The sequence below is a fragment of the Physcomitrium patens genome, chromosome 13 (genome assembly GCF_059467195.1).
Source record: "Physcomitrium patens ecotype Gransden chromosome 13, ASM5946719v1, whole genome shotgun sequence".
Classification (NCBI taxonomy): domain Eukaryota; kingdom Viridiplantae; phylum Streptophyta; class Bryopsida; order Funariales; family Funariaceae; genus Physcomitrium; species Physcomitrium patens.
The window spans coordinates 3,191,011-3,263,099 of record NC_143422.1 but is presented as its reverse complement, the minus strand read 5'-3'; the positions used below and the strand labels follow the sequence as shown (position 1 = coordinate 3,263,099).

Genomic DNA, 72,089 nt, shown 5'->3' with positions numbered 1-72,089 from the left:
AGATTGTGGTATGTAAAAATAAGATGTAAATATATAGTATTTTAGAGGAAATTTAATCAATAATATGATATCAACGTAATCCAATAGCACTCATCTTGAAGCATCAAAGATTATTGATAGCTCCAATTCTACCAAAAAAAATCTCACATAACATCTTTTTTTTTTAATGCAATTTTAATTGAATTTATCAAAAGATCCATGTAGATTTAGTACCAATATAAACTACAGTACAAAATCCAAGTATTTTTTTTTTAAGAATTCCCTATTTACCATATTTTACCTCTTTTATAGCTATCTCCTTTGTCTTCTTTTATATATTTTTATTCTTTTTAATTTTTATTTTTTCCTCTCTATTTTTTCCTATAAAATTATAAAATGCCTCCTTATTAGGCTAATTCTATATTTGAATAATGCACTATAATTGACACTTGAAAAAAAAGAATAAAATTACACATTTAAATCAATACTTATTTTTGTTGTGCTTGAAAAATCAATGGCAATAAACGAGATGCTATTCCTTGGTTGTTCTATGATTATCTTATCAGCACAGCTTGCTACATGTATAGCAATAAATTGCATCTAATAATATAAAAATAATCTTGCAGTACAAAAATCCTTTAATAATTTTCTTCTTTCATTCTTGTTCTCCTCGAATAATCTTTAAAAGCATCTTATTCTGCAAGAAGAAGCAATAGAGTTCATTGAATTATAAATCCTATGACTAGAATTACACTCAGCAAAAACTATAACTTAAATTCAGTTCTATGTACTCTACTAAGATGGCTTAAGAATCCAAAAATCACCACTTAAATTGCATAGCCAAAAAGAATGAGGAATTAATGCATAAATTGTCAACAATGACTTTTCTTAGCTTTCAACTAGGAACAAGAAAAAAATGAGAAGACAGTACTTGATTGCTTATGAGCTAAAATAATCTTCTACTAATTAGAAGTTTATTCTAGTTCATGATAAGTGAATTAATTATGGAATTTATAGAAGTTATACCTCTTAATTAAATCCTAATAAAATTATTCTTTATTATATTTAAATTATTTAAATAATCAAACAATTCTTTACTATCAATTCATACTTATAATAATAAATTATTTCAAAATTTCTATATAATAAAAATATTATTATTATTATTATTATTTAATTTTAAATTTAAATTTATATTCAATAAAAAAATCATTCAAATATAAGTTATTATCTATAAATAACTTTTTATTTATGAATGGATTTTCATCTAAATCTTAAATTCATCCAATCTAAAGTTCATTCAACTTAAACTTAAATTTACTTACTATATTCATTCAATCTTAAGTTCATTCAACTTAAACTTAAATTTACCTACTATTTTCATCTAACTTGCTTAATTTATGAAAGATTTTTATCAAATAAGATGCTATCAAAGATATCTTAAACAAGGGCAATTGTAGCAAAATACAACACTATTATTATCATTAAGATTACAAATGGTGATGTAAAAATAAAAAAAAATATTAATGGTTTTCATTGGTATTAAGATATTTAATAAAAAAAATGGAACATAAAAGCTACATGAGCCTCTGATGCTAGTTGCTTCCATGAAGTTTAGCCAAACTAATAGTAGTTAATAACTAATTAGATGCATAACTTTTTTCTTACATTGTAAATGGTACTATGATGTAATTGTACTACATACTCTATTGGGATCTTTGCTCTTAGTGTAATCAATAAGTATTCATTGAGATTTTTTTTAAATGTGGCTACTTAAATAGGACAATAATAGGAATTATTATTTAATTAATATACTTAAAATCAACCACTCTTTTTTTTATATATACTTTTTGGTCTAGTCTCTAGCTTTACATTACAATCCTTCTAAGTCAAATGATTTTGTATCTACAATCATTGTTGCAGTATAAAACATGATTAATGGAAAAGGTTAAAATTTAGGATAAACTTAATTAGGCCAGCAACTATTATTGAACAACTCAACTTAATATTGCAACAGAATAATAGATAAAAAAAATAGTGATTGAACTTGATAAAGGAAGAGACAATATCTTCTAAAGTAATCAAAAAGATGGAAAACAACTCAAAGTCATTCTTCAAAGTTTAGGCTTTAATAATTCCTACTGCAATTAAGAAGAATAAAAGAACAACCAAAAAAATTCAATACAACAACAAGAGGTGTTTAGTGGCATTCAAATCACATTGTTGATGAATCTAAAAGTTTTTTCTCAAATTACAAGCTTCAACCACATTTGATCTATAATATACTTTGATAATAAATAGCAAGATTATTTCTAAAAAAAATATATATTCTACACTATAATGCAACTCAGCTCAATACTATGATATTATATGAAGTCTAATTAAAAAGTAAAGAATATTTGACTATAGAAGAAAAAATAGAACTTGTAACAAGATAATCCTAATAATTCTAATAGAATCTTAAACAAGTTTCAATTAAATTATAATAATGTTAATCAATCTTTAATAAATTCTAAAAGAAATCTCAAGAATTTATAAAAGAAATATAAAAAAATCATAAATTAATCTAAATATAATATATATATAATAATAAAATCTTTAAAAAATATCAAAAATAGAAATCTTAATATGACCTTTAACAAAATTTAATAAAATTCTAAACCAATTTCAACCAAACTTTAATGAAATCTTAAATCTTAAATAAATTTTAATGAAATCTAATTTAAATCTTAAATCTTAATTCTATGCCAAATCCTAATCAAATCCTAAAGTCTAATTTTAAACCAAATACCAATAAAATCCTAAATCCTACTCAAATCTTATCAAAGTTTAAATAAATTCTAATCAAATCCTGAGCAAATCCTAAATCTTAACCCTAAATCAAATCCTAATCAAATCCTAAATCTTAAATAATTTCAAGAAAATTCCAAGTAAATTTCAATCAATTACTATAGCTATTTGAAACTTCAATATATATATATATATATATATATATATATATAAATTGAATCATAGATCTTAACTAAAATTTTATCCAAACTTTAACCAACAAGCAATTAACAAGCACATAAAATTTGAGAAGAATCAAACTTATCAATTTCAAAAAAAGCTCATAAAACCTCTTAGTTATTAGCTGTCTATCAAAGACATGAAGCTCAAAGAAAGAAATCCTCAATACACTCTTCTATCACTCAAAAGAACTAGAAAGTCACTCAAAAATGATATAGTATTAAATTAGAATGGCTATTGTCAAAAATAAAAAAAACTAAAAAGTCTTGAAACCAAACTAAAGACTACAAAGGCATTGATAAGAGTGAAGAGGGCTTTACTCTTACCTTTATATATATTCTTAACTAAGACCTATGTGGTGGTGTTCCATAAGACCTCAAAAATATGTTGACTTTATAAGACACATATTATAACTTACAAGGCAAGTTTTCTATATGTATGCTATATAATTAGTTTGTTTTGTAAACTATTAATACGTGATTAACTTGTTGAACAATTTTCTAACCTATTAATCAACTACGAGCACATGTAAAGTCAAAGCAATGTCTATAAAGCTTCTAAAAAGCTTTTTTAGAAAATATTATAAAATAAATTTATTTTTATCTACTTCTATTTAATTATATATATAAACATCATAATAAATATGTATATTTGTTATATTATCACTCCTTCGAGGGATGAATCCTACAAAGAGTGGTCATTATATGTTGAAGAAATTTAACATGCGACAAATTATGTTTGTCATATATTTTGATCTTTGTTTTCTTTGAAGATGGTCAATAGGTCATCTAAGCCATCAATATTATTCTATATTAAGGCAAAAAGACCATCTTATTATTTCGTCATTGTTGAGGCCTTCATAACTTTTTTTTAATAAAATATTTGGAATACTATCAGGAATTGTTTCAACCTCTAAACCCTAAACCCTAAATCCTAAAATCACCAAATATTTGAAGTTTTTTCCAAGGTTGTGATACCAAACATGTTATATCTTGCCATCTATTTGAAAAAAGTTGTATCAATTTTGAGGATCTTCATCTCAATTATATCATCTTAAAGGTTGTAGCAATTACAATGTTTTGTCCAATAAGTCAACAAGTGATAACTCTTGAGTTGAATTTGATGGTTATTAATTCTCCATCTTTTTAGCATCACAAATGCACAAAAGTACCAAATAAGAGTAAAAAATAAAATGTTATCTTTTCTAAATCTTGTTTCTTTTATAGCAAAAAATTGTTATTCTTCATCTTGGTTTTGATGGATTTTGTCAATGAAAAATCTCAACCTTCTTTGTTATATTTGCAAGATTCTTTGTTGCCTTCTATGTGTATTTACTAATATCATATCCATGCCAATGAATAAGATATTTTAACCTATTTTGGTGCTGCCTTGAATCTAAGACTTCTTCTACCTCAAATTCTTGATTATAATCTATTTTTATGGAAAGAGGTGGCATTTGTCTTCTTCCAAAGATATTCATTGTCTTATATGGCCTAAGAAGAGATACATGGAATATGGAATGGATCTTCATAGACTTTGGTAGATATAATCAATAAGCAACAAGATTGACTTGTTCACTAATAGAAAAAGGTCCAAGCCTATAATAGTCCAATTTGTCATAAGGACAAGTAGTCTTAATATTGCAATAATGTAGCCATATCTTATCACTTATATTGAATTATGGTTGTTCTTTGTAATAAGCATCCATATTGATCTTTTGTCATTCTAAAACTTCTTTTAATTATATTTTTATTATTACATGTAGTTTTGACAAACAATTCACCAAATCATTTGTCACATAACTATAAACTTTTGAAAAGTGAGAAGTATCAAGTTATAAATGATAATCATAATTGGCAAAGAAATATATTTATTGAATAGAAGAATATATTAAATTATTGTATACAAACTCTATCAATGGCAAAAGAGTTGTCCAATTATCTTGATCATAATTAACGATATATCTCAAATATTATTCTAAACTTTGATTCAACCATCTCGTTTGCCTATTGGTTTGAGGATGAAAAGCCAAAAAAAACTTTATATCCACCTTTAGAATCTTGAAAATGATTTTCTAAAATCTTGATACCAATTGAGTCCCTCTATTCAATATAATATCTTTGGATAATTTATGATAATAAAAGATGTTTTTAAAAAAAAGCTCAATCACTTCTTTACCTATGATAAACTTTGTACATGGTATAAAATGTGTCACCTTGGTAAAATAATCTACAATCATAAATATAGAATCACATAAATCTGAAACTAGAAGATCTATGATAAAATCCATAGAAATAGAAGACCATGGTTGTTTTAGAAAAGATAATGGCTAAAAAAGTCCATAAGGTTGATGGCCAAGAGTTTTGAATCTTGACCAAATATCAAATGATTGTAAAAAGTCTTTCGCTACCTTTCATATTTGAGGCTATTAATAATCTCTAGATATTACCTTCAAAGTCTTATTATATTCAAAATATCCGGCTGTTGAAAAGTCATGACAAGTTTGAAGAATTCGTAATCGTACTTTGCCTTTTGAAATATAAAATCATCCCTTGAAGTACAAAAGATTATTTTTAAATTCAAACTTGAAAGTATCATGACACTTAGAAGAATTATTCTTGATATCATGAATAAGAGGATTAAACAACATACTTGTTTTAACTTGCTTGACAAAGGTTGAATCAATAATTAATATTGATTTTATTGCTTGAAGATAAAAATGCTTTAACTTCAAGAAAATTGTTCTTTGTTTTTCAAAAGATGCATCTTCTTCTTTTGGTGCAATATAAGAATATCTAGAAAGGATATTTCACAAATCTTGTTGTTTTTTAGACTAATGAGTGGACTTGAAACTAAATCTTAATAAAAACATATTCCAATGAGCTTGGTGACAATTCAAAGCTTGTACTAATATGAAATACTTGAGATTTTTGTGATCTGTATACACAATAACTGGATTAGAAGCACCTTCTAGATAATGACGCCATTCTTGAAATGAATCCATAATTACAAGTTCTTTATTATAGATCTTATAATTAATTTTAATTACTAAAAATTTCTTGAAATAAAAAGAAACTAGGTAGAGCTTATCATCTGCTCCCATTTATAATAAAACAACACCTATAGCAAAGTCCAATGTGTTTGTTTTTTATAAAGAATGCCTTAAAAAAATCTATACAATACAAAATTGGTGCAAAAATAAATGTTGTCTTTAAGGCTTCAAAAGATGTTTTTGCTTCTTTGTTCCATTCAAGTTTGTCTTTACATGTTAGATGTGTAAGAAGAGTTGCAACTTGAGAAAATTTCTTGATGAAGATTTAATAATAATTGGAAAATGTCAAAAAACATTGCACATCTTTGACTATTTTTGAGACCTTCCAATTCATGATAGTCTAGACTTTTGTAAGCCACTGAATTGACTTACTTGGATATTAAGTATAAGAAATACACTTATTGTACCTAAAATCACAGAATTGGTGAATTAGTAGTAGAACTTTTTGAAGAAATAGGAAATAGATTACTAATAGCAGATATGCAATCTAGGATAATGTATAGGTTTTTCCATGATGAATAGGTTTTTGTAGCTAACATTAAATGAGGGCCAATGAGAATATCTCTTGTTGTCAAAAGAAAGAAAAAAAAAAAAAAAAAAAAAAAAACTTATTTTATTAATAATTCTTAAAAATACATATATATATATATATATATACACATAAAATGTGAACAAATAAAAAGATCAAAAGAAGTAGAAGGGGAAGAAAAAAAAAAAAAAAAAACTTATTTGAGAGGGGTCTGGCCGCCCGGATCCCTAACTCTTTTGTTTTTTTTTTTTTTTTTTTTTTTTCCTCATGCTTCACAGCTCCGGGCGCTCCGAAATTTTTCCAGTTCCTTCATGTGGTGGCGGTACTGCGGTGCAGGATTCTCCCTCTCTTTTTTTGGTCTTGCTCGATTGGAGTGCCGCAGAGGTGTGTACTACTGTAATTGTTTCTTCAGTCCGTGGACGTGTTGCGGCTGGTCGAAGGCGGGGCGACGGGGTGCCCTCAGGCATCGTGTTGATCTTTTACGAGCAGTGCATGTAGTGTCGTGGTGGAGATCCTTGTTGCAGTTGATCAGAACCTTGCAACGAGAGTGCTGCTGGGTTCGTCGGCTGTTTGCTGTGCGGCGCCAGGATAGGCCCAAGCGTGTGCAGTGTTGTCGTGGAAAGGCGTTTGTCAACGCTTGTTGGATCTCAAGTGGAATTTGGATTCCTGTGATTGAAGAGCAAGCTTGCAGTGCGGCAAAAATTTGTGCGACGATCGACCTTCCTCGACATTGTTCCTTCCTCATTGAAGTGCTGCATTGTAGCATTGGATTAGGTGCCGTGGTCTATTAGCGACTCGAAAGGGCTCAGTTGCGTTTCCAGGGTGGCAATTAGCTACAGCGGCCATTAATTCTTCTCAAGCGACTACCACATTTTGTTGCGGAAGTTCGATAGCTCAAGAAGTTGTGTTTTTCTTTTTTTCTTTTTATCTTTTTTTTCCTTTTTTCGTGGTTGATGTTAAACCTTGAGTTACCTTGCAACAATCAAAGACAAGGGTTGTTCCATTCTCTTCTTTTGTTATTGGTTGTCTTGTGTTGCGATGTAACTCCAGAATTTGCGTAAGCAGCTTTTACGCTTCTCCGTTGCGCGTGTTTTGTGAGGTCGACTGGTACCGACATTGTGGGCGAAGTTGTGAATTTACGTCGTTCAAGATTGAGATGCGTACAGTCCATCATTGAATCAATCTTCTTATGAATTCTTGATTTTTATTCGAACTGCGCTGCTACTAGGCGAGCTTCTACGGAGGAAGTTTTTGTTGCCACCATTGCGGTCTGGTGGTGTTGCAAGTCCAACCTGTGGTAGATTCGGTGTGGGGTAGTAACTTCCGTTTTGTTGGTGGCTGAGCCAGTGGATAAGACTTGTTGTTGAGTTGGTTTTGTGCTGCTATTGGATGGATCAACGACAACCTTGATCCTTGACATTGCTTCCACAACGATATCGAAGGAACGCAAGTTCATGAAGCTAAAATTGGCAGAAATTAGTGGAGGCACAACAGCGAGCTGCTGGTTGCTCTTGCTGGAGACGGCATCAGATTTGTGCGGATACTCTTCGTCGATGACTTGCTGTTCCCTTCCTCCGTAAAGTGCTGCTTGCAAGATCCCAAGAGCCAACAAGTCCTATTTACTTCCTTTTGTTTCGTGAGACTTGAGCTGTGCTTGTGATGGAGCTGCTTATATCTTTCCTATGATCGTGTCTATGGTGGTGCTTACTCGATCAAGGTGGCTTGGAAGTAGAATCACTTTTGATAATGGTAGTTGGCGTTTTACGACTAATATCGGTTGTTCCGTCTTGGTCGACGTCTTTTATGAGTTGGTGACCTTGGTGAGCAAAGGCAACATCAACGCAACATCAACGGTAACATTTATTCAAAGATCGACTCATCCACCAGTTCCGGACTGGCTGCGACAGAGTTGGTGTTAACAACCAGCATCAATCATTCGAGAGACTCTTCGCGATTGCAACATGGAAGGCAATTTCCTTTAAGATAATTGTAGTACAAGAAATCCAACTCATTGCAAGCATGACTGTGAGGGAGGTGGCCGATCCAGTGTTGGACGGCCAAGGAGTCCATTGCAACAAGGGTGCCACCCAGCAAGCTGAAGACTTCGACATTCGACCTCCTGCCGTGCAAACCGCTAGGTGAATGAAATCTCGATAGATGAAGTCTCACTTGAATAAGGGTAGAGAGTGCGTAAAATTAATTAGGGTTAGATTGAATTAGGATTTTGGATGAAACTTTATTGGATGAAATTTAATTAAACGATGGATTTAAGTCATAGATGAAATATATGGATGAGAATTGATTTACGGATGATAAATTATACTTGGATGAATTTGTATTGATAGATGGAAATTAATAAAATAAAATAAATAATTTAATTATTAATTAAATTGAATTAGATTAATTAATTAAAGATTAAGAACCGAAATTTTTTAGACATGCATGTGGTGGACATATTACTATTGTAAGTGAGAGTTGATAGTAGAAGTAGGTTTAACAATGTGGTGTCTAAAGAAGATTTATGGGTTATTTAATTGTGGAATAAATAAGAATCATAATGTTTATAGTTTACATAATTAATTCACTTGTTGTAAATTAGAATAAACTTCAAACTATTAGAGGTTTATTTTAGCTCATAACTTTGTTAAGATCTATCATTAATCTTTTGTTAGAAATGATGTATCCTAAAAAATCAACTTGAGTAATATGGAATACATGCTTTTTCATCTTTACATATAATCTTATATCTCTAAGTTTTTATAACACATGATAAACATAAATTTCATGTTCTTTTATATTCTTAGAATAGATTAGAATGTCATATAAATAACAACAAAACCATTAACAAATTCACAAAAAAATATCATTAATGAGATGTTGAAAAGCAGCTAGTGCATTTGTGAGTCTAAAAAGCATGACATAATATTTGAAATATCCAAATCTAGTTTGAAAAATAATCTTTCACTCATCTCTTTTTTTGATGCAGACCAAGTTGTATATTCTTTGTAGATCTATTTTTGTGTAGATCTTTGCTTGTATGAGTTCATCAAAAAGTCCTAAAATCAAAAATAAGGGATATCTATTCTTAATGGTGACCTTGTTAAGTCTTCAATAGTCTATGCACATCTACAAAGAACCATTTTTTTCTTCAAAAATAAGATAGGAGCTTCTATTAGAGATTTCAAATTGTGTATAAAGTTTTTAACCAAGTTCTTGTTAATATATTCATTTAGTGCAGCCAACTCATTTTGCAATAAGCTAAAGATTTGTCCAAATGGTGGTTGAGCTCCTTCTTATAGATCAATTGAACAATCATAAGATCAATATTCCAAAAGAATATCTATATTTTTTATTTTGAAAATATTTCAAAAATCTTAATATTAGCTAAGAATACCACTTGATGTCTTTTCACCATTAAAAATAGATGTAGTATATATAGCAAAAGTTGATCTTCTTTTGTCGTATACATGAAAGTTCTTACACCTATCAATAAGGATTTGGATATATAATCTTATCCATTTCTACTTCACTATTGAAATTTTGGATTAAACTACAAGAAAAATTAAAGTTATAAAAAATCCAATCTATCTAAGGATTATATTTTTTTTAACCACAATAATCTTAAAATAATTCAATTAGAAGGAGATCTTATTACATTAAATATTATTATACTATTATGATCTTTAATTGCTACATCTAAAAGAATAGTCTCATGAGTAACGTCTCCAAAAGATAACAAATGATCATCTATGACTTCTACATGTATGGGATTAGTTTTCTTAACTAAAGATATTTCTTGTTTTTTGATAAAGTCTTTCTCTATAAAATAGACTAAGGCTTTTGAATCTAATAATACAAATATTTTGTGATTTTTAGGTCCTAAATATACATCTATTGTAAAACAAGATGAAGGATTTGAGAAGAGAATATGACCTTTATTAGATGTTGCACATGATTCAAGCAGCACAGTCCTCATTCTAGCTGGAAAAACTTGTTTTTTGACACATTATCTTCTTTGGCAATTGTACTCCTCATTTTGTAATTGCATTGCTTAATTGAACAATATTTAGCACTATGCTTATCTTCTCTACAATATAAGCACAAATCATTTTGACAATGTCAAATCTTTTCCTCTTCACAAAGAAATTTAAAATATATTGTATCAATTTGTATTGATTTTAGCCTTAATAAATAAGTTTTTAAAAACTTGAGAATTATCCTCATTATTTGATTTATTCCTCTCCATCCAAGTCTTTGTTCTTGACTCCTCTCAAATAATCAATTGTCACATGCAATGGCTTAAGCAAATAAATTATTCAAAGGATTTTGCCTTCAACATTGTCAATATCAAATCTTTGATATTACTCTTCAACTCATATCAGAATTCATTAATAAGGACTTTGTTATTCTAATCGACATCGCAAGTAATATTTTGAAATTCAGCAGCATATATGGTAGCTAACATTGATCATTTTCATAAAAATAAGAGCTTAGTCTCTGCTACTCTTTTTCGATCACTTTCTCCAAATGTAGCCATAAATAATTCTAAGAATGAAATCATAAAAGAGTTGCAAATCCTTTTCTATTAAAGGTGCAAACCAAGAGAGAGTACTTCTAGATAAAAGTGCTTTTATAAACTCAACTTGAGTAAATCCATCAGGGTATTAGAAGGAATGCAACCTTAAATAGATTTTGACTTCTTGTAGAAGCCTTTGAAATTGTGTAGAATCATAGAAACCATTGAAATTTTCATTCAATATTAGAGGTTTATCGTAAATTTCTTCCGTAGGCGTAGAATTAACATTTCTATAATTGGCATTGATGATGTGTGAAATTTCCACTCTAAAAGTATTGACAAGTTTGTAAAGATTTGCAATAGTTGCAAATCTATTCTTACTTCTATTAAGTATAACATCCATGATTTTTCCTTCCATTTCAAATAATTTAATAAATCCACAAGTCAAATTAGAAGAAGGTAGTCTACAACCTCTAATATTGAATGAAAATTTCTTTAAAAAAAGATTATCTATTGTCTTTAAGGAAAAAAATTAGTGTTAAAAAACTAAATAGTTTGTTTAAAGGTGGACAATTGGTAACCTTCAAAGCATAACAATAGAAGTGGTGTAATCTACTCACTTCTAAAATAAGATAAAAACAAAAAGTTAACACTCTTGTCAAATTGTCAAGAACATGAAGCTCAAAGAAAGAATCTTCAATACATTATTTTGTCATTCAAAAGAACAAAAAAGTCACCCAAAGATGGTATACTATTAAACTAGAATGGCTATTGTCAAAAACATGAAAATAAGAAAGTTATCAAAATCAAACTAAGGATTAGAAAGGTGTTGATAAGAATGAAGAAGGCTTCACTCTTACCTTCATATTTACTCTTAATTATGAGTTATGTGGATGTGTCCTATAGGACCTCTAAAACGTATTGACTTTGCAAGACACATATCTTAACTTGCAAGGCAAGTTTTTTATATGTATGTTACATAGTTAACTTGTTTAGCAAGCTACAAATACGTAATTAACTTGTTGACCAAGTTTCTAACCTATCAATCAACTACAAAGACATGACAAGTCAAAGCATGTGAGCTAAAATAAACCTCCACTAATTAGAAGTTTATTCTAACTCATAATAAGTGAATTAACTATATGAATTAAAAATAAGGCTATTATTTAAATTCTAATCCACTTATTACTTTTCTTTCTTAAAACATTAAGTTATTAATCAAATCCTCTAATATTACTCCTTAACTTACTCCTTAACTTCATGCAAAACAATTCCTTCTTCTACTTCTAATTAGATAATTTTTTTTAATTTTTTAATTTTTTAATTTTTTTTATTAAGTTGTATTTATTACTTATTATTATTTTATTATTTCATCATTTTTTAAAAATATATAAAATTTTACTTCTTAATTAATTAATGGTAAAAGTAAGTAATTAAGTTATTATCTTTATCCATAGTAACTATAAATGTTTTAAAGGTTGGATTAAAAATTAAAAGTTTAAAGTAAAGTTTAAAAAGTAAAAATAAAGTAAAAAGTAAAAATAAATTAAAGGTTAAAAAATAAAAAAATAAAAGTAAAAGAGAGAAGATTAAAAATTAAAAACTAAATCCAAAATTAAATGTAGAAGTTATAAGTTACTGTAAAAAATAAAATAAAAGAAAATAAAAGAAAAAATAAATAAAGAGAGGTATAAGCGGAAGTACCTTAACAACGACCAAGGATTGAGGGAAGCACCCCCCCTTTTACTCCAAAATTTTCCAAAAATCCAAATTAGCTCTAAATCTATTGATTTTTTTTGTGTTGGAAATTCGACTTCAAGATTCTTCTGATTTGCATTTTTTGTGGAAATCTATTACTTGAGCTGCAAGAAATGCTTCTTCAAAGTTGGATCATTGGGCGTTCCACTACAGCCAGTACCCCTTCACTCAAAAATTCGTTAAAAATTCATGATTTCTTCAAATTTAAATCAATTTATGCCAATGGAAGCTTAGCTTGAATATTCTTGTACTCATTAAATTTCAAAATTTTCCCATTAAGTGGAACTGAGGAATGCCTTTTCAAAGTTGGGTTATTGAAACTGCTAAGGTTGCCGCCCCCTTTGCACTCAAAAATTCACCAAAAATTCGGTTTAACTCCAAATTGAGCAAGCCTTAACTCATTGGAAAGCTAATAACAAGAGCTATGTGAAGAAAAATCTTTACTTACAAATCATAAAAAAACACACACTGATTGAGGAAAATCCGAGGCCCCTCAAACCCTTTTGACTATGAAAATAGTTAGTGACCACTAATTGCAAAGGGGCGTCTTTTAAACCACAACAAGCATTACCCATGACACAAAACCAATGTTCATATGTTCTTAAAGTTCACAATGAGATCTAAGATCAAGAAAGAAGCAAAACATTAGATTAGGGTTAGGATTGAGATCACACATTGGTATAGCTTTGCCCTCATCAAAAGAAAGAAAGAAAGAGGCTTGAGAAACCAAACCACTCTTATACAATTGAGTGGTAGCTTGTAGAAGGGCAGCCACATCTCCACCCTTGATCTCTAAGATCTCTAATGTAGATCTACGGCCTTCCTTCATCCAAGAGCTAATTTCGTGACTAAGGCTGATGGCTCTTGTAAGTAGGAAAAAAATACTTTTTGATATATCTAACTTAACCATTATGTTTAAAAAAGAAAATTATCCTAACATTTACTACTCACATGTATCAATCTATGCTCCTTTGCAACTTTTATGAAGATTTTTTTAGTTCCAAGGATTTAGGTAATATTTGTAAAATTCTTTACAAAATATGAATTTCATTTCTCTACTTGTACTTTGAAGGAAAGAGTGTTGATCTTGTTTTCTTCACTCCACATGGTGCATTTGATGTCTCTATTGCTTTTGAAAGGCTTTTATAAATTAGAAGAATCACTTTGCTACTTGGATTTATTGAATTTGTTAAAAATCTTCAAATCTATCATAATTAAACCTCATTGGATTTTCTTTTTCTTTTTTTGACATCAAGTCTACTTCTTTTATAATTCTTCTATTACTAACTAACTAGAAAAATATAGTATGTATAGTTTTTTCTTACTAAACTCTATCTTAAATTGCATGTCTGCTACTAGCAATTTATTTCCTATTTTTTCCTAAAATTTTAATATTAATTCATAAAATTTATATTTTAAGCATATTAAGTGCATTTTTTATACTAAATATCAAAGTGAGTCAATTCAATGGCTCACAAAGCAACATCTATAAAGCTTCTAAGAAGCTATTCTATAAAATATTATGAAATAAATCTATTTTTACTTACTTCTATTTAATCATATAGATAAATATCTTAAAAAGATATTTTAATTTCAAATGGCTATAATTTTATCACCCAACTCCAAATCTAATAAAATTTTTACACATATTATAGCTCAAATTCTAAATCTTATATTCCTTACTTTTGATTCTTGAATGCTCCTTCTAAAGTTGCCAAAATCCTTGTTATGATTATAGATAGTTTGCTGAATGCCTATTGAACATGGCCATTGACCAATAGGGATAAAGATCTTTACTTTTAGCCTTTCTTGCTTTCATCCCTAAATTTTATCATAGATTTTGGAGATCAAAAAATATAGCCACAAGGATAATTTTAAGATCTATATCAATTATGAAAGGATTTTTGTATTTGGAATTTGTATGAAGAAGTTAAAGAGTATTGAAGATAAGACATGTAATTAAAAAGCAATAAGTGAGTCATTTTGTTGATAGTTATGGTTGGAGCCATATTTTAAGTTTTTAGATGAATTTTTGGCTCAAAATTTTTAGAAGTATGTGTTATTAGATTAAAAAGCTATATATCAAAATTTTATGGTATTTGAGTACTTCATTTGTAAAATATGAAGAAATTTGCTCATAGGTATATATAAATAAGGGTTTGAAGCTACTATTAGGATTTTTTTAATATCTCAAGATCTATAATAAATTTGCAATTGAAATCTGTTGTAGTAGTTGTTAAAAGTATATCAGTACTATATGTAAAATTTGAGTTTTATTTGGATGGTTCAATCGTGAGATATGAGCTATTGAAATTTGAAAAAAATTTACTTTAAGGATATCCAAGGTTTTATAATATTTTTATCACAATTTTGGAGATCTTTGATACTTGGGGCTTATGTATTGATGTAATTTCTCCTATAAGGACAAATTTATATTTTTCAAAATCTAAACCCACGAAGTATATTATTAACTTTAAAAATTCCTCAAAATCTCAATATTAATTTAAATGGTATGAAAATAATATTCAAAAATCTCTCTTCAAGTTTGCTCTCAAATATCACTTTTTAATTTATAAAGAGCCTTAGAATCGCCATAAGTCCTCAATTTATATCTTTGAATCTGATTTTAATCCTAATTGGCACTTAGTCCTCTTAGGATATCAATTCTTATCTTCTTAAGGTAATTTTTGCTAAAATAAATTCCTAAGTTTTTTCTATTTATTTCTATATTCTATATTTTTTAATCTATCTTATTTTATCTTATTTATGGCTTTACAAAGTAAGTATAATTTATTTTCATAAAAAGTGGTTTTAACATTAATAGATTTTACTACTTGCCTATTATTTATCTATGTTTTTTTATTATATATTATAATAAAATAATTTCCTTCTTCTTTCATCTAATGGTGTATTACTATCATAGATATATATATTTATTCCAATAATTACTTATATAATTAGGTAGAAATAGATAAATATAGATTAATTTCATAAAGTCTTTTAGTCAAGCTTCTTGGAAGCTTTATAAACACGATTTTGACTTTAGATGTATTTGTAGGTTGGAAACTTGGCCAACAAATTAACCACGTGCTGGTAGCTTGTAGAACAAGCTAATCATATGGCGCATACATAGATAACTTGCCTTATAAGTTAAGACATGTTACTAGCAAAGTCAATATATTTTGGAGGTCTTATAGGTCATTGTCATGTAACTCCTAGTTAAGAGTATATATGGAGGCAAGAGTTAAACCTTCTTCACTCTTGTCAATGCCATTTTAGTCCTTAGTCTTGTTTCAAGACTTTCTAATCTTCTTGTTTTTGGCAACAGCCATTCTAGTTAATATTACATTATCTTTTGAGTGAATTTTTAGTTCTCTTCAGTGACATAAGAGTATATCAAGGATTCTCTTTCTTTAAGATTCATATTTTTGACAATTACTAAACAACAACGTACCAGGTGCTTACAAATATCATCAATTAAAAATTAATTGTTGGCACTTCAAAAGATGGATCTATTAAAAATACTATCAAATGATTCTTATTTTTTTTAATTTATTTTTTCTTGTATTATACAAATGTAGGAAAAAAAGAGCAAAATCAAAAGTATCAACCACCACAGTAATATGGAGCCAAGTCATTGCAATTAACATACAATAAGATGAATACTTGAGAACACCGCAAATTCTATAGAATGCCTTTATAACCATGACTAAAATAATAATAAGAAGAAAATATAAAGAATAATTGGAAACAACATCCATCACTCTACACACAACACCATATTAATTTGAACAGCCATTAGTACCACCAATGAAGCACCTTCAAATAAGAACAATGCTCTACTGCAATCATTGATAGAGTCACAACTTAAGCTTGCAATGGCATAATAATTTCCACATAAAAGATGAATATTACACCCATAATGGACACCAAGCACTAGATCTACACCTTAGATTAATCAAAAGCACAATCAACTATGCTACCATTGAAATCAAAAACAAAAGACGAACACCAAAAATAAGATGGAGCAACTTATTAAGGAGAGATCATGTTGTAAAGAATTTCATAAGTATAATTTTAAATTCTGGATTCTTTATTGAAAATTTCACCAAATATTGATTCTACTTAGCATTGCACAACCATGAAAATAAATATGCCAAAGATCAAAGACCATAATGAAAAAAAAAAAAAAAAAAAAAAAAAAAAAAACATAGAAGACTTTTGACAACACTATTGTATTTTTAACACTTTTGTTGTCGAACTTGATGTTAATTAAGAATCAATAAATCAACTCTACTATTGTCTTTGATCAACTACCACACATGTCATTCATACCATGGTCAAGTAGTTGAATGGGAGTTGATGCACTATAATAAAACAAAAATCAATCCAATCTAATTCCTCTACACTTTTTCTTTGTAAGAACTAAGCAAAAGAATAAAAAAAATAAGAAGAAGTTGTCTTTTCTACAGTACCATTATATTTTACAACAGCCTCAAGTAATATTGGCATTATTAACATTGATGATTACAATGGTCCATAGCACCATGAGATCCATGAAGAAGAAAACTGCCATATACTATTAGAAATTTACTAATCCAAGTGAAGTAAGAAAAAAAAAAAAAAAACTTCACAATAGCACTGTCATTGCAGGAACTAGTAATCAAAGAGAATAAAAAATCCATTCCATCTGTTGAGAATGTTTAGAAAGCCACAAGAGTAATAGTAAATCATACACACACAAAAGTAGTAGTAAGTCATACACACAAGAGGGTTTCTAATGAGAGAGAGCTTCACACACACACACATCTATTAAATCTAGTTGTGTCTCATATACAAGAAGAGATTAGAGGAGAGGATAAATAGTATTTCTCTACTAGACTCTAAATATTGTAGCTATGATAATTACTGTAGTCTACAGTAAATATTATGGAGAGCACCGGCTACATTTAATGATCTCAACACTCCTCTTTGCTCATCATAATATTTATATAATATAAAATTTGTATAGAATTATGATCTATACTTTTTTGTGATCTTGCAAGATCAAGAATTGTTGCTTCATTAAAACCTTATCTAGAAAAATCTTATTTTATTTAAAGACAAAACCATAGATGAAGAAAAAAGAGTACAACATCATTTTCTTTAATTATTTAAAGAGCTCATTAACTTTCTTATTTAAGAAAAGTAAGTCACCACATACCAATGCCATAAGTAAGTTGATGATGGTTGCTTAATGGGAGAGCTTTGGTGAAGAGATCAGCAAGGTTATTTGTAGATTCAATTTTCTTAATTATAAGTACTTGATCAGTAATCAAATCATGAGTATAACTAAAATACTTTTGATCAATATGCTTTGTCTTTTCACCTTTAATGAAACCAACTTGCATTTGTATAATACAAGCACTATTATCTTCATACAAGATAGTTGGACAATCATCATATAAAAATCCACAAGTTGTTTGAATGAATTTATCAATTAATCACAACCAAATACATTCTTGAGATGCTTCATGTAAAGTAATAATTTTTGCATGGTTGGATGAAGTTGCAGTTATTGTTTGTTTTATTGATTTCCATGATATTGCAGCTCGATGTCTTAAAAATACATATCTTCTTTGAGATTTAGCTATTGCAATATCAGATTTATATCCTGCATCACAATATCCAACTAATTTTGGATCTACAGATTTTATGTAGTATAATCCCAAGTCTTCAGTACCTTTTAAATAACGTAATAAATATTTGATGCCATTCTAATATCATAGTGTTGGACGTGCACTATGTCTTACAAGAACACTAACTGCAAATGCAATATCTGGTCTTGTAGATGTAGCTAAATACAAAAGTGCTCCAACTGTTGCAAGGTATGGATATTGGTCTCCCAATATTTCCTCCTCCTGCTTGCATGGACGGTATGGATCATGACCATCATGACCACATCCAACCATTGGTGTGGACAATGGATAAGCATCAATCATATTAAATCTTTGCAAGATTCGTCTAATATACGTTAGTTGGTAGAGAAAAATGCTACCATCTGTAAGATATATAATCTAAAGACCAATGCAGAAAGTTGTTTTTCTTAGCATTTTCATCTCAAATTCACATATAAGTAGATTTGTAGTTGTAACACATGCAGATGTAGTACCCACTAGATTAAGATCATCAACATATACAGCGATGATCACAAAACTAGTTTTATCTCGTTTGATAAATAAACAAGGGATTAGTGGATCACTTATAAAATTATTTGTAATTAAATAATCTTGAAGACGTCGATATCACATTCATCCAGATTGTTTTAAACCATAAAAGGCCTTACATAATTTAATACCATGATATTTTCTTGGAGCGGGTTGATTTGGAGTTCCTATTTCTAAGCCACATGGAACTTTCATATAAATATTTGTATCAAAAGAACCATATAGATATGCAGTAACTACATCCATCAAATGCATCTCAAGGATGGTACGAACTGTCATTCCAATCATATATCGAAATGTAATTGAATCCATGACTGGAGAATATGTGGATTCATAATCAATGCCAAATCGTTGAGTAAATCCTTGAGCAACAAGATGAGCTTTATAGTGGATTATTTGGCCTTGAGCATCTCGCTTGCATATTAATACTATTTTATATCCCACAGGGTGAGATGTAAGAGTGTCTAAAATTCGACCAAAGACTTTCCTCTTATACAAACAGGCATATTCCTCCTCAATAGCAGTTTTTTATTTTGACCAATCTAAGCGACGCATCGTCTCTTCGATGGTTTGAGGTTCAGGATCGTCTTCCTCACAAAAAAGGGCTTCTATAATCATATATGCAAATGATTCATCTATCGTAATAGATGGTCTGTCCCAAATATCATCTGTAGTACAATATAGAATAGATAATTCTTTACTCAACTTGTTCTTATTCCTTCCAATTCCAAGATTGTTTTTCATAGGAATTGAAGGTACATTATGCATGGATATATCATCATGAATTGGTAGTCCTACAAGATGAGTGGCAATTTCTTGAGAAATAATACCAAGATTAGTTAATTTTATAGCTTTCTTCTTATGTGGTTACTTATCTGGTCCATGAGTTCTTTTAGTTGTTGTTGTTATAACTTGAGGTATTGTAGTCAATGGCACTGCAATCTGAGCAGGTGCATTCTGAGCCTCATTAATAGGAACTCTTGTAATTCTAAGTGCATCATTGAAGCCATCAGGTATTTCATCTGCGATCCGTTTTAAATGCAAAATCTTAGTAACTTCAGTTTCTGCCAAAGATGTTGTAGGATCGAGATTCATTGTAAATATTTTTGGTGCTTCAAATATGAGTACTTTATTTCTTTGTTGATTGGATACTCCTCCTTGAAGAGATGGAAATACATTTTCTTCAAAACGACAATTTTACAAACATGCACGTAATAATGTACCAATTGATGGATCAACAATACAAATAATGCTTGGTGAATCAAAACCAACATATATGCCTTCTTGTCGATGAGCTCCAATGGTACGCCGTTGAGATTCTGGTACTCGAATCCAAGTACGGCAACCAAATACTTGTAAGTGAGATACATTTGAAACACGACCCGAAATGAGCTCATGTGGTGAAACAATTTCAAGAGAAGAAGGGCGGAGGTGGATTAATACTGCAGCACGTAAAACTGCATGACCCCACATAGATCCAGGTAGATTTGCATGAAGGAGGAGTAGCCAGGTAATGAGTTGTATATGCTTTATAAATGACTCTGCAAGTCCATTTTGAGCATGTTCATATGGAACACAATATGTCAACTTGATTCCTGTTGCAATACAATAGTCTTCAAAAGACTTTGATGCAAATTCTTTTGCATTATCTATACACTATGTTTTTATAGGATAATCAGGAAAATGTGCCCGAAAGTGAATAAGCATAGATATAAAATTGGCAAACACCATGTTTTGAGTTGATAATAATGAAACATGTGATTGTTTACCTGATGCATCAACAAGGACCAAAAAATAATGAAATGGTCCTGATATTGGATTAATAGGACCACAAATATCACCATACAATCTTTCAAGCATTGGTGGTAATTCTTGTGGAAGTTTCCAAATTGAAGGCCGAGTAATCATTTTACCTTACATGCATACACGACATAATTCCATAGAGTCTACATCTACACACTTTAAATTATGCCTAATTATACATGGAATGATCTTTCTAAATAATGTGGATTCTAGATGTCTCAATCGTCCATGCCAGAGAGAAATACGACTCTCTGAGATAGATGACGTAAAATTAAATATAATGGGAGGCCGAATCACAATTCGATATAAACCATTTTCTGTAGCAAAAGATTTTTCAACAACTTTATAGTTCTTCGCAGGAACCAAAACTTCTTTTCTATTTAAAGTGGTGGTCAAGAGGTGATAACTATTAATACGCACATCTAGGTAGCTGATCAGAATCTGACGTGTTGAGGGTGCAAACATTGCATGTTTATATTTTATGATGGAATCCGCATGTAATTTTACCATCGTTGTACCCTCTTAGAAACAAAACGCATTTGCTCCAGCCATGGTCATCATATTTTTAGTTTACAAAGTTGAAGATTTTTCAATAAAAAATCGTCTATCTCATAAGATAGTATGTGTTGTTTCGGAATCAATGAGTGCATCATTTGATTCATCATTAGAGGTTCTATCATTCATGTAAGCTTCTAAGTCATCAACACCAATTGAATCCATGGACGCATCCATGGTATGAACTTCACGAGCCTCAGCTCGTAATTTCTTATTTTCTTGGAACATTTTAATAAAATATTCTAAAGTATGGCACACATGTCCTAAATGTCCAATCATTCCACACTTATGGCAAGAACGTATCTTTGATTTTTATTTTCTAATATAATTAATAGTAGAATATTTATTCTTTCCATATGGATAGAAATGATCTTGACTATGACTACCCTGATACTTATGAGCACGTTTCCCATGTTTATATAATTTCTTCTTAGACTTTGAAATATTAAGTGAATGAAATTCTAGAACTGTAGTTCTAATAGCATGAGCTTTTGCATTATGTAAGAGTAGCTCATTTTGCTTCTCCACAAGAAGTAGATAGAACATGAGATCAGAATGACTCTGAAATTTCATATTCTTGTATTGTTGTGCAAGAACAACAGATGTAGGAGGAAATGTAGAGAGAGTTTTCTCAATCATTTCTTCTTCAGAAATGCTTTATCCATATAATCGTAATTATGAGATAATACTATACATTTCACTATTGAAAGCATTTAAATTTGGAAAATCCAAGACACGTAAATGTATCCAATTATGGCGTGTACGTAGAAGAAAAATGGTCTTTTGATGATCAAACCTAGATTAAAGATTCTTCCAAAGTTCTGCATGGTCTTCCATTTCTAAATATTGATGTTATAATGCAGGTACAAGATGACGACGAATGAGAAGAAGTGCTTTCTAATGAATAGCAGGAGATATAAAAATACTTGTTGTAGGAGATTCTTCAAACATAATGGCATCCGAGAGTTGTTTTGCAAATAAAATTTTTTTTTTGCCATTTTTGCCCATAATAGATAATTATTTCCATCCACAGTCAATGGTGGAAATAAAAGAGCTTGAAAATATTGGGATGCATTGGTAATAGTTGGAACCATAGAAGAAGCAATTGAAGATGTTGAAGCACTCATTATAAATAAATCTGTAAAGAAAATACAAGATCAAGTAGAAAAGTTGAGTAAAACGTACCTTAAAATATAAAGTCAAATAAAATGATAAACTTGAATTTGAAAAAATAAAAATATATAATTTTTTTTTTATTAAGGAGAGAGTTGTAGATTCAGGCAGCAAAACAGTAATAAGATGGCAGCAGCAGGCAACGGTAGGTGCGGCAGGGTGGCAACGATGGGCAGCGGTGGACAACAGCGGGCGGCAGCGACGGATAGCTGTGGCGATGGTAGCGACATTAGGGTGACGACGGCAACGAGTGGCAACATCAGTAGTAACATGGTGGCATTGACGGATTTGGCGATAGTTTGGCAGCAGTTTGGCATCTATTTGGCAGCAGGCGCGGGGCGCAGCAAGGAGCAAGCAAAGGGTGAAGTTGGATTAGATCAAGTATTCAGAGCAAGCAAGGTAGGAAGTGGAACAAGTGCTCTAAACAAGCAGCTAATGTGTGAGGGACCAACAAGAAGAACAAGATCATGAAGCAGACACTGTGCAAGGATAGCAACAGGTTTGAAGAGTCAAAGACTAGAGCAAAAAATTGTGATAGTATATAGAAGAAAATCGTGCTGATAACGTGTTGAGAATGTTTAGAAGAGTAATAGTAAGTCATACATAGACACAAGAGTAGTATTAAGTTACACACAAGAGGGTTTCTAATGAGAGAGAGCTTCACACACATACATATCTATTAAATCTGGTTGTGTCTCGCATACAAGAAGAGAAAAGAGGAGAGGATAAATAGTACTTCTCCACTAGACTCTAAATACTGTAGCTATGGTAATTACCATAGTCTACAGTAAATATTATGGAAAGTGCTGGCTACATTTAATGATCTCAATACCATCAATGCTTGTCCCTCCATAGCCACACACAGATGAAAGAGCCACCAAAAGATTTGGAACTCTCCAATTAGCACACCAAAACTAAAAATAAAAAAAGAAGGATCTGAGGTAACTCAAACCCCTATCAACAAAGAGATTGCTGGAATTTAGGAACAACCTTTCTTTTCTTTTCTTTTTTCTTTCGTCCTTTCTTCTCTTTTTTTTTTTTTTTTTTTTTTTTTTTCTCTTCTTTTTTTGTCTTTATTTTTTTTCTTCCACTATATTTTTTTCTTATTCTTTTTATTTTATTTTTAATTTTTTTTATTATTATATATCCATCTAAATATATATGCATATATATATATATATATGCATATATATATATATATATATATATATATACATTAAGAACTACTAATAAATATTTTTTTCTTTTCAATTGATTTGAATGAATAATTCTTTCTTCCATTTTTATCTTAATCAAAAATTTATAATAATAAGGACTACTTCCATTGGACCATCATCTAATATTAGCTAATTTCAATATATATATATATATATATATATATATATATATATATTCTTCATAGAGATTTGTCTTAATAAATTCTAGTAGGTTGCATATCTAGTATTAGCAATCTGTTTCTATTTATTTAAGAATTCTACTACTAACTTACAAAACCTTTGATTTTATATACAATGGTTGTATTTTTTGTACTAAATATACAAGTGAATTGATTCAATGACTCACAATGATTATTCAAGCTCTACATTTGGTATCTTAGAATAAAAAGAAGAAATAAAATAAGATCCAAGCCGAACCCTTATCAAAGTAGCCTGCTATGGTAGCAAACATATTTGCCATGTCCTACGTTGAAATCTGCCTGCTTAATATCCAAATGACAAGATCTTCATGTAATTGATATCTACCTAGACTACATCTATATTATATATGATATAGTATTTCTATTATACATAGTATAATATTTAGACCATATTCCTTTTGTATATGGTATAATATTGAGATTGTATTTAATATTGGACTTTACTATATTCATGTCTATACTTCCTATAGAATCTAATATCATATCTACTATCATATCTAGATTGTATATAGAATATATTCAAACCGTATATGATTGTATCTAAGTCATATAATACTAAAAGTTTAAATATTTTAGATAACTTTTAGATGTTCTTAAGATATTAAAAAGATATTAATTTCATGCCTTTAAGTTGCTTCCCATATAAGAATTTCTACTAGATTTTCAATAATAACAATATTCTCTCTATTAATATTATTTTTTACATATTTGAAATATTTTATATTAATCTTTATCTAATAATTACAATTTGATACTTTAATTATATTTTTTTATTCTAATATAACTAGTGAATCGATTTGATGATCTACATAACTCATTTAAATTATCATAGGAGATTTATATATTTTATTTTGCATAGCATCTTTGCTTTAAAAGATGTAAAGGCTGGTAACACTCTCAACATGAAATCTAAATAATAGTATCTAAACCACCTCAATTATCTATCATCTAAGATTCTCTTTTTAAATGATGTACATTGAGTCCTAGTTATTTCAAAAACTTTTATTTTCAAAGTTGTAGAACTTAGACCATGGCCTTTCTTGTACAAAGTTAGAAGATACTATATAAGATCTCTATCTTCATATGCAGTTAGAACACCTTGAATTTCTTTCTTTTTGGATTTTTATACACCATAATACTATGTCCTAAAAGTTGAGTATGGAATATCATGGTTTGAAGTTGCTTGCCTTATCCTTACACCATATTCATGCTCTACTAAGACTACTTCCATTTGCTCATCATTCTAAAAAGTTTTTTTTTTTTTTTTTTTTTTTTTTTTAACCTTGGCAGTGTTGCTCATATGTTGGCTTGATTGTTGTGGTTGAGATTTTTAGTTGCTAATATCTTTTAATGTTATCTAAATGCTTGTAATATTCTCCACAATTACATTGTTAAAGAGTAGAATCTCATTGTCCATCTTCACCTTGGTTTGATCCACAACTCCACTACATTTGTCTCTTTCCTTGCCTTATTGGCATCTTCTCTGTTTGTGTAAAATACCATCGCTTTGGCCCTCCTTGATCAAACTTCTCCCCCCTATCTCTACTCTTTTGCCAACTTCACCACTTCAACTAATTCTCTTCTTTTGCAATTAGAGACTTTTAACTACCTTGTAATTTTTAACCTAAATTAGACTGACTTCAACTATCGTTATAACTCCCTCCATGAAATGCATGGTCTTGTTCACTACTCTTAGAGGTGAAATATAATTGATCACTCCAACTTGGCATGAAATTATCCAATGGCACCATGGAGTTGAAGCAAAATGTGCACAATCAGCTTTGCAATCAAGCTATGAGCTGTGCACAATAGCTCCCACTTATGCAACCATGTACCACCTCACAAATCTCACAGCTTTGCAATTTAGCTACAAGCTCTGTACATGAGTTCTTGCTTATGCAATCATGTATCAGATCTAAGTCTATCAATGTTTTATGTGCCTATACCTCAGCTAGACACAATCAACTCACAAACATATTTTCACTTACAAGCTTGGTGGAACTCACAAAGTGTATGAGCTGCAAATGTAGAGAACATGAGGTGAGAGTCAATTGTATTTAATTTCAATCAGAGCCTTCTTGAACTTTGCCATGTTGCTCATGCAAATCAGTAGATCACAACAATCTTTACTATTCACAACATGATCAGAAAGTAATCAACTGCCAATGGATAATCAGCCGCCTCAAACAGGCAACTCCACTAATACATGATTAATTTTCAAAATATCACCCACATCCATTCTGAATACAATCAATTTCCAATCTTGCTTAGTACTAACTATTAATTTAACAAGCAAAAGTCTCATTTCCAACCATAATGTGTCAAAATTGATCAGTGATTCATATCAAGTTGGTTCAAAATAGACCACCTTAAACTATGAAAATGGGGGACTAGTCAGAACTGGGTTGTCTCCCTCGGATGAAAAATTAGACTTGTTGTTAGGGTGAGAAGGTTGAGTGATTAGGGACTGTTATCCTTGGCAGACTGATTAGGAACTGTTGTCCTTCATTGTGTTAAGAGTATAGCAATTTACAAGGCTCTTATGAAATACGGTAAGGAAAAAGGCAAGTTACTCACTGGGGTGTGATGTAGCTCCTGCTGAAAAGATACCAATTGACTGCTCACTGATTGTAAACTGAGCCAACAACTGTGTGCCGGATCCAAACCCTAATTTAGCATGCTTGGCGGAATTTAAGAACGGGACATAGCATGATACTGATTTGTCGAGCATGGAACAATGAGCTTGTGTGCAACGAATCCGATCGAAGTGTTAGCTGAGCTTTCTTACCGTGATTCGATGAATTCAAACCGAATTCTTAGCAAGGGCGGTTTTTGCTTCTGAGTGTTCGATTTTGTAGACAGCACAATAGGATTGCCCTCACACTGTCGCCATGGCCAGGGCGATGGCAGCCAGGCTGCCGCTGCTGCGACGATGGACTTCGTCGTCGTCGTCGTCATTGCTACTTCAATTACGGGTGCGGCTGCCCTGTAGTCTTGGTTTTTATTTCAGGGTTTAGGGTTTTAGTTTTTGGTGTGATGATCCTCATCTCAATGAGCATTATTCTGATGGGTTATGACGGGATTTTATGAGGAACACAGGTTACTGAACAGGCGTTAGTTTCGTTGAGCTCGAGCAACTCTAGCAGTGCTGCTGAATTTGATAGTGGGTCGGGGTTTTCGATCAGCAGCCTGCAGCCGTGGTACGGCTCGCCCAGCGCACTTGGAGAGTCAGAGGTGAGTTACTTGATTTTAGGAGATTTATTAGAATTAGAGGCTCAGATATTGTTGTGTTCTGTGCTGGTGGATGGCAATTTGTACTCGATGTGAGATTGCCTTCCAGGAGGCCTGTGTTAGCGTATCCTTACGAATTGTGAGGCGAGTTGGCTTGTTGGGCTTTTGTTCTGTACAAATTCGACAATTCGAGATTTCGATAGAGCAGAACAATTGGTCAAACCTCACAATTGCCCTGGGAATTGGTAGAAATCGTGTGTAAGGTACTCGTTTATCTATATGCTTATCAACCGTATGTGTTGATTGTAGGCAGCGAGCATTTTTCTCAAGTTCATGCGTAACGGCAGAGTGAGTGGAAGTGTGTGGAACTCGTCGTCATCTGGAGGGACCAAGCGATCCATTCACACTGATATTGCAGCTCCACGAGCAGGAAGACAAACTCCTAGAGAACTGAAATCGGAAGTAAGTTCACTGAGATGTATTTCAAGGTATACAGATTTGAATTGCGGATAAGTGCACAGGGATCTGTTAGTTTGCTTGGCATTAGTACGTTTTTGATTTCGTGTGGTTACGCAGCAGGATCGCCATCTAGAAGACGATGACCTCACAGATGGAGACCCGACAGTGCGACCATTTGAAGCTCCTGTTATATTGGAAGCTCCCATCAAGCTTTTGTATGAATCTCTTCAGAAGAAAGGATTCATCGATGAGAAAATGAGACCTTTGCCAATTGATCAGGTCGCTAGCCAGGAGGATCACCGTATTGTCGCGTGGTATCGGAGTATTGCAATCGGACTTCTCAAGTACTACTCATTTTGCGATAACCTGAGCAAAGTGAGATCCATTGCGAACTATCTCCTACGATGGTCGGCCATCTATACACTTGCGAAGAAACATAAGTCAAGCTCAAGCCAGATCATTGCCAAGCATACAAAAAGCTTGGTCATCTCCAAGGAGGGTAAAACCCTAGCTGCTTTCTTAACCCCTTCGGAGATCAGCCAATTCAAGAGGAGGTTTATTGTGGATTTGGACCCTACCCATCCCGAGGAACTCATCGATATGCTGTTCGCGCGACTAGTTCGCAAAAAACTACTTGTGGAGCGGTGCGCAGTGAAGGGTTGTCAGGAGCGTCATGTTGAGATGCACCATATCCGACAAATTGAGAAGGCAGGTGGAAAGCACAGAGTTCGCTCAGCTAGAGAGGCGCAGATTCTGGAAGGCATCAAAGCTGTGCAAGCTGCTTTGAATAAAAAACACATTCCTTTGTGCGTCCGGCATCACGATGATTTGCACATGGGGAGGGTCTTTCTTGACGACTTGGATATGAATGTTGTCATTTAACTGCCAGTGAGTTGGTGATCCTTCACGCAGGCGCATGAAAGAAGAAGGTAATGGGTGAGAACCTGCAGTGTTGGATATGAAGAGCCTTGTGGTTTGGTTCGGCGTTGGCAACATTGTGGGAGGCTTCATTTGTCCATATCAATCATGGAAGTAGAAGCAACGTGGATTTGAACGGATTTCCTCTGCCCAGTTGAGATGTTTTGACGACGGCTTCTACGTTTTTTTCCGGGTTGTAAATTCCTTCAAATTTCTACTTGCGACATGGGCCACGCAAGAACCGCCAAGGAGGCGAACAGCACACTACAGCTTTGCCAGCTTCTGGCGAGGTTCGGTTAACTGCAGTTCGTGTGATTAGTGCAGTGTTATATCAACGCACCAACACCATTTTTGCCCTGTGCAGCCAATCTGAACATCCCTGCAGTTGAATTCGAAGCAGACGTCTAAATTGAAAAATAAAAATAAAATAAAATAAAATAGCATGGTTGTGCAGCGCGTTGTCAGTAGGCAATGTTTTCTGGCCAGATACAGATCTTTTTAGCGTTATGAACTAGTGGATGAATAGTACAAATGAACTTGTAGATTTGAAGTGAAATTTGCACATTCTCTTGGATACTCTGGAGGGTGATTGGAGAATATGCTCGTGTGAAGCTCACACGGTTTGTAGGTTCATGGTTAGCATTGTAGACAGCAAAAATCTAGATGATCATTATCCTCTTTCAAGCTCACATCTGGTCACCACCGTAGCAGGTCGGGCGGATTGAGCCGAGATATGTGTCCAGTGGAACCATTCGTTTTTTCGCACAATTGAAGTGGATTTCTTTCGTATTCTGATTGCATGCAAATGGTGGAGTAGCCCCATTTTCGATGCCCCATTGGAACTAGTGTTGTGATCATTAATCCGGTGCGTGGCGGTTGTGCAGCGGGTTTGGCGCAATTCGACATGATACTCCAGCCAGGAAATGGGAATTTTTGACGAAGATTTTGGTGAGTAATGATGAATGAACGAAAATTGTTGCATGCATGTTGCTTAGCAGAGGTTGAACCTTCGTCGAAGAAATCTGTTCGTGGCTCTACGCGACCATGGGCAGGAGTGAACATACCTTGACTCTCAGAGGCTCCTATGGCATAGAAATAGATTTGAATTGGAAGGACAGCAGTACTATGAGGTTCATTGCAGAAAGGTATGAAGAAAGAGGACTTGTGGATTTTACGTTACAGGGGAGGTATGACATAAGCTGTAGGGTCGGGAAGATTGCCACTCCAGATCTTAGAGAGGAACAAGGCACGCATGACCATGCAACTGAAGATCTAGAGCAAAAACAAAATCTTCAAAGTGTGTCCTTGGATTGACAACTAGAAAAAAAAAAAAAAAAAAAAAAAAAAAAAAAAAATCGCTGTGCACACCCCTTAACCACACCTTCCCATCAGAATGCATCACTAAATATGTTTTAGATCTCTCAATGTAGTAGCCTGTATCACGTTAAGAACTTCGTCACATACTTCTCTTATCGTCTTATTTCTCTTATAAATAGATTGACGATGTGGTTAAAGAAAGGGAGATACAACTCTGTTTGAGATTCAGTTACTGATGTACAGTTTGTGGAGGAGACGTTGATCATATTGCCAAGTGCGACTTTTGCTTTGAGAGGTGAGACGATGTTGAGCAATCTGGCGTCTGAATATCCATGACTAACATTATCTTAATGGCCTTATTCATTTGTTGGAAATCTGTTCTAAGGAACTCCCCATGAGGTTCTTACGGGTGGACATGTTCAATTGGTGCCACTGTAGAATGGACTGTCACAGAGCCAGTTCGTAACCTGCAACGCTTGAGAAAGTTTTAGCGGAAAGGGTTGATGGTGTTGTCCCGTACAAAGTGGAACCTGTCGAATTTTACAGGATTCCTTTTAGTGAAGCTACCAAGAGTGAATGCCTCCAGGTCAGCAATCCGATGCTTTGACATATCATATACGACATCATTCTCTGGATTGCTGAAATGTGATCAGTTGCCTATTGAGGTTAGTCCATTTCGACATGAACCTCAGCGGATTCCATCATATCCCGAAAGTGCATAGTTTCAAATCACATGATCACATCGTTTCATATCGACTGCTCAGGAAGATAGTGACCGCCATTGCCTTGTTCCCGGACACCACAATTTTCCTCAGCACGTCTGCATGCGCACATTTCCCAAATCCAATACAGAAAAAGAGGGAGAAGCAATTTAGACAATATAATAAAATAAATAAATAAATAAATAAATAAATAAATAGGCACCTAACTACTAGAAATTGAAGAAATGTGAGTGATTCTACTCGAGAAGAATACCTCCAAACCTAATCGACTTCGAAGGGTATGAGTGCAGTACAGCTCACTCGTCAAAGACTCGTACAGACTACGAGACAAACAAAACTTAAATATTCTCTGAGCCAGTTGTAACAGATTCTGATATTTTCCACGCGAGAATTACTCAAACAAAGGGATTCAGACTCAGAAGGCGAATACACGTTCAGGGAAGGTTTTGAATGAACCGGGATGAGTGTAAATACAACGCCACGGCTTGATACAGCAGGCACACTCAGTGAATCTTTACGCAAACCCAGAGGTACTAGTAGTGAAGCACTAGCTGAGACGAAGGCCAGTATGTGGCGATGGTGAACCTCACTGCAAGGTCCGAATCCGCTCGTCAGCAAAGCGAGTGGAAATTTGCGGCGAGGGGTGAAGATCCCAGCTCACAGTCCACGCCGCTGCGCATTCAGCGATAAGTCTGTTTCATGGTCCTTTCGAGACCAATACCGACCCTGATACCTGCCTGACATACCCGTTCATAAAACCAGCCATATACCCGTATAGATTTCCGTCCTCTGTTCTCCGTGCGTTGGTTAATTACCTTGGAAAATTTTACAAGACTCCGAAGTTGTTTGTATCTGTAATAACATGTTGATCAAATGCGATGCCTAGTTGAATTGGAAATTCCAATTCAAGTTCTTATGTATTCCTCCTTTTATTCTAGGTTTTTGTGAAACTAATAATAAATAAATGTTATTGTTTTATTTTTTCGTTCCAATGCTGCTTACTTGTGCTCCATACTGGTGTGTATAACAATTTCTTCAACCAGTTCCTTTCAGACGGATATTGATTTTTTGGTGCCGCATGATTTCGAACAAATACGTAACAAGACTAATCATGAAGTTTGATGAATCATATGTAGACATTGTGCAAGCTCTTCAAATAATTACCAGAAATAAAATAATAAAAATAATAAAAGTAACATTTATATATACATATCTCATAGGTGTTTGTTTGTTTGTTTTTGTTCTTCCCTTAAACATCAAATAATCAATTAAAGGTCAAATTGTTGTAGGAAATTTGATTTCGGAACACATACAGTTAAAAATGATAATTTAGGGCTTCCCAAACCAAAATTGAGTTGGATTCCTTTTAAACCCTTTACTTTAAAAAATACAAAATAATGATCTTATGGGGGATCGTACAATCAATCCCTAGCCGCACCATGATTTTTTCCTCCTGTTCACACGGGAAAAGACAGGGGAAAAGCAACAAACCCAAGCCAATTGAAAGGGAACAACAATAAACAAAGCCAAATGATAAAGAAAAAAAAGTCACTAAGTCGCTTTTGGTCACAAACGTTTGTGAACAATACAACTCCAAGTCAGCTTCACTCATTAAATATACAAAGACTAGTAATATGATTCTAGACAAAAATGTTGGATGGTGAACGGATCACATAAGTAGAAAAACAAACTTGATGGGAAACATGACCACAACTACTGCTTCTCACATCTCTTGCTTTCATAATGTTAGATACCAACCATATAAAAATACAAGTGGAAAAAGCAAGAATTTGTCTCCATCCCAAGAGAGAAAAAAACGAAAGAAGAGAGTGTCACAGAATACCCACTTTTCAGAACTGCTTTAGAATCAAGGTCTTGCAGAAGTGAAGAAAGTGATAGCAGAAGTGGTTGAGGTGTGTGTTATTGTATTATTAAGCCTTTATATATATATACATATATATATATATATATATATACACACAAAGGGAGAAGCTTCCTTCTTTCCTTTATGGGAACTTTCCTATTTTCATATGCTTGGTAGATATTTCTAAATTTGTCTACGTATTTATTCATTCAATGTTCTTTTCTAAATACTAATATCATTAAAGGAGTGACTACAGTGCACAGGCATCATTAGTCATCAACAAACCAATGAGAAGGCAAAGAGCGCCAGCATGAAAGGGCGGGAAACGCTTGTTCTGTACAGAATTACAGAAGTGAGAGAAAAGGGTATCAAGCTCCAGCTCAGCAGTACACCGTGGCCGTCTCTCATTGGCAGAACTGCCCTGCCATATCCCAGCTGTCCCGGCACGGTTGTGGGCCCCAATTCCTCCTTTGTGGTTTCGAACGGCACCTATTCCTGTGGTCCAACCTTGGTTCATTCCCCACTTCAACTATTCACTTGTGATTTATTTTATTTTATTTTATTTTTTTTGTTAATATTGTATATTTCGATTACCCAATCTAACTTGGACTCATATTATCTTCTAATCTAAATCCGTAAGAGTGTGTAATTATCTAAAAGTTGTTGTAAGAACTAGGTTGTGGCACCCTATGACTACAAATTTGGTGTAAAATAGCATTGTCACCCTTTTTTTAACTCCTTAAAAACTAATAAAACCAATAACTCCAAAAAGATTTTGCTGATATTTGTTCACTGATAAACATTAACTTGAATTTCACACTGTTGTTCAGGCGAGATTTAAAACATAACGTTCTACATGTTATGCTATGAACAACATTTATGTGAAACATAACATTTAGAAGTAAAATTAATTGAAAATACTGAAGTACATCACGACCAGCACACCATAATTTAAAGTTCATTAAATGTATTTTTCATATCAAATATATATATATATATATATATATATATACCTTCAAACTATCTTTAAAAAACAGAATTAAAACTGATAACAATTATTTCATGATAAAAATTGAAATTCAATGATCAGCAATACATTTTTAACAGAAATTAACTTGTAACAACTTTTCAGTCTTTGAGTTTGTTCTGTATTAAGTTTAAAATACATCTATTTTTAACCACACTGCTACGTCATCATCGAAGAAAAAAAATACTCAAGTTAGTACATACAATAATATTAAATTCAACCAGTCTTTGAAATTCTGTCATTGCTTTGAAATTTTCAAAATCAGAATAAAGTTATTAGGGTTATTATTTTTGGAATCGTTCGACTTTCACTCTACAACCTGAAAATTCAAAGAAATATCACGCAAAAAAAAATTTATTCTAAAATTGAAAATACATATTATTACTACCATGAAACAAAAAACTGTTTAAGAATAGTTCCATTGTTTTCTTACTCCAGAAAATCATCTCTCCATCTCCTCGTTTATATACTTTTTATTTCTATTTACTTTTCAGTTCCTTTTTACTTTAACTTTTTGGGCACTTCAACGGAACTGGACCTCCTTGAATGCTTCAACACACCCCAGCTGTCTCTTCTCCAGTAATGCGTTCCCACGGCACCGTGCCCTTGGTTCCCAACAAGGGGAGGGAGCTAGCTTTCAGTGCTGGCCCACGTGCTGGTGCAGCAGCCCTGCCTCCCCCGACCCGACCTGACCTGCCCTTATTCAGTGTGCCCCCACCCATCATTCCCACTCATTCCTTGTCCTTGGGCACCCACCAAAATTACCACGTTCCCCACTATTCGTTCCCATTCCTCCTTGTGCCACGTCGGCACGTTTCACTCTTTTATAAACCAAGTTAAATTCTCTCTCTCTCTCTCTCTCTCTCTCTCTCTCTCTCTTAAACACACGTTCACATATGTGTATGAAAACCCATCTTCCTCTACACCTTCGAAAGATAAAAGTAGTAAGTAAAAAGTAGAAACTGAATAGTTCTTTTCATACAATGATATTACCTTTGGATTAATAAGCAATAAGTACAAATAATTAGAGAGTGCATAACAGTGACTATCTTGGAATTCCTCATTCTTTACACTTTTTTTCCTTAAACTAGTCTTGCGTATTATTGTACTTAGGTATAAGTGTCTTGAACATGGAGTCGTACAATGTTACATTATTATTGTACGTTGAAGTAACCCGAATCAACAATACACCAATGCTGGATTCATGGGGTATCAATAGTGATTTTTATATTTACAGGCGACAGATTACTGCTACCGTTGTTATCATGGTGTGTAAGTTAAATGCTGACAGTAGTAAATGAATAAACAAATACATAAAACCTTGGGTTTTTAACTGAATTTTAAACTGGGACTGCATAAAGAGGAAGGGTTTAAAAAATAATGTAGCTTAAACAAAAGAGTTCATTTACATTTTTACGCTTTAAAGTTTATTTTATTTATCATTATACAATTACAGTACTTACACGTACTTAATTTTGCTTATCTTAGAGCAGATATGCAGTTCCAAGAATCTATTTCATTCTACTGTCTTAGAATATAAATAATAACCATACTTTTTTTCAAATAGACTTCTCTATACATGATAATAACATTATAATTCTGGATGATATGAAAAGATTTTATTTGCAACAGCATTAAACTTTTATCCAGAAATCAAAATGAAATGTACTTGTACTATTTTTGAAGTTGAAAAAAGTTGAATGGTGGTGACTGTATTCAAGCAAAGTGAAATGTTACATGTACATATGTATATATGCTACAGAGCACATGATTAATACATGTAAATGCACTGAATATATATATATATATAGATATATATATGTGTGTATTTTCTTAAACACAATATAGGTCTAATAGTATTATTGGTTTTGTATAAACGGGGGAAATTATGTTGTTATATATATTTTTTCAAATTATTTATAATTTAAAAACAAGAATGTAATAAAATAAATTAACTTTATTAATTTGAGTAAAATCTACAATATCAAAAAAAAAATTGAAAAAATATTGAGGGAGTTTGTATTCTTAAAGAAAAAACCAAGAAGTCATGACTTTTAAGTTTGCAGTTGGTTGAAACTGGAAATTATTCCTTGGTTGACTTTATATTTTTAAAAATTATCTAAAAACCCATAGAAGAAAAATATTATGTGAAAATGTATTTCTCCCTACATGGCACGAGCAACTTTGTTTTTAAGAACTTCAATAAAATCCTCCTCAAAACATATTTTTTAAAAATCTTAACATATGCAACACACACACACACACACACACACATATATATATATATATATATATATATATAACTGTTTTTATAATTGTCACAACCAATTTTAAATCGCATTGTCATAATTATAATATATAGATGTTTTTGTTTGCTTTAAGGAGTCTTTTCACTTTATACTATCTGCTGAGGCTTTTAAATAATGATCATGTTTTGCAAAACAGGCACCTTCATATAATTTTTAGACAACATCTTGTCCAAGTGAACATCTTGACACTAAATCTTCCCAATTGCATTAAACATTGAAATGTTCCCAAATTAATAATATAACACTGAGTTATTTTTGTAATTTTGAATTGTATTTTGACAAAGTTAAGAGCAAATTGTAACTCTCTTTAATGAATAGAAACAAACAATGAAGTTGTTTGTATGATTTAACAATGAAAATCATATTGTTTCAAAGGACATGCTTGCAATTTATGAAAACCTTGGTACACATACATGTTCATAAATTGGAAAGAAAACAATATTTCTATTGAAATGAAATGAAAAATCTTCAACACACACTAGAATTGAATTAGTATTGAACTGTTGAAATTAACCCTGTACTGTGTATTATGGAAGAGTGGAAAAAAGTCGACACTGAAAATAAGTAAAAATCTGTTAAAAAAGCTGTATTCAAATAGAGTACAAAATATTTTATTTACAATAACATATATTTTCTAAGTCAACTCGTATTTTGTGGCTTCCCAAAATGAATCAACTTAAATACATGTCCTTTAATTGGATATATATATATATATATATATTTAGTTTGGTCGGATTTTTGAAAATTTGACATGAATTCAGTTTTTAAAATCCTTTTAAGGGTGGATATGATAGATTTGTTTCCCTTAGAAATTATCAAACTCGTTAAATTTTTGTTATCTTCAAAACAAATATTGTACCTTGTATGCTGTTAGAGATTTTTTTTATAATATATATACATAGGAAGAATACTTTTGTTGAAAAGAAGAAGAGGAGGAGGTTTACAATCAACACAAATTTCTTTTTACTCTCCCCTGCCGTGGATTGGCATGAAATCACTTATTTACTCACAATGAGCATATGTGGTTGTAATAGTTAACCAATTTTAACACCACCTGGTTCACTTGACATACATGAAAAAAACACGTGTATTATTTTAATAATTCTTTTATATGGAAAAGTAAAGGTGCCGATTTTAAAAAGCAAGATCCTCCACGAAAGAAGGAAAGCCCTCCAAAGCCCCAGGAAGGCAGGTGCTGCTGCCAGGCCATTCTGGACGAACGAACAGACGATGATTTCATCTATCGTCCATCCACGAATCATCTCCGTGTCCCAGGGGGAACCCAACAACTGAGGGACAGAAATGCCCGCGGCCATTGGGCCCGCACTCACGCTTTGGCTGTGGTCATGGGGGAGGGCACTTTTTCATAAAGGGAGCCTTGGTGGGTCCCTTTATGCTCCATAATTGTCGTGCAATTCTTTGCTTTTCGCCTCCCACTATTTATACACACACACACACACACACACATATATATATATATATATATGTATATATATACACACACAAATAAACCTCCCACCATTTGAACCCCAGTAAAATATATACAAGGACAAGTGTGATTTCGGCATTCACTGGTTTAAACCTTGCCCACAAAATACGAACATGATGAACGAATTATTGCTTGATCAATTAGGGTTTGCATGAGCAAGCTTTGGGTGTGTTTGTTAACTGGCTCCGTTCATTCAATATGTGATTCAACGTTAGTGGGTTCTGAGAATATTGGGCTCCCTGTGATGGAGAAGGATTTTTGTTTTTATTTTTATTTTCTTTCCTTTTTGGGTTTGTGGGGATTCCTAGTCTGATCCATCTCAGCAAGTGTTGATCTTTTATTGGCCAAAATGTTTTATAAAAATTAAGAGGTGGTGGTAAATGCAGGCCATGCACTTGACTTGATGAGGAAAAGAAAAAGAGAAAAAATCATGTAATATTGCCAGAACTCATGGGGCTACAACTCTCTCTCTCTCTCTCTCTCTCAGTTGCCCCAGTCTGTCTTTTTATCATCATGCTGGGATCCAACATGTAACAACTGACAGTTGAGCATATGCTGGATTCCAAATAGAATTGGTTAGGGTACATGAACCCACTTTGTGGGCCCCCATGTTCCCTTTAAAAAGGACTGATTGTGTATTGAGTGTTGTCATTAGAAGCACCCTCTAAAATGCTCAATGCCACCAAACTATGCAGTGGAGATACTTTACACATAATAATGGCTTTTACGCTTTTATTCAGAAAATTATAATTTGTTGAATTGATGATACAGCTAATAGGACAAAGTGTAGGTCCTAAGGGTCTATGAGTGGCCTTTTTCTCTACAACGAACATAATGGCATATTACAATAAAATCCCTTTTATTCATATTTCAGAAAAGTCTCTGATTGGGTTGTTTTTTCTTTTTTTTCTTTTTTAAGGGTTATTATGTTCAGGTACAGTGGATTCATTTTTTTTTTTTGTCTCTAAGTATTACACATTGCAGTATTATTGCTCATCACTGCTCACTGAATTGATTTTCAGCCTTGTTATTCACTGACCCAAAAATCACAACATGGGCATCATTGTGTATTGCGACTTTATATTAAATCCAAAAAAAATCCAATCTATATTAAAATTTAAGACCAAAGTCCTTGTGACAAGTTGTTTCCTGTAACGTACACCAAACATTCTGCATCCTCCATCTTATTAATAAAGACTAGTATACAAGACCCAATCATGTCTTAGTATTAGTGCTTCCTTGTTTCACACACTGACTCAGAAATAGGAGAAAGAAGAAAAAGGGATAAAGACTCGTTCTGTGAAAAAGCATCTCACCCCTAATTAACAAACAAGCAAATCAAATTTTGATTTTAATTTGGTTGAGAATCAGTGTATCAGTCAATGATTTGAATAACAATATCATGTGACATAAATAGCATAAAACAAATAGTGAATAAATTAAAAAGACTAAATCGACCTTGTCTCTTTTCCCGTTGTGGCCATTTGCTCCAATATGCCTTGAGCGCCTATAGCCGACACGTGTCTCCGTCTCCTCCACACAATAGCGGGGACTTACTAGTAAAAACCTCTCCTCACGACCATGTGTCAGAACGCTAAAGGAATACTCTCTTCGCGCAAGAGGTGCTTTGAATCTTCTGGCGGGCATGTCATTAACTTTTTTCCAGCGCTTTTCTAGATTCTCTGCCTATTTGTGACATTCATCATCGAGTGCGTTCAGACATTCTTCCTCATCGACGGATGAAAAGTATCCATGTTCCCTGCAGGATTGAACTTTATTCATTCGTCTGTTGGGGTCTCATTTGTTGCCATGAAAGTGGGGTTTGTTATTCTTCGTTCTTCTTTAAAACGGGAGTGCGGTGATCTCTTCAGATCTTGTTTGTATTATGAACTGAGGGATACCTGAAAGCCAGGGATGTATATCGTCTATATTCGAATGAGTATAATTCGAGTAAGTCAAGGGATAGTGCCACAATGGAAAATTTTGACTCGTTGTCATTAAATGGTTCAATATTTAGAATCAATAATTAGAACCAAGAAAGGTATGAATATTCATGAATATCGTGTATATTCCTATAAATATCACAACTATTGAATCTCTCTCTTTCACTTCAAATTCCATACTTGAAATTTGAAATATATGTAATGAAGTAGTAGCATGAAGTACAATGTGTGAACTATGTGTGTTCCTACGTACTGTTTTCATTTTCCACGATATACTTAAACATGAATACTGCATTTTTCTAACGAAGAACTAAAAAAACGTCAATCTAGAGGTTGATTGAGTTTTTTTTTTTTTTTTTTTTTTTTTTTTTTCCCCCGTTAATTAAACATACAGAGAGAGAGAGAGAGAGAGAGAAGATTTTTTGTTTGAAAGATATACAGGTTGTCATTAAGCAAATACCGTGCTATTAATAATATTAACAAGAACCCCGTTTGCATCAACACCGTGTGTTTATTTTTATATAAAATATAAATAAATAAATAAATATATATGTATACATGTAACCAACTTACAAACCACTGCCTGAGTTGATCGTTTCCACCTCTTTGTTAATTGTTGCGTTTTACACGAAAATAAAACATATTTCATTTAAAATGTAAAATCAATCTGAGATCATTTCTTCAAAGTAGAAAGTGGAAAAACCTTGCAGTTGTTTCCTGCTTATGGCAGAATTTAATTAAATAGATTATCAAATTCATAAGAGGAGAATTTTATGTTTTGAGGTGATGTGAAAGCAAGAGCCTCGAGGCTCTTCTTCCTCTCCGCTCCATCGCCAGTGTTTCTCCCCACCTCGTATCGCTGTAAACCTAACCCTAAACCTGGCCTAGGCTGGAGTAGAAGCGCAGTCAGTCGCAGCTCTGCAGCCTGCAGTGTGGCTTTTCCAAGAGACGGGGATTTCGAGCTTTGTGCTGACTGCGGCAGGCGAGGAGGGCAGGGGGGGGGGGGCACTGGTGGAGAGGAATGAAACGGCACTGCAAGTCTGTTTGACAGGGAGATTCCCTTGTTGAGTATTATTTTTCTCCTTTTTCTTTCATCGTCATTTTCTTCATCCCTTTTTTTTTTCTCTCTCTCTCTCTCTCTCTCTCTCTCTCTCTCTCTCAGAGGAGAATGACGCTACGGCTGAATAATGCGAGGTCTTGACTTATACTTATTTTAATACTTTAAAACCAAAAACGACTCTTTATTGCATAGATTTTGATGTAAAACAGTGTTTCTGAAACGAAACTGCTGCAAATATTTAAATAGTCACAGTTTATACAGAAAGACATACATACAAAATCAGCTGAATGCTAGGGGACTTTGTTACGAAATGGAATGACAACATTTTGAAGTCATAATCCATTGTGTAGAAAGTAACTTTGACAACTCACTTGAGACTTCCATGGTGTTGTACTGGCTTTCAAATTTCAAAAGCATTGAAATTTAAGAATTGATCAATTTTGGTTCTGGAAGGAAACCTTGGGTTCTATAGCTCAAATTGAAAGAGATGTATTCAATTTGAGCTAAAATTTATATACCTGAAATCTTCGGCCTCCAGAACACGTAGGCAGGAACCCATTGCAAATTATGTTTGTCATTATTTTGTTCTACATACAAACCTCACCGCTCCAACTCAACTTAAATAATTTCCAGAATAACACTGGAGTGAGGGTTCTTATGCTCATTAGCATGAGATTGATTTACAACACATACCATGCATGAGCCCTGTTCTTATTCCCCTCTTTATAGCCCTATTTGTACGAACAATGTCCTTGTAGAAACTAACTGTAGCTTTAGTTTTAAACTTTACTTTTTCTTCCGGGATTCAAATGCCACTTGCCACCACTACTGCTGCAGCTTTGGCAGAATCCTGGCAACGCAACGATGGAAGCCCACATATCGGCTGAAGCGGAAGCTTCTGGAGCCAGGGGAGGCTTGGTTTTTCCCTTGCTCTTCGCTCACCCCGGGAGTGAAAAGCACGAGGATTGACAGGGAAGGAAAGGGAATCGAATGCGGAGCAGCGGTGGGCTTTCCAGCACAGGGAATCTCGACAATGGAGGGCCGGTGGTTATTAAAATCGAACCAGAGTATCTGAAACTATCTTTGCTTTTTCTAGAGGCCCACCAAAAGCTAACCCAGATCTGGCCACGCCTTCCGGGGGAGTGGCCTTGCATAATTAGGGTTCGGTTTACCATTAATTCCATTGCCGAATTCAGACCTCGTGGGGCGTGACTTTGCGGAGTGGCATGTCAGAGGGTGGGGGCAATATTCCCCATTGCTCGGAATGCAGGGAAATTGTATCTCAGTATGTCTACTTTTGATTAGCGTAGGTGTACCCGAGGTGAATGAATTGGGTCTCCCGGGGAGGGTGAAATCCTCCTGGTTTTACTCTATGTCGCCAAGCACGACAGTATCTCGAGCAAATTGGAGCCGCCATAGTGATGGAGGTGGAGGTTATAGGGTTATTTATAGCTACTTATGGCTGTTGTTTTTATATTCTACTCCTGCGGCTGAGGGTTTTGGGAGTGCATGCCCTGTGGGGCGAATGTCCAGGGTGATTACCTGTCGAAGGCTCATAACCTGTGCTGCTTCAGGACCCACTTGCGATCTCGTGCAAACTAGACCGTGCAAAAACTCTAGTACGGTCGATCAATTCGCAGTCATCATGAAGGCAAAAATCACACAATTGTTTTCTCTGATATAAATTCATTTTACACTTCCATACTCATTCCCCCCTCCTTCTTAACGCAGGGATTCATACATTGCTGCGGTACATGGGCGCACCGTACTCGTGATATGAATGGATTCTCGAGCTGGATCGAGCTCACTCACGCCCAGTCATTGCGAGCCCTCTCCAACCAGGCTGGTGTCTCACGGAACAGCACCCAATGAGAATCGGCGGGACTTTTTAGAAGAGTTGTTGAAACAGATGGAATAATACAACACACTCAGAGAATGTTGCAATTGCAATAAGAAGCGGCCAGGAATGGCTCCGACGCACTGGGCACTGCACAGTAGAAAGAGAGAGAGAGAGAGAGAGAGAGAGAGAGAGTGAGAGAAGTGGGGGAATGCGTGCGTCGTGAACAGCTCTGAAAGGGGCCAAGCGGTGCAGATACCGAGGAGAGCCAGAGAGCGAGTGGTTGGAGAGAGCCGGACTGTGAAGGCACTGATTCGTAAAACAATTATAGAACACGCACTGCCACTCAAACTTCCCCTCATCATCGAACTACATTCAGACCCCTGCGGTAGTAGCCCCAGGGACCCATCACCACGACCCACGGCCATAAGATACCGAGGTCTTCTCTCATTGGACGATGTCCACCAATATAGGCTGCGAATCTGGAAACCGATTCGCTAACCCCCACAACCCGCGATTTCCTGACCCCACCCGGGCTCCTTTTTATATGTACCCTGTCTGTAGATTCCACCCATGAATTTCGGTGCAATGCAAACCATTGTACTTGATATTCCTTTCACCCTGGATCGCCCTACCGAGCGCATCCACTGTGGGCGTGGAACTACTGACTGACTCGGGGTTGGTCACCGGAGCCCGGGGGGCAATGTGTACCAAATGACCATCGTGAGGTGCAGAATCTCACGTCTCTCTCCACCGTCCATATTCATGCCAGATCGAAAATGGCGGAAAGAAACGAGCTTGGAAATGGGCCGCCACAGGCCGTTGATGGAGATCGAGGCTGCGTTGGGCCAGTCACTGCGACGAGGATCGAATGACACTGGAAAGAAATCTTTCTGTTTTCTCTCTCCTGCGGAGCTTCTGCTTGCTACTGGATGGAAGGGTTGAAGCTACCGCCCACGCAGTTCTTTGTTTTGATTTGTGTGTGTGTGTGTGTTTTTTTTTTTTTTTTTTTTTTTTTTGCTTATTTTGTTTTTCTTTTCTCTTTAGTATTCCACTCTCCTCATGCTCGCATGCATTCTGTGCTTCTATCTATTCGGAGAGAAGATCACGCCGCACTGAGCTTCGTCCGTCGTTGCTCTTCGTGATTCGTTGTTGTTGTTGTTGTTGTTGTTGTTGTCGTTCTTCTTCTTCTTCTTCTTCATTTGTCTCCTCTTCCTCCTTCTCTGTCCTTTTCTGCCCTTACCATTCGCCTTGTCACAATTCTCTCCGCTCTAGTGTCCTGGGCGGTCCAGGCGACGAGACGTTCCCCTCTCCTCATGCACACATGCATTCTGTGCTGCTAATTCTTAGTAGAGAGGATCACACCGCTTTGAGTTTCGTCCGTTGTTGCCCATCGTGATTTTTTGTTGTTGTTGTTGGTGCTGTCCTTCTTCCTTCTCTGCCTCTATCGATTGTGCTTCTATATTTCTTCTCCTACCAGTGTTTCTAGACTGCCTGACGACGAGACGATCCCCTTTCCACATGGTCGCGTGTGTTTGTGGAGAGAGGATTTACACCAGTGTGATCTTCGTCCGTTGTCCATCGTGATTACTTCTTCGTCGTTTTCCTCTTCTTCTTCTCCTTCCACCACCGCCACCACCACCACCAATTGACCTACCATAGTTGCTTGAGTGTTTGTAGGCTGTCCAGGCGGCGAGACGTTGTCCTCTCCTTATGCACGCATGCATTCCTTGCTACCATTTTGTTGGGGTTGGATTACAGCGCAGTAAGCTTCGTTCGTTGTTGCCTATCGTGATTTCTTCTTCTTCTCCTTCTTCTTCTCCTTCTTCTTCTTCTTCTTCTTCTTCCTCCTCCTTCTCTACTCCCTCTTCAACCATTAATCGCCTTCTTCCAATTCCCTCCCCACGAGCGCCTAGGGTTGCCCAGGCGACGAGGGGTTCATTTAAGAACATGGCTGTCAAAGCAGCCTCTCCGAATGGCAAACCTCACGTGCTTATGATGGCATTGTTGATGCCCTATCTGCGCGACTCCCTGGAATCAAAGTTTAATTTATTACCTTTGTGGGAGCAGAGCAATAAGGATGAATATTTGGCGAGTGTAGCGGATTGTGTCCGTGCTGTGGTCACTTCAACTAACTCCGTTGTCGATGCAAAACTCCTTGAGAAGCTACCGAAGGTTGAGATTGTGTCGAGCTTCAGCGTCGGAACGGATAAGGTGAGAGCTGCGATTTATTATTTCGAACCTCTAGTTGTGAAATGATGCGAAGATCACGTCGAACAGATCCTGGATTACTTGAAGGTAGGCCAGTTCTAGTGTGTTCAAACCTCTTGATTCATAGTGCGTGTATGTAAATTAACATCCCTTGCCCCTGCCCAAAATAGAGTAGAGCATGACTAAAAAAGATTTCGGCTCTTGAATTCCTTGCTACATATCACGTATTAGATTACAACCCACTGGCCTGATAATGTTTTTTTTGTGGTTTTTTGGTCGTGGACCCGTCTTTCAAGAATCTTGTAGTTCCTTCCAGGAAGACTGTCTTGTGATTTTTTGTTTTTCGGAATCACCTATGGTCTCGAAGAATAAATGTACATACATCTTTTAGTGTGTGACAAGCCTTTTAAACAGTTGTATACGGTTCGCCGTTAGTACGCGGCCTTGCCCTATCACATTGAATTATGCGATCGGCACGGACAATTATTAATGGAAAATATATCGTCCCCAATTGTTTATTGAACTTGTACCCTTGCTTAAGTGAAGACCACATTGCGAAGTGGTGGAACAGTGCGATTAAAGCTCTACTTGTGTTACCTTCAAATGCCTTGATCAACTGCCCGACTCAGAAAATCGTGTTGTACAACCTAGGTAGTCTAATTGCAGATGTAACAAACCACTAATTTCAGTAAAGGATTTTTGTACGCTCTACCACTCAAATTTAATCATCATGAACCTGATCGTGTGTGAGGTGAATACGTTCAGGTTCCGTAAATGGCGAAATCGGGGTAACTTAACACAGTGACATGTCTCTGTCGTCCTTAATGATCGAGGACTCTGGATAGACTGTATTAAACTGATTGTCCGAATTAGAAATGTAGATCTGATTCCTGTGGTAGGAATTGATAGACTTGGCTATAATTGCTGCGGTCGGATTTGGTAAAGATCACAGCCTCGTCCCTTGAGTAGCTGATTTAATCTCCATTGCTGTAAGCATCCAAGTTGTCTTATGTACTTGTCTTGATTTCACAGGTTGACGTAGCTTATTGCAAAGAAAGAGGAATTGCTGTCACGAACACTCCGGATGTACTCACAGATGATTGTGCCGACCTTGCTATTGCACTATTGTTAACTACAATGCGACAGATTTGTTCTGCCGATCGATACGTGCGCAAGGGTTGCTGGCCGAAGCAGGGTGATTATCCGCTCTCTTACAAGGTAACGATTTCTTCTAGTAACGACGTTTGGCTTCTCATACCAAACTCTCCACTCAATTTGTAACAATCTTCCAAAACTTGTGATAAGCAGAATGTAATTGCAGGTGCCGTTGAGCAGTGAACCAAATGTGGGTGGATATAGTTTCAAATGATACAATCTCCTCAGCCGAAGGAACGTTTCAGATGATACAATAACTTCACAGTTATTCTGAATTTTACTGTTCGACATAGTGCCCCGTTTCAGCTAATTCAAATGTGATCGCATGCGTCTCTACAGATGAGTGGGAAGGACCTTGGTATTGTTGGATTGGGCCGCATCGGAAAAGCAGTTGCGAAGAGGGCAGAGGCATTTGGTTGTAAAATCAAATATTATGCAAGATCGGACAAGAAGGATGTTCCGTACGAGTATTATGGTAGCGTTTTGGAGCTCGCCAAAAACTCAGATATGCTCGTTGTCTGTTGTGCGTTCACTAAAGAGACGGCTAAGATCATTGATAAAAGAGTGCTGGATGCTCTGGGTCCAGAGGTCAGTGAAATCATCTCTGCTTGTCTTAATCTTGTGTTGTATGTTTGGGCACTGCCATTTTTGACGGTATAATATTCGTCAGACTTTAATATTCAATTGTGATTGTACTTAATCAACTGCATTTCGTTTCGTTATGGTTCATTGCGTTTTAGGATCTTGCTAGCTTTCACGCTCAATCATTAAGCTTTTAAGGTCAACCCCAAGGCTCTTTTAGACTATTCTTTCTTCAGGAGGGGTCACTGAAGCTGAAGTGTTGCGTTGATGATGTCCTTTTCTCGAGCAGGGTTTTCTTGTAAATATATCTCGTGGAGGCGTCGTTGACGAGCCCGAGCTTGTAAAAGCTCTACTAGAATGTAGGTTGGGTGGAGCAGGTTTGGATGTTTATGAAAACGAGCCTCATGTTCCTCAGGAGCTCTGGAATATGGATAATGTTGTGTTGCTCCCTCATGTGGCTAGCGGAACCTTGGATACTCGGCGGGCTATGGCCGATCTTGTCAGTGGAAATTTGGAGGCACACTTTTCTGGCAAGCCTTTATTCACTCCCGTTACATAAAGGACTACATTTTGGTCTGAACGAGGGTAATTGCTGTTGGCCAACATGTCTTTCTTTTTCTTCTCTTCTTCTACTTCTTCTTCGTTAAAAAATCTTTTTTAATGGAAGTGGGATAGTCACGTACTTGACAAAGATGTTTTCATCTATCTAGTTTGGGAATTAGTCTTTGGATTCCCCATACAGGCAAATACGTGGCCTTTGAAGCAAAGGCACGTGGGAATTACAGCAAGTTTTGCTGAATCCATGTTCCTTAACAGCTGGGTGTACGTAGTGTTTTAGAAGAATACTTATGGGGCCTCTAGAATTATGATAATTCGGATGAAGTCTTTTTTTAATTAGATATGATGGGTTATTCTTTTGGTCCGGGGGAGTAAATGCTTCTAGTAGTCACAGCCTGGAATGGCACCATTCCTAGTGCTTATTTTCAGCCTTGCAGCTAACGTTCTTGAGTTGGATGACTCACTAGAAGCAGATTCGCAGCTTGGCAGTGTTTGTTTCGTCAATTCTCCTCCTTTACCATTCAATCCGTTTTAGGAAGGTGGTGTTGTAGTTCCCACCAGATGAAAGAGCTGATTCTTGTTCTTTCAGTCACCACATTGTTCAAAGCAGGGAATTCATCCTTGTGCTGAGTACGCAGGTTTACATTTGTTGACGGGGTTGAGCACCGGTAGGAAGATAAACTTTTTGTACACAAGTAGTTTAGGTAGGTCACACTTGTCACGTATGGAAGAGTATGTAAATAGTAATCTCTGTGGTTTATTGCATAAAGACCACGATAAAGAGAGAAGGCAGTATTGTCGACATTGTTTGTACGTTTTAGGGTCAAGCCAGTGAAAGAAATCCCCTTGAAACAGATGTACTTGGTTAGTGCAAGGATATTTTCTGTATTGAACAATGTTGTGTGTGTTGAATGAAATTTTATCTTAGTCCTGATTATGCTGATAATACTCTTCGTGGTTCAAGTTGATTCACAAGCTGTATGTTTGACCATATCGAATATCTGGTATTTGTAGCATGTGGAAGTATAGTGTTAGATGTCTAAATGTGGTTTTCAAGTTTCGATTTAAAATCCAACTAACAAAAATATACCTTAAAATCACTTTTATTGTCTCGGGTTTTAATAGTTTTCTAGTTGTTTAATTTTTTTTTCTAGGCAGCGACAGACTTATCAGTGTTAAATTTTGTAGTATATTTTTAAAGAAGTAAGACAATTATTGTATACCTGAAGTATAGAGTGCATTTTGATAGTATAAAGCGAGACTAATTTATTCCCTTATAAGTTAAACAGATAGCTTTATTTTTGTAGCCCACCTATGTTTTCTCTCTAAAAGTATGTGCAGAAATCCCTGCATGTTTTGATTCATGTATTCATGTAATATACATTGATAGACACTCAAATTGCTTTTTATGTTGTCTATTTCAAAGTATCAATTTGTTTTTACCCATATCTTTTTTCCATTGCATGTTACGTATATGATAAAGTGGGGATTCCACTATGTTGATTTGTTAATTTTTATTTTTCTTAGTAAAAATGATACAAAATTATCTTTGACATATTTTTTTTACCTTCTATGCTTTGTGTGCCATGCATCTTTTTGTGATATTCTTCCAATTCATATAATAATTTTTGCAAAGTAATGTAACTACAAATTCAAAACATAAAACTCAATTATGTAAGTTATCAGTCAATCTATTGTTTCCATAACCTTCTTGCATATAATGTCATACAACTATTATAAAAAAAATTAGTATAAAAGTTTGAGATACATGTATTAATCTTATTCTTTTAGTATCCATCAAAAATCTTTCTACAATAAATGTCAATTCGTATTTTATACAAAATATTATTCTAATAGATTCAAACTACTCAATACTCCATAGACAGTTTTAGCTTTATTTCTGGTTGCTAGTTCACGTATTATTTGACTAATACATTTACTTCCTTTGAGTCTTTTTCAAATGCATTCTAAATATAAAATTCTACTTAAAATGTAACTTTCTTTTCTATTAGAATACTACCAACTTTATATAACTTAAGATATTTTTTGCAAAATCCTTTTTGTAATTGAGAGTTATTTATTTTATTTTTTATTTAATTATTTAATTTTTTTCTTTTTGTTCTTTCGTCATCTCTAAAAGATGCTGCATATTTCTTAAACGTAAAAATTTCATTGTAAAAAATCAAAGTAATAACACTACATGATTTAGATATATTTCAAGAAGTGTTTTAAAATAATCATTATTAAACAAACTTCAAAAATAATATTTTAATTAAAATATTAACAAATGATATAATTATTTAAAACTATGAATATAATATTAAGTAACACAAGTATTATTATTTTTCTTATTTTTAATATTTTGATTTTTTGTAATGCTATTCTAGAAACTCTTTTAGATATCTTTGTTGACATTATTTTAATTATATATTTTTTAATATATATTTGTAAAAGCAATTTATCTATTTGGAACTTTAGAAGAAGATTGGGGTTTTATTTTGATATTTTGAATTTCTATTGAAAACATCATATAAAAAAAAACTGGATCTCTTTATTTGCAATTATGATGTATAATAATAAAAATGTGCATGTAAAGGAAGAAACTATTTTCAAATTAAATAATTCAAATATGTGCAAAATCTAGTTAATAAATTTAATGATTTATCATATATATTTTAAAATTTTAATTTTTGCAAATATATTAAAAAAATAATATCAAGTCCATGTAAGGTGATTCTATTCTTTTTTAACAATTATGCTAAAATTTTAAACTATTATGGGTTGCAAATACAAAATAAAAAAGTACTTAACAAATTTTGAATTTGAATTATTTTCATTGAATTTTAGTAGTATTAGTGCACATACCTACAACTTCTTATAAAATCTAAGACAAAAATAATACCTTCTTACATTTTTCAAACTTCAATCAATTTGAAGAAAATTAACCAATTATCAATTCAATCAATGTAAATTGAATGTTGGTTTAATTGAAACAATTTTGAAATTTAAATAACTAATATATATATATATATATATATATATATATATATATATATATATATATATATATATATATATAGGTTGTTAATATATTATTGATTTTTTTACAATAATAAATGTAAATATCTTTATATTGATAAAATGTAAGTAATATAAATTAAAATATATTATTTTTTAAAAGTTAATTAAATAATTATTTATTTTTTTATTATTATTAAACTTTTATGATTTTAAAATTTTTATTCGATAAATTTTAAAAAATAATAATTTTTTATAACAAAATATAATGAAAAAACAAAAACTTATTTGTCTTATGTGGTTTAATAATTTTTATAAATGGCTCTTCAATTAAAAAATAGAAATATATATTTTTTAATTTTATACATTTTTTTTTCCTTTTTTTTTTTTTTTTTTTTTTTATTTATTTATAGAAATCTAACAACATGTTTTTTTTTTATATTTTTTTTATATTTTTTATAGTTATTTTATTTTATTTTTATTTTTGTGCAGATATAAAAGTATTGATTTAATGCATTTCTACTCATGTACACATAAACTTTTTGATATAAAAAAAATTTATTGAAATAAAAATGTAAATACTCTACCACATATTTGTAAAATAATATCAAATTTTATTTCTGAATATGCAAATATGTATATAAAATTATACTATAAAGTATGGTCAATATATATTTTTATTGTTGACATTTCTAGCATTAAAGAATCTATAGAAAATTAAAACTAGAGATAGTAGGGATGCTATTTACATTAGGAATAAGACTACTTATATTACAACACAATGCTATTTGTATTTGACATATATAATTATTAATAATTTGCCTATAGAAATCAATAGATTTTTCTCTCAGAAAAGTGAAGGCTAAAAAGTTATTATACTTGTGTATGATATTTTTAAAATCTTTTGATTTTAGGTTCATAATCTTAAATAATATGCACAAAGATTTAGAATGGGCTTAAATAAAAGAAGAGTGATATTACTATCAAAGCAATACATGAGGAACTAGTAATTTAGTAGGAAAACACAGTTTGTTAACTAAAAGTTTGTTTATTAGTTAAATAAAGGATAACACATGATGAAATATCTATTTGTCAAAGTTGTAATACAAATTTTTAGTCCTTATTCCCTTTTATCAAAGAAAATTTAATATTAAACAACCATGTACTCTATTGTGTAAATTATTATATAATTTTTGTTTATGATAGCTCAGCAATATGTATTCCTAATTAGTGCATTTTTTCAAAATCTTTGATTCACTCAGCCAATATTTTTCTTCTATAATTTTTATCTTCTTTCTTAATACTTTTGTCATTGTAATAGAATTTTTTCATTTCTTAATATATATTACAATATAACTTTAATTACCTTTATTTTTTTTCTAAACACAATAATATTTTATATTAATGTATTTAATACAACTGTAATTTTTTAGATTATTATTTAAAAAATGTACATTATCGATTATTACAATTAATTGTGCTTGTCAATGATACACTCTTTTCAATCTCTTTTGATAATATTTGCAGCTACATTAAAGCTTTTAATGCATTGCTACAACTACGTATTTGGCTTTTATGCTAGATTTTACTACTATAATATATATAAATATATATATATATATATATTTTACAATGTCAACTTAGAAAAAAAAAACTTCTAAAAAATATTCAACAATTAATATCTGAGATGAAAGATCTCTTTTATAATTTTTTTTATTAATAGAATTGCAAAGAAGATGTAGAAAAATAAAAAAATAAAGAAACATAGTTCATAATGTCTTATTCTTTTTCAGTAGCAAAAAATACTCTTTAAAGCTATTCAATAAAAAAAAAACTTAGTTTTTCTATTAATTATAACTGTGACAAAAGTCAAAGTTTAATTTATACCTTGTACATATTCTAAGATACTATAAACTTTTAAAAATAAATACTCAAGAATTAAAAGCTATTAATTTAATATCTCTCACTTTTCTTAGAAAGTTTTTAATACTTAATTAGTAAATATTAGTCTTATGAGGAATAGACATAGTATTGGAATTATTTATAGAAAAATATACTAAAATATTTAAGATATTTTAATTCAAATAAGAAAGACTTTTAATAGTATTGAGATAAAAAATCATTAGAAAGTAATGTAAGATTTTTGATTTAAAAATAAAGATATGGTACCAATATAGAATATTTTTTTAAACATAAATAAATAAATCATTGGAGACTAAAATATTATTATAGAAATTAGATTTCATTTAAATAGTTTTATTTAGTCTATAGAGAGATTTATATAAATAATAAGCTTTGCATTCATTTCTTGTAGAAACAACTTTCAATTATTAGATCATTTTTATAATAACAATAATTTTTATATTGAGAAGATCTATAAGCTATAAAGAGGGACCATTAGAATTATAAATGCAACAAAAAAGAGATTTGAACTTACAATAAATACCATTTGGAGGTGGTATCTATTGAAATTACTAACAAAATTTGATTATGTAGTACAACACAAACTGAAAAAATAACACAAATAAGCTAATTACCTCTCACAATTATTACAACCATAGATACCCAAACTATAGATGATAAACTTTCTAATGCATATTTGTTCCATGTTATAGTAGCATCCACATGGTATAAACATATTGCCAAATTTTTGAATATTCAATAACTATTCAATGTCTTATTAAAAAATAAACAAAAAAAGATTAGAGTGAATAATATCCATTTTTTTCTTATAGATAAGAAATTATATTATTGGAGAATTGATTGGTTATTAAGGCATTGTTTTACATATAAAGAAGTATCATTTTCTTTTGAAGATTATCACTTAAATGCTTATAGTTGATACTTCTCAAGTTGGTTAATTGTTCAAAAATCCCTTAGAACAAGCTATTTTTTGCCTAAAATGTTTGCTAATTTAGAGTCTTTTGCAAGCTCTTGTGATACTTACAAACAATATACATGTAATGATTTAAATCTTTCAATGCTTTTAAATCCCTCACTTTCACTTGTTTCGTTTGAAAAGTGAGGTATAAACTATATTAGATGTATTTATATTGCATCTTTATGTAGAATGCAATATATTGTTGTAGCTACAAAATATTTAATCAAGTGGATAGAAAGAAAAGTTTTCAAGATGGTAGATGCTAAACAAACTATTATATTTTTGTGTAAAAATATCATAGCTTATTTTGGTTGTCCAAAAATCTTTCTAAGGAATAATATCACTCATTTTTAATATGAGACTATTAAAGAAATGACTACATTATATACCATCAACTATAAAAAGATTACTCCTTATTGTCTTTAAATAAATGATCTTATAAAAAATATCAACCAAACTTTAGTTGAAATATTGAAAATATTGTAATAGATTCTAGACATAATCAGAGTTCAAAGTTTACTTCTCTTCTTAAACTTATTAAACTACTTACATAGTTTCTACAAATGCGACATCTTTTTTTTTATTATATAGAATAAAATCCATTCTACTTATAGAATTCAAAGTTCCATCTTTATATATTGCTATTAAAAAAAGATTACATACTTTTTAATCTTTGAAAGAAAAATTAGAGCATTTAAAAGATCTAAGTGAAATTCAAAGATTTGGAGTTCAATATATAAAAACTACTGAAAGAAAAACAAAACAAAAAATAAAACTGATAAAAAAGAATAAAAAAAAATCTTTTCACTCTAGGGATGTAGATGATGGTTTAAGATTCTAGAAAACTAGAATTTTAAGCCAAATTTGATACAATTTGGATATAAGAATTAATAGTAATTTATAACAAGTATTTTTTGGATGTTTCAAAATAATAAAAATTAATAAATTTTAATTTAATTAAAATTAAAATTAATTAATATTAATTTAATTTTTTATCTATTATATATTTGGTGTTGGTATCATGGACATACTCATAATTACATATACAAATATGTAGAAGTAAGTAAAAGTAGGTAAAAGTAAGTTAATTCTATAGTATTTGATATGGAAGCTTCCTAGAAGCTTTATAGACACTGCTTTGACTTCTTAGGTGTCTTTAATTGACTTTTTGGATTAGAAACGTGGTCAACAAGTTGGCCTTGTGCCACACATGTTGTTAGCTTAAAGACCAAGCTAACTATGTGGCCCACACGTAGAAAAACTTGCCTTATAAGTCAAGGCATGTGTCCTACAAAGTCAACACATATTGGAGGTCTTATAGGACGTCGCCACATAGCCCCTAGTTAGAAAGTATATATAGAGACAAGAGTGAAGCCTTCTTCACTATTGTCAACTCCTTTCTTGCTTTAAGTCTAGTTTCAAAGGTCTCTAGTTTCTTTATCTTTTGGCAATAGCCATTCTAGTTTCTCTTTCAATATACATACTTGTTTATTTATATTTTGTTACCTTTCTTTCAGTGAAGGCTCACTTATCTGAATTACTTTTTCATCGAGTTCTTGTCCTTGATAGATTCACAAGAGTCCACGTACAATATCAGAGCTTTGTCTAATCTTGATTAAGAGTGGATTATTTCTTTTTTTTGATAAGATATAAGCATATTAGAAGTTGTGGATTACCCTCTTCTAAACTGATATTGTCCTTAGTATTTTCTTTGTTCTTAAGTCCTTTCTTCTATTTGTCTTGAGCGATATTAGACATCTTCTCTTTTCTAAGTGTTATCATGGTAGAACTTGTTGAAATGAAGAGTGCAATAGCACAAATGCAACACCAATTGAGGGAGTTAATGCTTGTGATGCATCAACTCAATTTACCACTACAAGGAGTAACAAGATTGGCAGGAAGTGAAGATATAGAAATGGTTGGAGTTGCTTCAACATGTGTATCAAATCATGTCCTTTCTTCTATAGTGGAATGTCCTTTCAATGTTAGAGAACTAAGAGTTGCCCTACCCGAGAAGTTTGATGGCACCAGATCTAAGTTTCGAGGATTTATCAATGAAGTGTAACTTGTGATTGAACTTCAACTCCAAAGCTATCCAACTCCAGGATCATAAGTTAGATTCATTGGTATGCTTCTTTCAGGTTCAGCACTATTGTAGTTTTCATCTTTTCTTGAATGATGAGATCTAATATTGGATAATCTAGAGGCTTTTTTGGTAGAGTTTTGATCCATATATGGAGAACATGATGCAATTCATGTTGCAACCAATAAGATCCATATTTTATGACAAGGCAATCGATCGATAACGCTGTATGCTTCACAATTTTGACAACTTGCAATTGATATCAAATTGGATGATGCTGCATTTATTAGCCAATTTCTCTACGGATTATAATATGAGATAAAAAAATTAATGCTCAACTTACCTGATCTTCAAACATTGAGTCAAACAATTGACTTTGCTGTGAAGTGCGACAATCACCGTTTTGAATTTCGATCTGAGAACTGTATAAGTAGACCTCAACGTTACTATAATTCAATGGCAATACCAATACCTTTTTAACACATATATTCGGAAGTAGAGGATATACAAATTGATGCAGTATGTTTCAAACCTCTTATTGAGCAAGAAAAGACTCGTTGTCGTCAAGAAGGATTATGTTTATATTATGGAAAACCAAAACACACTGCTCAACATTGTCCAAAGAAATGACGCAATCACAAAATGAGGAATATGGCTGTGAAAGAAGACAATGTGTTAAAAAATGAATTTGTCGAGCTATAATAAGGACCATGTGGCTGGAACCTTGCACAACATCTAGTAAAGGTCCTATTCTCTCCTCAGAGCCCTCTCCTTGTTTTATATTAAATATTATTTTAGGACCTAAACATTACAAAGCCTCTGCCTTGTTAGATTCAGGAGCCTCAACATGTTTCTTAGATGAAGAATTTACTAAAAGACATAACATATCTTTAATAAAGAAAACTAAACCTGTTCATGTAGAAGTCATAGATGGTCGTCCATTAACTTCTAGAGATATTACTCACAAAACAGTTCTTATAGAAGTAATAATCAATGGTCATAATAGCTTTGTAGTATTTAATATCATTAGATCTCTCTCTAATCCAATCATTTTAGGTTTATCCTGGTTAGAAAAATACAACCTTCAAATAGATTGGATTTCTTAAACTCTTACTTTCTCTAAAAGTATAAGTAACAGTGTAGTTAATCAAGTAGAGAGTCATAAGTCTAGTTCAATTAAATCCGTGTTTATAGGTGCAAAAGCTTTCTTGCATGCTGATATGAAAGAATCACCATATATTATTTATGCCACACCTATTTCTACTGCTAGAAAGACTTCAAGTGACATTCCAAGCCAATATCAAGAATTTCAAGATGTATTCAGAAAAAAAAAATGTGCATATACTCCCGGAACATCGTCCCTATGATTGCTCAATTGATCTTCAAGAAAGAGCACAATTGCCATTCGAACCAATCTACAGTTTATCACAAAATGAGTTGACTGAATTCAAGGAGTATATTGAAGAAAATCTAGCCAAGAATTTTATATGCCATTCTAAATCTCTGGCAGGAGCTCCAATTCTATTTGTGAAGAAAAAAGATGGATCATTGCGGATGTGTGTTGATTATCGAGGACTCAACAATATTACCATCAAGAACAGGTATCTACTACCTTTAATATCTAGACTTCTTGATCAGCAGAATCAAGCTAAGATGTATACAAAAATAGATCTCTAGGGAGCATACAATCTAGTATGCATCAAAGAAAGAGATGAATAGAAGATTGCGTTTCGAACTAGGTATGGACATTTTGAATACAACATCATGCCTTTTGGACTTACAAATGCATCAACAGCTTTTCAACATCTAATGAATGATGTTTTTTGAGAGTTTTTGGATGATTTTGTGGCCTGTTATCTAGACGACATCTTGATCTATTCTAAGAATCCAGAAGAATATGAACTTCATGTTCGTCATGTATTACAAAAATTAAGAGATGCAGGACTCTATGCCAAGATAGAAAAGTATATATTCTACACTATTCAAGTCGATTTCTTAGGTTATATCATTTCAAATGATGGATTTATGATGGATCCTAAGAAAGTTCAAACTATTATAGATTGGAAGATTCTAAAAACGGTAAAAGATGTCTAATACTTTTTGAGATTTGCCAACTACTATTGGATCTTTATGAAAGACTTCTCTTGAGTTACAGCTCCACTTACACGTTTGACTTGTAAAGACAAACTCCTATGGAATCAAGAAGCGGAAGTTGGTTTTGAATCTTTGAAGATAGCATTTGTTTCTACACCAATCTTGTATCGTGTTGATTTTTTCAATACGTTCTTTATGGAAACAGATGCAACAGACTTTGCTCTAGGTACAATTTTATCACAAATGAGAACAGATGACAAACTTCATCCAGTAGCCTTTCATTCAAGAAAATTCTCAGGAGAAAAAATCAATTATGAGATCTATGATAAAGAACTTCTTGTAATTATGGATTCTTTTTAAGAATGGCATCATTATCTAGTAGGTGCTTCTAGTCCAGTCACTACGTATACAGATCACAAGAACCTCAAGTATTTCATGTCAACATACATATTAAATCGTCGTCAAGGTTGTTGAAGCATGTCTTTATGAAGATTCGAGTTCATCATCACTTATCAGCCAGGAAAACAACAAGGTTTATCTGATGCCTTGTCTAGACATTCTTATCTTGCACCAAAAGAAAGAGATGTAGCTTTTGAGCAACAAAGAATGGTTCTCTTGAAGTTGGAGTAATTTCATCTTTGAGCAATAAAATCAACATTGACTATTGATTTAATTTTTATAAAACAAGTCTAGTTAAGTATGTCTTTAGACCCTCTTATTCATGATATCAAGAATAATTCTTCTAAATCTCATGATCCCTCTAAATTCGAGTTCAAAAATAACCTACTCTATTTTGAAGGATGCCTATATGTTCCAGAAGGAGAAGCACGTTTACGTATTTTTCAAGCTCGTCACGACTTCCCAACACCAGGACATTTTAGATACAATAAGACTTTGGAGCTGATATCTAGGGATTTTTGGTGGACTCAAATGTGGAAGGTAGTCAAAGATTTTGTACAATCATGTGATGTTTGCTCAAGATCAAAAACTCCTCATCATCGACCTTTTGGACTTCTTCAGCCATTATCCATTCCAGAACAACCATGGTCTTCTGTTTCTATGGACTTCATCACGGATCTTCTAATCTCAGGTTTTTATGACTCTATATTCATGATAGTAGATCATTTTACTAAGATGGCATATTTTGTACCATGTACAAAATCTATCACAAGTGAAGAAACAACTAAGCTCTTTCTTGACAATATCTATCGCTATCATGGATTATTGAAGGATATTATATCAGATAGAGAAACTCAGTTTGTATCAAGATTTTGGCAAACTCTTTTCAAGATTCTAAAAAATGATATAAAACTATCTTCGACATTCCATCCTCAAATTGATGGACAAACGGAGCATATTAATCAAGTTTTGCAGCAATATTTAAGATATACCATCAATTACCAACAAGATGATTGGACAACTCTTTTGCCATTGGCAGAGTTTGCTTACAATAATACAGTACATTCTTCTACAAAACAAACACCTTTCTTTGCTAATTATGATTATCATCCATGACTTGATACTTTTGATACTTTTGACTTTTCAAAAGTTGATAATCCTGCTGCAAAAGATTTGGCGATTCATTTGTCAGAGCTACATGCAACGATGAAGGCGCAATTAAAAGAGGCTCAAGAACAACAAAAGATCAATGCGGATGTCTATCGAAAGGAACAACCACCATTCCTCTTGGATGATAAGGTATGGCTACTTCATCGCAATATCAAGACCACTCCTCCTTGTGACAAGTTGGACTATCAAAGGGTAGGACCATTTTCTATTTCTCCACAAATCAATCGAGTTGCATATTGTTTACATCTACCGGAGTGAATGAAAATCCATCTAGTATTCCACATGTCTCCTCTTGAACCATACAAGATAATTGACTTACCAAGAAGATGACAAGCTTCACCTCCTCCTATAGAAGTGGAAAATAATGAAGAGTTTGAAGTAGAAGAAGTCTTAGATTCAAGGAGGCACCAAAATAAATTAGAATATCTTATCCATTGGCACGGATATGATATTAGTGAATGCACGTGGGAGCCAATAAAGAATCTTGCAAATGTAGCAAAGGTGGTGGAGGCTTTTCATCGACGACATCCATCAAAATCAAGATGAAAACCTTCTTTATAAAAGAATCAACATCTAGGCAAGATAACATTCTACTTTCAATCCTTGTTTGTAGCTTCTTTGTAGTTGTGATGCTCAAGAGATGGAGAACCAATAACCAGTGGATTTGATTCAAGAGCCTTCATTTGCTGACCTACCAGACAAGACATTATGATTGTCATAACCTTTAAGACGACGCAATCAAGATGAAGATCTTCAAGAACGACATGTTCTTCTTTGAATAGATGACAAGATACAATGCGTTTGGTATCACGACTTGGGAAGGGACTCTTGATGTTTGGTGATTTTATTAGAGGTAGGAACAATTTCTGATAGTGATTCAAATGTTCTATTCGAAAGAAGTTATGAAGGCCTCAACAATGATCAAATAATTAAGTGATCTTCCTTCCCTTGTATGGGATACTATCGAAGGTTGAAAGGCGCTATCAATCATCTTGAAAGAGAACAAAGATCAGAGTATGTGGCGAATACAATTCATCGCATCATAGATTTTCTCAACATATGATGATCGCTCCTCGTAGAACTTATCCCTAGAAGGGGGGGGTAATGTCACGGACATACTCATAATTACATATACAAATATGTAGAAGTAAGTAAAAGTAGGTAAAAGTAAGTTAATTCTATAGTATTTAATATTGAAGCTTTCTAGAAGCTTCATAGATGCTGCTTTGACTTCATAGGTGTCTTTAATTGACCTTTTGGATTAGAAACGTGGTCAACAAGTTGGCCATGTGCCACACATGTTGTTAGCTTGAAGACCAAGCTAACTATGTGGCCCATACATAGAAAAACTTGCCTTGTAAGTCAAGGCATGTGTCCTACAAAATCAACACATATTGGAGGTCCTATAGAAAGTTGCCACATAGCCCATAGTTAGATAGTATATATAGAGATAAGAATGAAGCCTTCTTCACTCTTGTCAACTCCTTTCTTGCTTCGAGTCTAGTTTCAAGGGTCTCTAGTTTCTTTGTCTTTTGGCAATAGCCATTCCAGTTTCTCTTTCAATATACATACTTGTTTATTTATATTTTGTTACCTTTCTTTGAGTGAAGGCTCACTGGTCTGAATTACCTTTTTATCGAGTTCTTGTCCTTGACAATTGGTCAATAAATTTTTTATTTTTTTATAATATTTTAACTTAATTTTTTTTTTTTAAATAATATTACTATAAAAAATATATTGAAGTTTTTACAACCATATAGTTATAACATTAAAATATGTAAATATGCATGTTTTTTTAAAAATGTAATACAAATGAAAATATTATTAATAAAAAAAATATATTTTGATTTTAATTGTAACGTAAACATGTTTCATAAGTATATATGTTTATGTGTAAATGCATATATATATATATATATATATATATATATATATATATATATATATAACTTAGAGGTATTTATTTGTATATTTTTTCATTGATTTAAAGAGCAATATATCTATTTATTCATTCATCCATCTATGTATTTGTTCATTTTCTTCTGTTGTTTGGCACCACTTTAAAAACCAATTATATAACTTCTAATAACTTCTAAAGTTGGTTTCTATTCCTCTCATTTTATCACTAAATTCACCAAGAATAGAGTGATCCAATAATAAAGAAGATAATGATGCCAATTTTTTCAACTATAAAGTAAAATGTGTGAAGAGATGATAGTAATATTGAATATATGATGCTGTCTTATATTAAAAATAGATAAAAACATATCAAAAATTATTTCAATTGTTTCAGTTAGATTCTTATCAAATTACACTATTCAATAATTTATAAAATATTTTTTTTACTTCAAAGTATTTAAATTTAGAAATTTAAGTCATATAATTCTAAAGAAAAATTAAATAAAATTTATACTATTATAACCATTAGAACAAAGTAAAATTTTAAAAAATTTATTATAAATTTTTATTGATAGTTCAAGAGATTCAAGGAATACCATTTTTTTTATCATAATAATTTATATGATTAAATTAATATTGACATATATAATTAGATGAATGATTCTATATATATATCTTTGGATTAAAGAATGAAAAGTCTTCATTTATATTGTTACTCCAATTCATCCTTTGTTGCACAAACATCCCTCACAACTAAAGTCTAAATACTAGTACTCAACTCTATTGTTATCCAAAATGGAAGAGTAGATAAATAATACAACTTTTCATAACAAGTGAGAAAGAAAGTCAAGGAGAAAGAGAAAGATAGAAGGCATAAGAACCAATGTCTTACAATTTTATTACTAAATTAAGTTTTAGAATTTTCAACGATGCCTTCAAAATGTCCACTTTCTACAACAAAATAAGAACCAAAATCTAAAATAAAAGAATCAGTTTGCTACTATCACATACTTTAGATAAAAAGAATAATAAATGAATTAATAAATAAATATATTTATATACATATATATGTACATATTAGTAATGAATCTAGCTCTCTATTAGAAGCATATTGATAAAATCACATTCAAGAAAATATCTACTTAAGTTTTTAAGATTCTCATTGACTTGTTTTTTTGGACCAAATACTTGAAACAACTAAATACTTGTTTTTTTGTTCTTATTAGTTCTATCTTATTTTGCCATCCATCTTGGTAAATGGAATTTGCTGACACTCCTTTAAAATGACACAATGATGAATTCATGTCAAGGATAAGAACTTGATGGAAGAAATATAAAAATAAGACTTTCTCAAAGAAGTATAAGAAAATAAAAATAAGAAAGTATGTATGTTAAAAGGAAACTGGAATGGCTATTACTAAAAGATAAGAAAATTAGAGACTTCTTCAAACTAGATTAGAAGCAAGAAAAAAATTTACAAGAGTGAAGAAGGCTTCAAGCTTGCCTCTATATATATTATCTACCTAAAAACTACATGGTGATATTCTTTAGGACCTCTAAAAAGTGTTGACTTTGCACAATTCATTATTGTATTATGTGAAGACTTACTCGAGAGTGCACTAGGCACTTGGCTATAGAAGGTAGAATAGAAATTGTAACAATAAAATTTTAATTCTAATAGAATATTAAATAAACTCTAATTAAATGTTAAGAATTCTAAATAAGATTTAATCAAATTCAAAAGAAATCTTAAAGAAATTACAAAAGAAATAATAAGAAATCTTAAAGGAATTAAAAAAAAATCTACAATAAACCTTAAAAGAATTCTTAAGAAGTCCTAAAAAATATTAGAATAATCACAAATATATCTTAAATAAATCTCAATCAAGTTCTATTTTAAACCTAGTTCAAATTCTAATAGACTTCAATTAAACTCTAAACAAATTCTAAAGCCTAAATCAAATCCTAGATCAAATTCTAGATTCTAAACCAAATCCTAAATCAAATCTTAAATCAAATCCTAGACAAACCTAAAACCTAAACCAAACTTTAGATCAAATCGTAGATTCTAAACCAAATCCTAAATCAAACCCTAGACAAATCCTAAATCTTAAACCAAATCTTGAAAAAATCCTAAATCCTAAATCAAATCCTAATCCAAATCCTAACATTCTTCAATCTAATCTTAGAGCAGTTTAAAACCTCAATATCTATCAATTGAACCATTGATCTTTCTTATAAATTTATATATCTTTCAAAAATTGAGTTGGAAATTAGCACACAAAATTTGAAGATAATCGTATATACCAAATAGAAGAAAAATCCTAAAATTTACTCAGGTATTGGCTAGCCTCATACTCCAATCTAAATGTTGAACTTTCAGTGCCAATATCTCCTTATCAAACCATTCAATTGTTCTCAAATTACACATTTTTATAGAAAATCAAGTCTATTATTCTTAAACTAAAATTTTATCTCAATTCAATTAGTAAATTTTTGAAGATCTTAGAAATCCTAATTACCTTTCAAAGTCCAATTTATAAGATCTTAACCTACTTGAAATTCAAAAGCCTTCAATTCGAATGTTTGATCAAGCTCAAACTTACAATATATACTTTAAACAACTATTTGCATAAGTCCTCAAAATATGAATTGTAGATCTACTATTAAACTTACAAAATTCTCTAAAAAGTAATATCTTTTTTATTCCACAAATTCTAGAGTTACCCAAAACAACTATGACTTTGCAAAGCTTTTGCAAACTCATTACACATTCAATTCCCTCAAAATCAATGCTTAAAAAAATGTTATTAAGTTTGCTCTCAAATTCTACTCTTTAATTTACCAAAGAACCTTTGAATTGCTGTCTGTGCCCAGTTTTGTGCCTTAGGGTCTGATTTTGATCCAAGTTGATAATTGGTCCTTTCTAGGTATCAAATTTTGCTCTTTTGAGTTAATTTTTTTTTAAAAAAATACCTAATTTCTTCCTATATATGTTTATTTTCTTCATTTTTCTAATATATCTTATTTTGCTTTATTTATGGCCTTACAAAGTAAATAGAAGTATAATTTGTAAAAAGATAGTATTTAAATCTTTAGTTCTACTTTCTTTTGAACTATTGTCTTTTTTCTAAGATAATTTGCTATAATATTTGAAGTAATATCTTCTATAATATAATAGATTCTTCATTTTTTTCACCTATTAGTCGTGTTACATCATGACAACATGTTTTAACTTATAAGGCAAGTTTTCTATATAGGCGCCAAATAATTAGCTTGTTCTCGAAGCTACCAATATAAGTGGTACGTGGTTAATTTGTTGAAAAAATTTCTAACCTATCAATTAATTATAAACACATGTATAGTCAAAGTAGTATCCATAAAACTTTTGAGAAGCTTTTTTAAAAGATATTATGAAATTAATCTACCTTTACATAATTCTATCTATTCATATTACCTATATAATAATTATAGTAAATATATGTCGATTATTGTATTGTAATATGACTATATGGTGAAAATATAATAAAAAATAAATTTCTAATTAATATCTAATCATCTTGATTCAATAATAATTCAAGATATTTAAACATGGCTTTTATAAAAGCCTCTTATTTTATTTTCTTGTCTTAGTAGCCAATAGATTAAAAGTTGGTTAGTAGTCTTACCTTTTAGATTGTAGAAATTCTTTTATACCTTAAAAAGACTATAAATTAATAAAATTAGATTAAAAGAGGCAAATAATTAGCATAGTTGATATTAGAGTTAAGTTGAAGATAGAATTGGGCTAAAAAATCCATAGAATAAGTTAAATTGATACTTAAGAATTAATCGTTTGTGGAATAACATCAAAATCAGACCTCTAACTACTAAAATGATCACCTAGGATAAAATAGGGGGATTTGAAGATTGAAAATTAGAATTGATGAACTAGCTTTAAATTGATTTCAGAGGTATAAGGTTTATTTTTAAAGGATTTAGAATGATTTTGCAATGATTGTTCAAAGGTAAGATTTGTATTAGTAATTTGGAATTTATACAATATAATTATGGCTATCACTCTAAGCTTGTTCATGCAATTGATATCACATCTATAGTTAAAAATTTAAAAATACTTGGTTAATTAGATGTGCTAAGTGTATGTAAAATTTTATGATATTCTAATAGTGCAATTGAGAGATATCTGGGTTTTGATATAAGAGGGTATTATAAATTGGCAATTTGAGGTTGGATAGGATTTCTATGATATTTGAAGATCTATCAATCAGATCATGTGAAATTTGGCATGGTAGTAGAAAACTTTAAGATCAAGTTATATACCAATTTTGAATTGAAATTAACAATTGAAGAAGGAAAAAGTTTTACTAGAACATCTACATTAGTTTTCAAATTTGCAATCAAGTGACATCATTACAATTTTTGGATTTTTTTATTTTTTTATTTTTTATAATCTATAAGTTGGATTGAGTTGAATTTTTTTTTGAATATATTGAAGGCTTATAGTGGCATTATTTTGTACCAAGTAAAAATTAGTTAAATTAAGATTTATAATTTTCTAAAATTCATTGACTTAGATTAATACTTCCAAAGAAAAATCAAAATTATCTTATTTATAAAAGTAATAAGACAATTAAGATTTGTATATATTAAGGTTATTAAAAAGAGTATTTTTGAGTATTTTGTATTGAATTTAAGTACTTTTGAATTAAAATTTGAATTACATTATTCTTATATGAATGAAATCTATTAGGATTTTTTGGATATTTGTAAAATACAACTTCACCTTCCACAATCAGATGCATAGAGCATTTCCAAATAAGACAACACATATCATGACACCATAATATTAGCTCTCTTTCTAGACACAAGTTCCATGAAGAGCGGTTTTTATATGTCAATGAAGTCTAAAATGCAGCAAATTTTAATTGCCATGTACTCTAATTTTTGTTCTTTTTGAAGGTAGTTGATAGGTCCTTTCAACCATTGATAATATTCTATTCTAGGGCATAAAGACCACCCTTTTATTTGATCATTGTTGAGTCCTTTATAACTTCTTTCAAAAAAAATATTTATAACATCATCAGGAGTTGTTCCTATCTCCAATAAAATTACAAAATATCAAGTCTCTCTTCTCAAGTCGTGGTACCAAATATGTTATATCTTTCCATCTATTCAAAGAAGAACATGTTACTTTTGAAGGTCTTCATCTCTATTACATTATCTTAAAGGTTGTAATAAATACAATATCTTATCTAATAAGTCAATAAATGATGGTTCTTAAGTTGAATCTGCTAGTTGTTGATTCTTTATTTTTTTTAACACTATAATTATATAGAAACTATAAGAAAGGATAGAAGATAGAATAGAATCTTTCTTAAATTGTGTTTCTTTTATAGTAAAGGTTTGCTATCCTTCATCTTAATTTTAATGAATGTTGATAAATTTTTTTAACCTTTTTTGCTACATTTGTAAGATTTTTTGCTAGCTTCAATGTGCACTTGCTAATATCTTATCCATGCCAATGAATAAAATATTCCAATCTAAGTCAGTGCCACCTCAAGTCTAAAACTTCTTCTATTTGGACTTCTTGATTATTATCCATTTTTATAGAAAGTAGTAATATTTATCTTCTTTTTGAAGTATTCACTATTTTGTATGATTCTAAAAGTGACATATGAAATATAGGATGAATTTTCATAGATTCATAATGATGTAATCAATAAGCAATTGGATTGATTTGTTTATAAATAAAAAATGGTCCAAGTCTATAATAATCCAACTTGTTACAAGGACAAATAGTTTTAATATTATGACAATGTAACCATATCTTTTCACCAATATAGAAATGAGGTTTTTGCTTGAAATAAGCATCTCCATTATTTTTTTGTTGTTCTTGAGCATCTTTTAGTCACACCTTCATTGTTGTATGTAGCTCAAATAAATGATTTACTAAATCTTTTTTTGTAGAATTAGTAACTTTTAAAAAATCAAAAGCATTAAATTATAGATGATAATCATAATTAATATATATATATATATATATATATATATATTTATTACATAAAAAATATATTATTTTATTATAAGCAAATTTTGCCAATGGCAAAATAGTTATCTAATCATCTTGTTGATAATTGATAATACACCTCAAACATTACTCCAAAATTTAATTTATATACTATCGTATTGTAACATGACTATATGGTGAAAGATGGTAATATGGATCTTATTATAGAAGAGCCAAGTTAAAAGTTTAAGTTAAAAAATATGGATAAAAGATGAGAAGGTACTAAAACTTTTAGTAGTAATGTTGTTTTTTTAGAAAAGTGATTTTTACTTACTTTTTAGGATCATAAATAAGACAAAACAAAGTAAATTAGAAAAATAAATAATATAGACATCTTTAGAAGAAAGTTAAGAGTAAATTCTAATAAAAATTATTTAGAAAAATTAGATATTGATATCCAGAAAGGGCCAGTTATGAACCAAGGTTGAAATCAGATCCTAAGGCACAAAATCCACATTTGACGATGATTCTTAGGTTCTTAGGTAGATCAAAGAACAAGGTTAGAAAGTAGACTTAATAGAATTTTGATGAGCATTGGTTTTGGGTGATTTGAGTGTATATTGACTTTGTAAGAGCTTTACAAAGTTGGGATTTGTTTTGGATGACTCTAGATTTGTGAAATAAAGTGGGTGATAATTTTTTGGAGAATTTTGTACATTTGGCAATAGATCTATGGATGAAAATTTTGAAGGTTTGTAGGTTTATATGTGTTCAATATATACTGAGAGTTTGAGCTTAATTAAAGGATTGGATCAAGGATTGTTGAGGTTTAAGTGGGTTAGGATCTCAAGAAGTAGAGTTTTAGGTCCAATGAAGGTTTCTAAGATTTTTTACAATATATCAGTTGGATTGGAGTGAAAATTATATGTATAGGTAGTAAACTTATTTTTCCTATGTATATGAGAAATTTGAGATCAATCAAATAGTTCCATAAAGAGATATTGATGCTGGAAATTTAACATTTAGATTGAAGAAGAAGGTTAGCCAATATCCAAGCAAATATTAGGATTGATCTTCTTTTTGGTGAGTTCAATCTTCTTCAAAATTTTTGCACTTGTTCTCAACTTACTTATTAAGAGGTATCGAAATTTTGAGTTAAAATCAATAGTTCATTCATTAGTTATTGAGGTTTAAATCTGATATAGGAATTACTTAGGATTATTTAGAGTTTGATTAGGATATGTTTAGGATTTGGTAAGAATTTGTATAGGATTTTTTTAGGGTTTTTTTAGGATTTTTTTTAGAATTTGGTTAGGATTTGTTTAGGATTTGATAAAGATTTATTTAAGATTTTATTAAGATTTGGTTAGGATTTATTTAGGAATTTGTTTAGGAATTATTTAGGATTTATTTAGGATTTGTTTAGGATTTGTTTAGGATTTAGTTAGGATTTTCTTAGGATTTGATTAGGATTTGATTAAGATTTATTTAGGATTTGTGAAGATTCGACTAGGATTTGATTAGGATTTAATTAAAATTTCTATTTTAATATTTTATTAAGATTTTTATTTTAGTATATTTTTAAATTCTATATTATTTCTTTATGATTTCTTTAAAGGTTCTTTAAAAATATATTATATTTCTTATATAATTTCTTTGAAATTTTGATTGAATTTGATTGATGTTTGATTATATTTACTAATCATTAATTATAATTTATTTAAAAATCTATTAGAGTTGTTAGGACTTATCATTGCAATTTTCTTTTTTTCTTCTACAGCCAAGTGTATGATGCATTCTCAAGCCAAACGCCACATAATATGACAATACTTTGTTTGTGCATCAGTTTGAAGATGGAAAGCCAAAGATGGTTTTATATCTATCTTTAGAATCTTCAAAATTATTTTCTAAAATCTTGATACAAATTAAGTTCTTTTATTTGAAATAATATCTTTAGATAATCTATGATAGCAATAGATGTTGTCAAGGAAAAGCTTAGTTGTTTCTTCACTTATAACAGATTTTGTATATAGTACAAAATATGCCATCTTCACAAAATAATCTATTATTACAAATATAGAATCATAAGTACTTGAGACAGGAAGATTCATGATAAAATTCATAGAAACAAAAGACCATAGTTGTTTTAGAATGGATAATGGCTAAAAAAATCCATAAGGTCAATGACGAGGAGTTTTTAATCTTGAAAAAATACCATAGGATTGTATAAAATTTTTAATTGCCTTCTACATTTGGAGCCACCAAAATCCTTCAATATTAGTTCTAAAGTCTTACTGTGTCCAAAATATCATGTTGCTAGAAAGTCATGACAAGCTTCAAGAACACGTAATTGAGCTTCAACTTTTGGAACATATAAGTATATCTCAAAATATAATAGATTATTCTTGAATTCAAACTTGAAAGTACCATAAGACTTTGAAGGATTTTCTTTAATATCACAAATAAGAAGATCAAAATACATAGTTAACTAAACTTCCTTAATAAAAGTTGAATCAATAGTTAATATTGATTTTATTGCTTAAAGATATAGATACTCTAACTTTAAGAGGTTTTTTTTGTTGTTGATCAAAATCAACATCTCTTTCTTTTGATGCAAAGTAAGATCGTTTAAAAAGTATATCTAATAAATTTTATTTTTTTTAATTAATAAATGATTTAAAATTCAAATCTTGATAAAAATCTATTCTGTTAGACTTGTGGATAATTCAAAATATATATTGATATAAAATATTCAAGATTCTTATAATTTATATATACGATGATTAGATTAAGAGCACCTTTTAGATAATGGCACCATTTTTGAAATAAATCCATAATAGCAAGAAATTCTTTATTGTAGATCTTATACTTGACTTAATTGTTGAAAAGTTTTTAGAATGAAAATCTATTATATGAAGTTTATCATCTATTCTCATTTGTGATAATATGGCATTCAAAGTAAAGTTTGATGTATCTGTTTCTATAAAAAATGGCTTCAAAAAATTGATGAGATACAAGTTGGTGCAAAAATAAAGGCTTTCTTCAAAGCTTCGAATATTATTTTTACTTCTTGATTCCATTGAAGTTTGTCTTTACAAGTCAAATGTATAAGTAACACTACAACTTGAAAAAAGTCTTAAATCTCAAAAAATATTAAATTCAATATTTTTTTAATCCGTAATAATTTGAATTTTTCTAAGATTCATTTTAAGTCTATTATTTGAAATGATGTATCTTAAGAAGTCATCTTGAGTAGTGTGAAATATACACTTTTCTATCTTGGTATAGAGTCTCACATCTCTTAGTTATTGTAACACATGACAAACATGAAGTTTAAGTTTTTTTGTGTTTTTAGAATAGATTAAGATGTTGTCTTGATAATAAATAAAAAATTATCCAAAAATTCTCAAAAGAAATCATTCATTAGATGTTAAAAAGTTATTGAAGCATTTGTAAGTTTTAAAAGTATGATATTATATTCAAAATATAATCTTCTATTTATTTCTTTTTTTTATAGCATATCAGATTGTATGCTCTTCATAGGCCTATTTTTGTATATATTTTAGCTTGATTCTACTAATCAAGAAGTCCAAATATTAAAGATAGGGAATATTTGTTCTTGATGATAATCTTATTGAATCCTTGATAATTAACACACATTTGCAATGATCCATCTTTTTTCTTCACAAATAAAATTAAAGCTCCTACTAGAGATTTGGAATGGCATATAAAGTTCTTGGCTAGATTTTTTTTAATATACTCTTTTAATTCAGCCAACGCATTTTGTGATAAACTGCACATCAGTCTAAATGGTGATTGAACTCATTCTTGAAGGTCAAAAAAATAACTATATAAATGATATTTTTGGAAATTAAATAATACCTCCAAAGGACAACAAATAACTATCTATGACTTCTATATGAATGGATTTTGTTTTCTTTACTAAAGATATGTTTTATCTTTTAATAAATTCTTCATTTAAAGAATAAATTAAGGCTCTTGAATCTAGCAATGTAGAAGCTTTGTGATATTTAGGTCCTAAACTAACATCTATTGTAAAACAAAGAGAAGGTTTTGAAGAAAAAATAAAACTTTTAGTACGTGTTGTACAAGGTTTCAATTATACGATCTCTATTACAGTTGAAAATACTTATTTTTTCATACACTATCTTCTTTAATAATTTTACTTCTCATTTTATGATTATATTGCTTCTTTGAACAATGTTGAATATTGTGCTTTGATTCTTCTAAATATAAGTACAATCCTTATTGACAATAATACATCTTTTCTTGCTTAGTAAGAAATTTGAAACCTATTGCATTAATTTGCATATCTTTTATTTTCAAAAGTATGTATTGAAAAGATGTTGGTATTGCCATTTAATAATAATAATATTTAGGCCTACTTATGTAATTTTTAGACTATAATTCAAAAATTTCATTGTCACATTTTATAGCAAAATTAATTACTTGATTCAATATTTAATGATGACACAAATTGAGTATTATTATTATTTTTTTTATATTATAATTTGTAAAGAAATTGACTAATAATTACAGTATCATCTCACTTAATATCAATTATATGTTGTCTAAATTGTAAAGTATAAAATGTTAAAAATTATTTTTTTTATTGCAAAATATGGATTTTATTTGTTGCAATATAAATTGCATCATATTTTCCATATATAAATCAAAATTTTTCCAAAAAATATTCTAAATTATCTAATATTAAATCACGTTGTTCAAAAAAAGATAAAAACTATGATAATATAGAATTAAAAAGTAGTATTCTAATAAACTTGATTTGTGATTTTGGAATTTGTTAACTTTGGAGTTGAAGTTTAATTATTATTTTTATTTGATTGATGAATCCTTAAAATTTTGATCTTGTACCATAAAACCTCTAAAATAAGATAGTTCTTAGTTTTCTAGTACTTGAATGATGTTCTATCATAGGAAAAGGAAAATTATTTGATACAAATGTTGAAGCAATTTCAATTATTTTTATATCTCTACTTTCTATAGTTTTTGTTTATCTCTAAGGTAGTAAATTGAGTTGATATATTTTAAGTATTAAATTTGTCAATTATTCTTGTATTTGTGCTATTGCAATCTTTATTTTGACAAGCTTTGCTATAATAATACTTAGAAAATAAAATGTCTAATATCACTCAAGATAAGTAAAAGAAAAAACTTGAGATTAAAAAAAACAATATCAATTTGAAAGAGGGTAATCCACAACTTCTAACATGCTTATGTCTTATAAAGAAAAAGGGATAATCCATTCTTAGTGAAGAAAAGACAAAGCTCTAATATTGTAAGTATATTCTTATCAATTTGTGATACAAATTTGATGGAATCAAATAAACAAGTGAGACTTTTTCAAAAAAGTATAATAAAATAGAAATAAGAAAGTATATATATTAAAGAAAAATTAAAATAGCTATTGTAAAAAGTCAAGAAAACTAGAGACTTCTTGAAACTAGACTAGAGGCAAAAAAAGAGTTGACAAGAGTGAATAAGGCTTCATTCTTACTTTTATATATATTATCTATCTAAGAGATACATGGCAACATTCTATAGGACTTCTAAAACGTATGGATTTTGTACAACATGTATTTTAGCTTACAAGGTAAGTTTTCTATATGGGTGCTATATAGCTAGCTTATTTTGTAAGCTACTAATATGTGTGGTATATGGTTAATTTGTTGACTAAGTTTCTAACCTATCAATTAATTACAAATACATGTGAAGTAAAAGTAGCATCTATAAAGCTTCTAAGAAGCTTCTTTAAAAGATATTTTGAAATTAATCTATCTTTACCTACTTCTACCTATTTATATTACCTAAATAATA

General features: G+C 31.5%; 2 protein-coding genes across 4 annotated transcripts; both read left to right on the top strand.

Moving 5' to 3' along the window:
• The first annotated feature begins 26,642 nt into the window (after positions 1-26,642).
• On the top strand, positions 26,643-29,927 carry LOC112290198 (uncharacterized). 3 transcript variants are annotated; one of them, XR_016505969.1, is made up of 5 exons: positions 26,750-26,972; positions 27,097-27,231; positions 27,538-27,690; positions 27,805-28,895; positions 29,490-29,927. XR_016505969.1 is itself a non-coding variant. In XM_024536242.3 (4 exons), the coding sequence occupies exons 1-4, from the start codon at positions 26,889-26,891 to the stop codon at positions 28,567-28,569; spliced, it is 1,137 nt and encodes a 378-aa protein (XP_024392010.1). In that variant the 5' UTR covers positions 26,643-26,888; the 3' UTR covers positions 28,570-29,394. The 3 variants fall into 3 exon arrangements, 2 of the variants coding, with proteins under 2 accessions (XP_024392010.1, XP_024392011.1); XM_024536242.3 differs by lacking the exon at positions 29,490-29,927 and having other exon boundaries at positions 26,643-26,972; positions 27,805-29,394; XM_024536243.3 differs by lacking the exon at positions 29,490-29,927 and having other exon boundaries at positions 27,808-29,394.
• A 13,322-nt stretch (positions 29,928-43,249) lies between these two features.
• LOC112290627 (hydroxyphenylpyruvate reductase) lies at positions 43,250-47,625 on the top strand. Its single transcript, XM_024537105.3, has 4 exons — positions 43,250-44,387; positions 45,417-45,602; positions 45,879-46,127; positions 46,411-47,625. The coding sequence occupies exons 1-4, from the start codon at positions 43,887-43,889 to the stop codon at positions 46,678-46,680; spliced, it is 1,206 nt and encodes a 401-aa protein (XP_024392873.1). The 5' UTR covers positions 43,250-43,886; the 3' UTR covers positions 46,681-47,625.
• Positions 47,626-72,089: the final 24,464 nt, after the last annotated feature.

Bases quoted from the DNA above. Each gene is read 5' to 3' on its own strand.
- LOC112290627 (XM_024537105.3), top strand. From the start codon at position 43,887: ATGCACGCATGCATTCCTTGCTACCATTTTGTTGGGGTTGGATTACAG. The intron at 44,388-45,416 runs GTGAGAGCTGCG...TTGATTTCACAG, and splicing joins TCAGCGTCGGAACGGATAAG to GTTGACGTAGCTTATTGCAA. The intron at 46,128-46,410 runs GTCAGTGAAATC...TTTCTCGAGCAG, and splicing joins TGGATGCTCTGGGTCCAGAG to GGTTTTCTTGTAAATATATC.
- LOC112290198 (XM_024536242.3), top strand. From the start codon at position 26,889: ATGGCCAGGGCGATGGCAGCCAGGCTGCCGCTGCTGCGACGATGGACT. The intron at 26,973-27,096 runs GTGCGGCTGCCC...TGAGGAACACAG, and splicing joins CATTGCTACTTCAATTACGG to GTTACTGAACAGGCGTTAGT. The intron at 27,232-27,537 runs GTGAGTTACTTG...TGTTGATTGTAG, and splicing joins GCGCACTTGGAGAGTCAGAG to GCAGCGAGCATTTTTCTCAA.